This window comes from Juglans microcarpa x Juglans regia, chromosome 2S (assembly GCF_004785595.1).
Source record: "Juglans microcarpa x Juglans regia isolate MS1-56 chromosome 2S, Jm3101_v1.0, whole genome shotgun sequence".
Taxonomy (NCBI): domain Eukaryota; kingdom Viridiplantae; phylum Streptophyta; class Magnoliopsida; order Fagales; family Juglandaceae; genus Juglans; species Juglans microcarpa x Juglans regia.
This window is the reverse complement of record NC_054597.1, coordinates 25477998-25550086: the sequence shown is the minus strand read 5'-3', so window position 1 is coordinate 25550086 and position 72089 is coordinate 25477998. Positions and strand designations below refer to the sequence as shown.

At 37.5% G+C, this 72089-nt stretch overlaps 1 protein-coding gene and 1 non-coding gene across 2 annotated transcripts; both read right to left on the bottom strand.

Annotated features, from left to right (window-relative positions):
• Nucleotides 1-39296: 39296 nt before the first annotated feature.
• LOC121253497 lies at nt 39297-39887 on the bottom strand. The gene has a single exon (XM_041153504.1). The coding sequence runs from the start codon at nt 39885-39887 to the stop codon at nt 39297-39299; it is 591 nt and encodes a 196-aa protein (XP_041009438.1).
• A 5117-nt stretch (nt 39888-45004) lies between these two features.
• Nucleotides 45005-45111, bottom strand: LOC121253786. The gene has a single exon (XR_005938504.1). It is a non-coding gene; the product is annotated as a small nucleolar RNA R71 (small nucleolar RNA).
• Between the last annotated feature and the right edge of the window lie 26978 nt (nt 45112-72089).

The following is a 72089-nucleotide window of genomic DNA, read 5'->3' as shown; positions in this document are numbered from 1 at the left end:
TAGTGACGGTTAGGAAATTGTGACAGTCCCCAAATCGTCACTAAACGGCCTTTTCTGTGACGGTTTCCAGAAACCGTCACTAAAGACAGATGAGGTTTTTTTAACGTTCGAACGTATTGGAAATTTACGTTCGAACATTCTGGCAACTTACGTGCGAACATGAAATGTTTTGGCGCCAATGTTCGAACGTTTTTAATTAACGTTCGAACGTTAAATGTTTTCCGCCAACGTTCAACCGTTAATTAATAAAGTTCGAATGTTGATTGTAAATTTAAATTAAATGACTCTAATTTAAAAATTATGTGATTTTTATAGTGCATAATTTGTGAACAACTCTAAAAAATTGACTTGTATATATTTATATATACACAATTTGTAATATATAAATATATATTTATATTTATATATATTTAAAGTGCAGCGATTTAGTATTAAAGTTGAAAAATATAACATTAAAGAAGATTGGAAATTGAATGGTGAAAAACCTTTATATAAAAGTAAAATACAAAATATGATCGAATTTCTTAAACAACACTCAGATGATAGTGTTGTTCGCGAAATTTGAACTTCGTATCTCCTCAGTCAAGGTATCAACCTTATCGTTGAGGATACATACACGATGGGCGATTTCAGATACAGACGCCTCTATAGCTGCAAGCGATCGATCGATCTTATGATCAATATGCGTAGTCAGCTGTGAGATCACCGCATCAACCCAAGCAGGCCGTGCATCTCCCGCAGATGTACTCGGCGGCTGCTGACTACTACTCCCCACATGACCTCATTGACCTGGCTTAGGCTGCATCGGAGGAACTAGATCCTCTACAGGGGCTGGCTGACGTCCCCTAGTCTGTCCAATGCTACGTCGATGCGTGGTCATGTCGAGGGGCTCATCTGATCTTTCACCCACTCCTCTGGCTGAGTTGGCACTCCTTGTGCAAGTAATAGCCGGCTGATCAAGACACCATATGGGAGATGTGAAGTGGCAAATTTATGGGATCTCCACGTGCCATTCGTATAAGAAATTGTGCCCGAAGCCTACTAAATGTGGTTTTATGTGCCACAGGATCCAGTTTGTTGTAATAATAAGGTGCAACATGCAGAAGAAAGGTAGCAGATGGTTCTGGTTGAATACATTCTTCCACTTGATCTGCATGCGGTCCCTCCCGGTGAGGATGTAGAAATCCTCGTCTCGGTCATCATCTCGAGCTTCGAGGCCAGTATCCTCGGCCTCTGATCGGTCTGCATCTCTGGCTGATGCTGGCTCAAATAGGCGGCCAGCAGATGAGGTAGAAGTGGCTACATCCTCACGGGATGTAGCGTGTGCAGATGTCTCAACTCCTCGATGAATCTCGAGGTGCTCAGTGATGACATCTGGTAAAATCTCAATGGAAACACCGCGTACAGTCACGGTGTGAGAGGATGTGTCCTGAGGCATGGCACACATCCCTATATAGAACTCATGAACCATTGAGGGGTATACCTTCCCCCTCAATTTGCAGATATTTCCCCAGTCTCTACTGAGGAAAACGTCTCTTAGGTTCATCTGCTCCCAAATGAGTTCGTCGAACTCATTAATCAGGACCTCTCGCTCTACCATAACAATACGAGCCCCGATACGAGCAATGTCCTGAGTGGCTCCTTCCCTCCCTCGTTTCCTAGTATGCAGAGGATGAGCCATATCCTGAAAATAGAGAAAGAAAAAAAATTATTTACATTGATGCATTTTTTGTGTTAAATTTAAGCTGTTCTGCATTAATGTTCGAACATAGTAAAATATACGTTTGAACGTTAAGATAAAATGTTCAGACGTGTTTCCTTTACGTTCGCAAGCAAACACATGCGTACGAATGTATAACATACACGTTTGAACATAAGCAGTAAATAAATATTGATTGACGTACGTTTGGAAGTTTATGTTATACGTTCGAACGTATGTGTTTTACGTGCAAACGTAAATATGAACGTCCGAACGTTGAAGCATAAATAAAGTAGAAAAGTAGTACGTTCGGACGTATTCATTAAACGTTTAGAGGTAAAATTTATGAAAAATAATGTTCGAATGTAAAAAATTAACGTTCGAACGTATAAGCCTTAATGGCTATGTAATTGAAACGTCATATGTTCAAACGTCTTGGTGAAACGTTCGAACGTTACGAGACAGAATGTCTGAGTCGACTTAGCCATTATTAAAATCTCAAAAATTAATCTACAACGTTCTAAATGCCGAAATGCCACCATAGAAATGAAGTATACACTTCAAGAAACATTTCTACGGTAACTATTTGGCCAATGGCAAGCTGTGGTGGCCGGAAAATAGAGTTGAAAATCTGGCCACCACTTATCCATTTTTAAACAAAACTCAATCCAAATCTTAAATAAAATACATGTTATTTGATTAAAAGATAAATGCCTATCTTTTAGTGACGGTTGTGGCAGAGTTTGATGGCGGCGGCGACGGAGGAGAAGCGGCGTGCAACAGAATGACGATGATAACGGTGAAAATGACGTTGCGCCGTTCTGTTTCCACCTTATATACACAAAACGTTCGAACGTAATTCTTAGTACGTTCGAACATTTTTCGATTTATTTTTCAAAATATTAACTATAATATATTATATTATTAATATATGTTATATATTATGATGTTATATATAGCATTATAATATATAATATTATACTATGATATATATAGTATATTATAGTATATATATACTATGTATTATATATATAATGTATTATATAGTATATTATATATACTGTATTATATATATAGTACAGTATATATCTAATATTATATAATATAATATATTATATATATATGATCTATTATAAACTAATGAAATCAACATTAGAACCACATGCTCTTATTACTTGTCTAAAATAATATACTTTATTATTACAATCTAGTACCTAAAATTCTAGTATACAATTTCCTAAATAATTTGATTGGAATCAATTACTCTCCCTAATGAATGACAATTAGATTAATTGATTATTTTGAATTTGTGAGTGCTAGTTATATTTCGAAAGTTTAGCAATATGTTTATATATGTTATTGTGATTTTATGCTTACTCTTAAAATAATTATGATTATTGTTTGTGAATTTTGTGAATAGTTTGAGTTTAAGGTGTTCATTGATGAATTAATATGTGTATAAATATTATTGTAAGAATATTGTGAATATGTTGTGATATGAATTTAAAATATTGTGATTATTTTTTTAAAATTTTATTGAATATGTTTAACAAGAAAATTATAAGTTTATGATCTTAATTTAAGTAAAGATTAAAAACATTTAATATACAGATAATATGAAGTTTAATATTTAACATGGGGTGAGTATATATAATATATTCATACTAATTTAGTTAGAATATGATTATTATTCAAATTATAAGTATAGTGTAAATTATATCTTAAAAAAATAAAAATAAAAAGTATATAACTTAACTATATATAAAGTATAATACTTTTTTTCATATAGAAGGAGATCAAAGACGGGGCTGACCATTAGATCAGTAAATAGCAAAGTGCATTTTTTTTTGGGAGGATCGATCCATTTTGTTTTCAATGTAACGTTCAAACATTCTCCATAATTGTGCATGTTACAAGTAATAAATATATAGAGGACCGACTAGCTAGCTAGTTTGGTGATCACGTTGTAGTTACGTACCTTCATTTGTTGCGTTTGTGGCTATGAAGTGGGTCGTACGTATCTTCAGACATCGAGATAGGTGTCCATTAAGTGATAGCCACAGCCGTACTGTAATAGCTAATAGTCGTTGAAAGTCGGGGAATATTTATGAACGGTATGGAACTGGGTTGGATGAATTTGAAAGTCATACAAATTATGACTCTCCGATAATGTGATTCAAGAAAATCATTACTATATAGTATTTATATAGTGCATTATATATATATATATATATAAGTTTTGTTGTTGTGGCGCCCACGACCCCTATTTAAGGAGACACGGGAATCGAGATGCCGGGATGATGACAACAGGGTCACACATCCCAACGTTAGTGCCAAGTGTGTGTACATGCACCAGTGTACAACAACAACGCAGTAGAAAATTAATACAGCTACTTACCAGAATTGTTAATACAATTTAAACAATCAGTAAAAAGGTTTAAAAATTATACAGTCATCCAAAATAAATATTTTACAAGTCCCAAACCAGAATGCGAGTGATCCAATCACTCCTCGGGCGGAGCCGACTCCTCAGGCTCACCCTCATCTTCCTCTGCATCGAAATCTGTGTTACCACAAAATAGTACCGCAGGTAAGTATAAACCAAACAACTACGAGATAAAAATACATTAATGCAACCAACATGCATGCATATGATGAAATATGCATTATTCTCAAAAATACTATTTTTTCTGAAAATAGATATTTTCAACACTCGCCAAAATCCCATTTTGGCCTAAAAAGAATACTCCGTCATTTTTCCAGAAAATGACCCAAATCAATAAAATCTCATTTTCCCAGAAAATGAATCACATAAAAACCTTTTAATCAACACACGCTATTTTTCCAGAAAACAGCTCATTATTCCATTAACCAATGCACCATGATCTCCTCTAGGGATCATCCGCACGTCCTGGCTTCGTAGCGATGCCCAATTCCGTGCCCAGCGCGTACGAGGCCAAGCATCCTCTAGCCCACGCCAGCAGAGGGGCCACGGAGTCGGCACGAGACCATCTCGTCCGATCCCATTGTCGCCCAGCGACAACCTAAGGGACGTCACTCAGTATATTCCACTCCCGAGTGACCAGAGGAGCTCCATCGAGATAATACCACATCTCGGCTTGGGGTCGTGATACACACACCGAAAATCTTTTAACACATAAAAACCCAGTTTTCATGAATGCATGTACACGAAAACCCAGTTTCCTTTAAAAACATGATCATGTGTGCAATATGCCATGTACATGAACAACACCATACCAACAACCAACATTTCACAATACCAACCAAATACACAACTCCATCCATAATCAATCCGACCCCCGAACTCCTCGGACTCACTCCGACATGTGCAACCAGATCACAATAATATGGGTTAGTGCAAAAATACATTTAAATCACGATAGTTATTTGGAAAAATACTTACAGCGCTATAATATGATTTTCGAAGGATCACGGAGGTGCAAGAAGTGGTGACTCAGTAACGTAACAGTGTAAAATACACTGTGGCTGTGGGTCTCAAATACCCACTTTTGAATGGCGACAAACTAAAACCCGAAATTGATAGGGTATGGCTTAGAGAGGTCGGTGAAGCCAATGGTGGGGGTGGTTTGCCGCGGGTGGCGGCGCAAATGGTGGTTTTAGGCCAAAAATATCCAAATCGGAAATGGGGTTGGATGTGCTTAACCGGTGACGGATCGGAGCTGGGGTTGGCTCCATTGGGTTGCTAGGAGGTCAAGAATGAAATGGTGAAGAGATGGTGGCTGGAGGTGGCACGATGGCGGCGCTGGAGCTCAAGATGCGCCGCGGATTGGAGTTGGGCGTGAGGGCTATCGACGGTGAGATAGAGGCTGGGATTTACGGGGAAGGGTCGCCGGCCGGTGGGGGAGTGAACGGGATGGGCGGTGTCGTGCACGGCGGTGGGTTGGGTGCGGGAGACGCGGACGCATGGGAAGAGAGGGAGAGAAGGGCTGTCACGGGGGGGGGGGGGGAATGCAGGGGAAAAGGAAAGAGAAAAGGAAAGAAAAAGTGAAAGAAAAGTGGGGAAAAGAAATGAGGTCCAATCCTCACCTCTTGGGTCACAAAAATGATCCAACGAAGATGATTTTAAAACAACAAATCAATTAAAATAATTTAAACGTAATGATACAATGAAAATAAAATAATTAAATCCCACAATCAATTAATGTAAAAAGAAGAATAATTGAAATGTACAACAATAAACAAATATTAAGAAAACATAACAATTTAATTTTCACAATTTAAAGATCATAAAATAACTCATTTAAAATATTCGATAATTATAAAATAAGAGAATAAATTTTTGAATTATAAAAAAATAATCCTTCAGTGAAAATATACTAAAATACGGGGTGTTACATCCTCCCCCTCTTAAAAAAAATGCGTCCTCGAAATTAGCAAGGTCAAACATTAAACTAAGACAGGAATAAGATTCAACTAGGAGCAAACTTAAGAACATACCGCCAGAATCAATCGAACAGATACGGGTACTACTCTCTCATGTCAGCTTCTCTCTCCCAAGAGAAATCCTGAGCCATCGGATCGCCCCATGACACCTTCACCAAAGGTATTGTCTTAGACCTTAACCTTTGCTCTTTCCAATCCACAATCTGAATCGGGACAACTTCATAAGAAAGATTAGGCCGAAGTTCAATGCGTTCAGAGTCGACAAAACGCGGATCTAGCTGTCCAAAACTCTTCTTCAAAGACGACACATGGAACACATCATGGACATCTCCAAAATAATCCGGCAGGGCAACTCTATAAACAACTAGCCCAACTTTCTCTATAATCTGGAAAGGGCCAACATACCTCGGACTAAGCTTTCCCTTCTTGCCAAAGTGCTTAACCCCCTTCATCGGAGAGACTTTAAGGTAAACCCAATCACCTATCTCAAATGATAAGTCTCTTCTCCTTGTATCTGCATAACTCTTTTGGTGACTTTGGGCTTCCACCATTTTAGTTCTTATAAACTGAACTTGGTCCTTCATTTCTTGAATTATCTCAGGCCCAATCAATTTACTTTCGCCAACTTCATCTCAACACAACGGTGATCTACATTTCCTCCCATATAAAGCTTCATACGGGGCCATCTGAATGGAGGAATGAAAACTGTTATTGTAAGCAAACTCAATTAGCGGCAGGTGATTCTCCCAACTTCCCTGAAATTCCATGACAAAAGCACGCAACATATCCTCAAGAGTCTGGATAGTACGCTCTGATTGACCGTCTGTCTGTGGGTGATATGCAGTACTAAACTTCAACTTAGTGCCTAAAGTTGCCTGCAAACTCTTCCAAAAATTGGACGTGAACCGCGGGTCCCGATCTGACACGATACTCTTGGGCACTCCGTGCAAACGCACTATCTCCTTAACATACAACCGAGTCAACTCACCCAAAGAGTCAGTGTTATTGATAGACAAGAAATGGGCACTCTTGGTCAACTGGTCAACAATCACCCAAGCTAAGTTCTTTCCACTAGGAGTCCTTGACAAACCCACAACAAAATCTATAGAAATATCATCCCACTTCCACTCAGGAATAGGGAGAGGTTGAAGCCTACCAGCAGGTCTTTGATGTTCAGCTTTAACTTGACAGCACGTGTCGCATTTCTCGATAAACATGGCAATATCCACCTTCATTCATTCCCATCAGTAATTTCTCTTTAAATCTCAATACATTTTCGTGCTTCCTGGATGAACTGAATAAGGAGCCGCATGAGCCTCTGCCAAAATTCGTTCTTTAAATTCTGAATCTCGGGGAATCACCCTACAATCCCGAAACTGAAGGATACCATCCTTATCCAGACTATAGTGCAAGGGTCATTTAGACTTTCTAACTCTCTTTCTGATGGCCAACAACTTTGGATCCCTTATTTGAATAGTCTTTAATTCTTCAAAATCCATAACCCAGACATCTAAAACCGAAGATAATAATTCTTCCTGCTGCAGACTTTTAATAAGGAGTCTCCTCATCCCGCAAAGGAGAGAATCCACATCTGACGACTCTGCTTCTTCCACCTGTTGAGACTTCCTACTTAAAGCGTCTGCGACTAGATTCGCCTTTCCAGGATGATACTTGATCTCACATTGGTAGTCGCTAATCAGGTCTAACCACCGCCTCTGCCTCATATTGAGATTCTTCTGAGTAAACAGATACTTCAAACTCTTGTAGTCGGTATAGACTTCACAGACTTCGCCATACAGATAATGTCGCCAAATCTTAAGAGCAAAAACTATAGCTGCCAATTCCAAATCATGGGTGGGATAATTCCTCTCATGAATTTTCAACTAGCGAGATGCATAAGCAACAACTCGATCTTCTTGCATAAGAACACATTCCAACCCGAATTTAGATGCATCACTAAAAATCACAAATGGCTTGTGTGGCTCCGGAAGTGCCAAAACAGGTGCCGTTGTCAATCTTCTCTTCAACTCTAGGAAACTTCTCTCACATCTATCAGACCATACAAACTCAGCATTCTTTCTAGTTAAAGCAGTGAGAGGTCCAGATAGTCGACAAAATCCCTCCACAAATCTTTGATAATAACTAGCAAGTCCCAAGAAACTCCGTATCTCACAAACTGTTGAGGGGCGAGGCCATGACAAAACAACTTCTACTTTACTAGGATCTACGGCCACTCCCTCCTGGGAAATCACATGTCCAAGAAATTTAACTTCTTCCAACTAGAATTCACACTTACTTAGCTTAGCATATAACTGATGTCCCTTAACTTTCCAAGTGCCAAACGAAGATGACAAGCATGTCCTTCCACATCTCGCGAATAAATCAGAATATCGTCAAGGAACACCACCACAAAAGAATCCAAAAAAGGTCAAAACATCCTGTTCATCAAATCCATAAAAGCGGCAGGGCATTAGCTAATCCAAAAGACATCACCTTAAATTCATAATGCCCATACCTCGTCCTGAAAGCAGTCTTGGGCACGTCCTTATCTCTTATTCTCAACTGATAGTACCTTGATCTCAAATCAATCTTCGAAATGACAGTTGCTCCCTGAAGCTGGTCAAACAAATCATCAATTCTAGGAAGAGGATACTTATTATTGATAGTCACCTTGTTAAGTTCCCGATAGTTGATGCACATTCTGAGTGTACCATCCTTCTTCTTGACAAACAAAACAGGCGCTCCTCACGGTGAAGTACTAGGCTGAATAAATCCTTTATCAACAAGTTCCTGCAATTGAGTTTTCAACTCTTTTAACTCAGACGGTGCCATACGGTAAGGAGCCTTATGCACAGGAGCCGCTCCAGGTTCCAAATCAATAACAAATTCCATATCACGAACAGGAGGCATTCGGGCAACTCGTCCACGAATACATCAGGGAATTCTTCCACAACCGGAATATCCACTAAAGATTTCTTCTCGGATGGCGTAGACACCACTTGAACCAAAAAAGCATCTGCTCCACATGTTATATCTCTCTTAGCTTGAATTGTAGATATAACTATAGGTCTTGCTTTCAACTTGCTTTCCACGAATTCCAAATACTCTCCATCCGAAAGTTGTAAGCCAATTATCCGACTTCTACAATTGATATTTGCAGAATATCGATGCAACCAATCCATACCTAAAATTATGTCAAATCCAAGCAACTTGAATACAATTAAATCTGCATCCAATGTCCTCCCACCAAAATCCAAAGGACAGCCTAAAGCAACCTTGGAGCACCACACCAGCTCACCATTTGGAAGAGTCACTACTAAGGATTGTGGTAACGGCTCGGTGACTAGATTGCACATCCGCGCAAAAGTAGGGGACACAAAAGATTGAGATGCCCCAGAATCAAACAAGGTACATGCATAAAAATCATATAGACGAACTCTACCTGAAGCAAACACATACACCAGATAAATCTAGAAAAAAAAACAGCTCACACCAAACATCAAGTCCAACAATTAGATTAAAAGCATACCAGTAATCACCCCAGCATCGTGGGTCTCTAGAGCCCCATAATCCACATCACCAGGAGTCACAACATATATTCGGGCTTGTACTAACTGTCTCTGGCTGCTCCTCCCACCTCGTCGACCTCCTCGTCCTCCTTGACTTCCTTAAGCTTGACTGGGACACTCACGAGCAAAGTGACCCGACTGGCCACATCTAAAGCACTGGATCTCTCTCTGGCCATAGTCACCCTCATGGGCTCTATTACACCTGCTACAAACTGGAGCTCGACCTCCTGCACGAACTCTAGAGGCTGCCAGCGAACGGGCCCTAGTCCTCTGTACAAACTTATGCGGTGACCCAGAACTACTGCCCTCACCAGCAAAACTCCGCCTCTTCTGGCCTGGAGGGGAGCCTACCACAAAAATATTTTCCCACTCTGCAATAGTAGCCAAATCTACTAATTTCTAAAAATCCACAATCTCAAGACAGGCTACTTGTCTGCGTATATCATGGCGCAGACCCTCCTGGAAATGCTCAACTCGCAACTCCTCAGTGGCAATGAGGTGAGTAGTGAATCGCCCAAGCTCCATGAATTTCCTAGCATATTGCTCGACCGTCATGTCTCCTTGTATCAAATTATTGAATTCTCGAGCCTTTTGCCGTCTCATCGCAACAAGAAAGAAATGGTCGTCGAACTCCTTCTTGAATCGCTGCCAGGACACAGCAGCAAAAGATCCCAACTCCATTTCTAGGAGTTGCCGCTTGGTCTGCCACCAGTTTGCTGCTTCACCTTGCAGCATATAGCTTCCATACAATACCATTTGGGCCTCCGTGCACCCACAAACCTCAAATGTTCTCTCAAGATCTTCTATCCACCTGCTAGCTCGCAGTGGATCCTCCTCCCCAGTAAAGGCAGGAGTCCTATGTGCTAGGAAGCGCTCATAGGTGCACCCAACTTGGACCGCTCTATTTAAATCTCCTTGCGGCAGTCGAAAATTTTGTTGGAGGAACTCTGTCATCCTATTCAACACCCCCACCATGGCATAATTTCCATCACCTCTTGGTAATTTATCTTCGGGCTCATTAGCTTGCCTTCCTGGTCTCACCATCTTCCTGTCATAGCAATCTTTAACTCCGTTTAAACACCCGAACAAAATCAAACACAAAACAAAAGTAACACTGAAATAACTAAGATAAAGTAAAATAAAATAATATAACATAAACAAAATAAATAACAAATCCATATTAAATGATACCTTAAAATAAATAATTTAACTTATATTTTTAAAATAATATTTCTGGTACTTCACCTAAGAGACATGTGGGTTTACCCAGAGCCGAACGCTCTGATACCACCTGTGGCGCCCACGACCCCCATATAATTAAGGAGACACGGGAATCGAGACGCCGGGATGATGACAACAGAGTCACACATCCCAACGTTAGTGCCAAGTGTGTGTACATGCAACAGTGTACAACAACAATGCAGCAGATAATTAATACAGCTAAGTACCAGAATTGATAATATAATTTAAACAATCAGTAAAAAGGTTTAAAAATTATACAGTCATCCAAAATAAATATTTTACAAGTCCCAACCCAGAATGTGAGTGATCCAATCAGTCCTCGGGCGGAGCCGACTCCTCAGGCTCACCCTCATCCTCCTCTGAATCGAAATCTACGTTACCACAAAATGGTACCGCAGGTAAGTATAAACCAAACAACTACGAGATAAAAATACATTAATGCGACCAACATGCATGCATATGATGAAATATGCATTATTCTCAAAAGTACTATTTTTCCTGAAAATAGATATTTTCAACACACGCCAAAATTCCATTTTGCCCCAAAAAGAATACTCCGTCATTTTTCCAGAAAATGACCCAAATCAATAAAATCTCATTTTCCTAGAAAATGAATCACATAAAATCCTTTTAATCAACACACGCTATTTTCCCAGAAAACAGCTCATTATTCCATTAACCAATGCACCATGATCTCCCATAGGGATCATCGGCTTGGGGTCGTGATACACATGCACCCAAAATCCTTTAACACATGAAAATTCTGTTTTCATGAAGCACATGAACATGAATGCATGTACACGAAAACTCAGTTTCCTTTACAAACATGATCATGCGTGCAATATGCCATGTACATGAACAACACCATACCAACAACCAACATTTCACAATACCAACCAAATACACAACTCCATCCACAATCAATCCGATCCCTGAACTCCTCGAACTCAGTCCGGTATGTCCAACCAGATCATAATAATACGGTTAGTACAAAAATACATTGAAATCACGATAGTTATTTGGAAAAATGCGCTGCGGCTTAGAGTTGGAAGTGAGGGCTATCGGCGGCGAGATAGAGGCTGGGATTTATAGAGAAGGGTCGCCGGCCGATGGGGGAGTGAACGGGATGGGCGGTGTCACGCACGGCGGCGTGACGGCGGTGGGTTGGGTGAGGGAGACACAGATGCACGGGAAGAGAGGGAGAGAAGGGTTGTCGCGCGGGGGGGGGGAATGCAGCGGAAAAGGAAAGAAAAAAGGAAAGAAAAAGAGAAAGAAAAGTGGGGAAAAGAAATGAGGTCCAATCCTCACCTCTTGGGTCACAAAAATGATCCAACGAAAATGATTTTAAAACAGCAAATCAATTAAAATAATTTAAACGTAATGATACAATGAAAATAAAATAATTAAATCTCACAATAAATTAATTTAAAAAGAAGAATAATTTAAATGTACAACAATAAACAAATATTAAGAAAACATAACAATTTAATTTTCACAATTTAAAGATCATAAAATAGCCCATTTAAAATATCCGATAATTATAAAATAAGAGAATAAATTTTTGAATTATTAAAAAATAATTCTTCAGTCAAAATACACTAAAATACGAGGTATTACAGTTGTTCGTTTTATTAATTATATATTATTGATTTATATATATGGTATAGTATATATACTATATTAATTATGTTTTCATCTAAAGTATTATGCTATCATATATACATATATATATATATAAAATATAGTATATATACAACATTATAATATTGTATATAATGCATAATTTAACAAGTAACAAAACATTTTATATTATTGATTTATATATATGGTATAGTATATATACTATATTAATTATGTTTTTATCGAAAGTATTATGCTATCATATATATATATATATAATATAGTATATATACAACACTATAATATAGTATATAATGCAGAATTTAATAACTAACAAAGAATTATATATTATTGATTTATATATATGGTATAATATATATACTATATTATTATATTTTCATCTAAAATATTATGCTATCATACTATATATATATATAATATAGTATATAATGCAGAATTTATGGAGTAACAACAAATATCTCGAACAACCAAGTTGTATGAAATAAGAAAATAGTGAGAAGAACTTGGTATTTTTTTCAACTTTAAAAAAAAAAAAAATTATAATGAAGAGAAATATTGTGAGTATCTAGAAAATAATACGTATATATAACTATTATATTAAGGAATACTAACTATTGAATAAAAATTTACGCCCGAACATGATTTTTTAACGTTCAACTTTAATAATGTATTCCGGCTGTGTCTTTTATATCTGTTAGGAAGGTTACGTTCGAACGTTTCAATTATAACGTTCAAACATTAAACTAAAAGTGCGGAAAATTTTTCGCTCGATTAAGGTATCTATGTGATGATCTAAATGTTCGAACGTTTATACTGTACGTTCGAATGTTAGTGACTGAAAATCACTAGAAAATTATAACGTTCGAACGCCAAATTTCTGAACGTCCGAACGTTAGGAAATTAGTGCGGGAAATTTCTCCCTCGATTATGGTAACTCTTTGATGATATGAATGTTCGGCGTGCAAGTTGTACGTTCGAACGTTAGTCGGTGAAAATCTATGAACGTTCGAACCACAAATTCCTTAATGTTCGAACATAAAAATAAAAGTGCAGAAAATTTCCCGCTAGATTTCATGCTCTATTATACGAAGGGTACATTCAAATGTTTATATAAAACGTCCGAACTTGAATCGCAGAAAAATTATCCTATTTTCTTACGTTTGAACGTCATCTTAAAATTGGGCGGGATAATATAACGTTCGAACGTACAACTTAAACGTTCGAACGTCTGGTCTAATAATTTTAAACTTAATGAATACGTGCACGGGAGGAAGTGGCTCATTTCTGCTTCTCTCGTGCACGCAACAAAGAGAGTTGAAAGAGAGTATCCTACAGGAGAGAGAGAGGGTTGAGTGAGAGACAGTTGAGTGAGAGAAGGACATGAGTTAGGGAGAGCGAGAGTTAGAGTGAGAGAGTTTTGGTAAGAAAAAAATATTTTTTTTTAATTTTATAATATTTGTATTGTGTTTTTGTTATATATAGTACAAAATAATAAATTAGTGTTGTATTTTTTTGAATGATTGGTTGTTTTGGCAAGTTAGAAGCTTTGGCTTTGTAAGAGGATATTGTGAGTGCTAGGTATATTTCTAAACTTTAGCAATATATTTATACATTTTATGATTACTCTTGAAATATTGTGATTATTGTTTGTATAGTTTGTGAATAGTTTGTGAGTTATTGTGAATATGTTGTGATATAGATTTGAAATATTGTGATTATTATTTGTATAGTTTGTGAATAGCTTGTGAGTTATTGTGAATATGTTGTGATATGGATTTGAGATATTGTGATTATTGTTTGTGAATTTTGTTTGAATATGTTAACATGTTTAGAAATATAATGTCTTTAGGTTTTGTTAATACATGGTTATTGTTTACTCAAGTTTAGGAATATGTTAATACATATTGTTATTATTTTATGCTTACTCTTGAAATAATTATGATTATTATTTGTGAATTTTGTGTGAATATATGTTTATATGGTTAGAAATATATTGTATCTAGTTTTTCGTATTTATGTGAATTTTTTATATAATAATTTTTTTTGTGTTTTTTAAATTTGTTCTTTGAGAAGAAAATTATAAATTTAGGATTTTAATATAAGTGAAGATTAAAAATATTTAATATACATTTAATATGAGATTTAATATCTAACATTTAATAAGTATATATAATATATTCATACTAATTTAGTTAGAATATGATTATTATTCTAATTATAACTATAGTATAAAACTTGCTTTTAAAGAAAAGAAAAAAAAAGTATATAACTTAACTATATATAAAATATATATATATACATACAATAACTATAATTAATAATTACTTATTAAATATAAATAACTCCCTCAATTAAAATTATATATTAACATTTGAAATTATGTATAACAATTAAAATAACTTTTTAAGAATTATAATAATTAATATTATATTATAACTTTTGAAATTAATTATACCAATTAAAATAACTCTTTAAGAATTATAATAATTAAAATTATATAATAACATTTGAAATTAAGTATAACAATTAAAATGATAATAATTAAAATGTTATAATAACATTTGGAATTAAGTATAACAATTAAAATAACTCTTTAAGAATTATAATAATTAATATTATATTATAACCTTTGAAATTAATTATACCAATTAAAATAACTCTTTAAGAATTATAATAATTAAAATTATAGAATAACATTTGAAATTAAGTATAACAATTAAAATGATATTTTAAGAATGATAATAATTAAAATGTTATAATAACATTTGGAATTAAGTATAACAATTAAAATAAATCTTTAGGAATTATAATAATTAATATTATATTATAACATTTGAAATTAAGTATAACAATTAAAATAACTCGTTAAGAATTATAATAATTAATATTATATTATAACATTTGAAATTAAGTATAACAATTAAAATTATACTTTAAGAATGATAATAATTAAAATTATATTATAACCTTTAAAATACTCTTCAATAAAAAAGTCTTGTACCTACCAAATAAGTAGAGTTCTCAAATAAATGCTAATATAAATATTATATACTTATTGTCTATATAAATAAATAACTCACTCAATTAAGTATAACAATTAAGATTATAATTGTGGAATGATAATAATTAAAATTATATAATAACCTTTAAAATTATATATAACAATTATAATAACAATTATATAATAACAACAAGGCAAAATGATCTCGAATAAATGTCTATCAATTTGCTTGACTGTCATTGTCTCTCCAGCCTTGACTACTCTCTTCCGGTCTTGACAATTACTAATTGAGAGTTGTCAGGACTGCAGAGCCTATGACAGTTAAGCAATTAAACTAAAATATAGATATTTCTTCAAGATCATTCTCTCTCGTATCTACTCATGATACGAAACTTGTGAATATATTCTTCCATCTCTCTCTAGTTTAACAATATAACATGCAATACTATTTGTTTGACAATCTAGACACAGAACATGAAAATATTGTTTGTAGTGTTTTTTTATACATGCGTGTGATATTGCATAAATAACTTTAGACCCGTTTGGGAATTATTGTACATTTATGTGTCCACTAATTCCTGAATTGTCCAGTGTAGACAATTTGGGATTATATTGTCTGTATTACACATTTTTGTTACTCCTACTTTCCATGTTTAATATGAAGTTTTGGTGTCTTCCTCTACTGTTCTTCGGGTTTACTGTTTGTAGGGTCACAATCCCTCTATGGGAAGGTGCTGCTGAAATTTCTACTAACGTGGAAAGTAGTAAAGTGACGAGATTTGTGCAATATGGATAATATAATCTCGAATGGGATAGAACCAACTATCTTATCAAAAAAGCAACTTCGTATTGGAGCATGACATGCATGTGAATTTTCTATATACGTGTTATTAATAGATAGATGCTTTTAGAAATGGACAAAACTGGAATGCGTCTGGACGATAGACTTGGAAAGGATTACATACCCTATGCACGTGGAGTAAGAATCTTCATTAATTTTGCACGGGCCTCTGCTAATAGTCGTTGTTACATTAAGTATCCATGTCGAGGGTGTAAAAATTTGTGTGCAATAGGGTTGGATGAAGTAGAAAGTCATATATTTGTGAATGTTATGGATCTGGGGTATACTCGATGGGTATTACATGGTGAGCCGTATGAACAGTCAACAGATGTATTGGTCAATCATCACAATTATTTATGGCATATAGATGATGATTATGAGTAGGATGAGATGGAGGAGATGTTGGGTGACATTGGAGCGGGGATGTTTGTGGATGAGGTTGACGACAATGCCTCAAGTGGCAGAGGGACTGATTGTGATAATTTCGCTTCAATGTGGAAGATGCAAAGCCCGAGCTTTATCCAGCTATACAAAACTTTCCAAAATATCGTTTATTGTTTGGTTCCTTCACATTAAGTCATTGTGCGGGATGTCGATGAAAGTAATAAACATGGTATTAGACTTATTTAACGAGGTGCTTCCCGAAGGGTCTGTATTGCCCAAGAACTTTTATGAAGTGAAACAGTTGAGAAATGGATTAGAATTTGAGTACAAGTTCATACATGCATGCAAGAATGATTGTGTTCTGTTCTAGAAGGAGAATAAGGAGAAACAAGCATGTCTTATATGCAGAGAGTCGAGGTGGAAGGGTAAGAAAAACGTACCGGTTAAGGTGTTGCGGTATTTTCCCTTGAAACCTAGGTTGCAAAGACTATATATATGTAAGAAAATAGCTCATGATATGAGGTGGCACGAGGAGAAAAGAGTTAAGAATGATGCATATATGAGGCACCCAGCTGATTTACTTGCGTGGCAGTCTTTCGATAATCAATATCCAGAGTTTGGGATAAAAGCTCGGAACGTGCGCCTGGGACTCACAACAGATGGATTCAACCATTTTGGGAATATAAGTACAAGTTATAGCACTTTGCCCGTAGTATTGATTCCGTACAATCTTCCACCATGGAGGTGTACGAAGGCCCCAAACTTTTTGTTAACTTTACTCATCCCTGGCCTGAGATCACCTGGGAATGACATTGACTTATTCATGCAGCCGCTGATTGAAAAGTTGAAAGAGTTATGGGAAACAGGTGTTAGAACTTATGATGCATCCATGTCGACATCTTTTCAGATGCATGCTGCAGTAATGTGGACCATAAATGATTTCCTGGCATACGGGAATCTTTCCGGCTAGAGTATGAAAGAGAAGTTAGCGTGTCCGACGTGTAATAAAGAAACTGCTAGTGAGTGGCTAAAATATTCTCAGAAGTTGTGTTTCATAGGTCATCGACGTTATCTACCAGCAAATCATGCATGGAGAAGAGAATGTGCTAAGTTTGATGGGAGAGTAGAGGATAGAATTGCACCAAAAGAGTTGTCTGGGAAAGAAATAGTGGAACAACTGCAACATGTTAAAGTGACCAATTTTGGCAAAGGTCGGATAAAGAACAAGAGAAAACGAGGCGCAACAGAATTGAATTGGACAAAGCGTAGTATTTTTGTTTGACTTGCCGTATTGGTTGTTCTGCATATTGCGACATAGTTTGGATGTAATGCACATAGAGAATAATATTTTAATATTTGTGTTACTATACTGGGTACATTGATGAGTATTAACAAAAAATGAAAGACACGATCAAGACGAGAAAAGATCTTGAGAGAATGGGAATTAAACATAATCTATATTTGCGGGTGGAAGGCAATAGGGTGGTCATGCCACATGCATATTTTACGATGACCAGGGAGGAGAGGATGGATTTTTGAAAATGGTTGCAAGGTGTGAACTTGCCAGATAGTTATGCTTTAAATATTGGTAGATGCATGAGTCCTGATGACTGGAAAATCAGTGGATTGAAAAATCATGACTGTCACGTATTTTTGCAGAAGTTATTACCTGTGGGAATTCGTGGGAAGATGACATCTAATGTACGTGTTGCCATATCTGAACTATATATGTTTTTTAAGGATTTGTGCACTCGGGTAGTAAATCGAGATGTGTTGTCGAAATTGGAAGAAGACATTGCTACTATACTATGTAAATTCGAGCAGATCTTTCCACCATTATTTTTTGATGTCATGGTTCATTTAGCAATACATTTACCGAGAGAGGTACTTTTGGGTAGACGAGTGCAGTTCCGTTGGATGTATCCAGTTGAAAGATATTTGGGTCGACTGAAGCGCATTGTTGGGAATAAAGCCAGAGCGGAGGGTTCAATAGCAGAGGCTTATATACACGATGAATGGTTAACATTTTGCTCTCTATATCTTCATGGTGTTGAGACAAGATTTAATCATCAAGAGCGAAATGCTGATCTTACTGCTCCACCTCCTCGTGAGCTATCAGTGTTTTCCCAGAATGTAAGACCGTTGGGTGCTCAAACGAGTTACGATTTAATTGATGGAGAGTTGGGTAAAGTTCGGTGGTATGTGCTAAATAATTGCCGGCAGATTGATGATTATCTCAGGTATGTCATTTCATGCTTCGAATAATTATAGTTTTCTTAAAATTAACTATAATTGTTGTGCTCAAAATATACTTCTTTTGCAACACGTTATAAGAGTAAGCACATGGACAAACTTAGGACGGAATGCGTAGAAAATATAGAGGCAAGACATGAGGAAGAATTTCCAGGATGATTTGAAGAACGCATATGAACTAAAATTAAATATATGTTATATTTTAAAATTTTTAACTCTGGATAATGACATAATAAATATATACTATTTCAATTTTTAGATTTTAGAACAACGTGCTCGTGATCCCGGATCAATTTCTTCTGAATTGTATGCATTGACCAGTGGTCCCTCAAATAGAGCACTTTGATACACTGCATGCACGGTTCGAGGTTATAGATTCCATGGTTTGGACCATGAACGTAATACAAAGACTCAAAACTATAGTGTGTTGGTCGAGATGAGTCATGGAACAGATGATATTAACTATTATGGTGTCATACGTGATATTATCGAATTGAAATATCTGAGTGGGTTTGTAACATATGTCTTTAAATGTGATTGGTAAGATCTAGGCGGTGGTTGGGTTTTGATACATAGGGATAATCACTTTACGAGTGTCAATACTACATCTAAATGGTACGAAGATGATCTATTTGTATTGGCTTGTCAAGCTACCCAAGTCTATTACTTGATTGATCTAATGAAAAGTACTGTTGAAGATAGTGGAGAGATAACTTGGCAAGTCGTATAAAAATTTGTCCCTCGAAGTATATGCCAAGCAGGAACGAGTGCAGATTACGAGAATAGTGGAGATGAAGATCATGCACTCCGATTGTAAAGGCATACTAGGAAGATGGAGAGAGTATTAATTTGTTTGTTGACCTCGGTGCACTCGAGTTGCTCCCCTTGTGTAGAGATGATGTCCCACCCGTTCATCTCGACCCGTTTGTATTAAATGATCATTCAATTCAAATAAGTGAGAAGGAAGAAGAAGAGGAAGAGTAATAAGATGAAGACGAATAAGAATTCTGACAGGAGGTGGATAAGGACAATGAAGAAGAGGTGCATGATGATAATGAAGATGTTATTCATGGATATTCTGAAACAAGCATGAAAAATTCATCCGAAGATGAAGAATAAAAGTACTAAATATTTAATTCATATAGGTGACTATAAAATATCTTGAATTTTCATAATTTCTCCTAATTAATTTTCTTTGATATAATTAATTATTTTCAAGAACGCCGCTAAAACAACACTGAAGAAATGTGTTTCCGCCAAGTCCAAGTTGTAACACCCCGTATTTTAGTGTATTTTCACTGAAGGATTATTTTTAATAATTAAAAAATTTATTCTCTTATTTTATAATTATCTGATATTTTAAATGGGCTATTTTATGATCTTTAAATTGTGAAAATTAAATTGTTATGTTTTCTTAATATTTATTTGTTGTTGTACATTTAAATTGTTCTTCTTTTAAATTAATTGATTGTGGGATTTAATTATTTTATTTTCATTGTATCATTACGTTTAAATTATTTTAATTGATTTGTTGTTTTAAAATCATCTTCGTTGGATCATTTTTTGTGACCCAAGAGGTGAGGATTGGACCCCATTTCTTTTTCCCACTTTTCTTTTTTTCTCTTTTTCTTTCTTTTTTCTTTCTTCTTCTGCGGTTCTCCTTCCCCGCGCGACACACCCCCTCCCTCTCTCCCATGCGCTTGTTTCTTTCCACCCAACCCACCGCCGTCGCGCCACCATGGGTGACACCACCCCTCCCATAAGCTTCCCCAAAGGTTGGCGACCACCTCCCTCCATTCTCAGCTCTTATCGCACCACCGTTTGCCCCCACGAGCCCCTCCAAGCCGCGGCGCATCTTGAGCTCCAGTGCCGCCGTCGCGCTACCACCTGCCACCATTTCTTCACCACTTCATCCTTGACTTCCGAGCAACCCAATGGACCCAACCCCAGCTCCGATCCGTCACCGGTGAAGCACATCCAACCCCATTTTCGATTTCGGTATTTTTGGCCTAAAACCACTATTTGCGCCACCACCCACGGCAAACCACCACCACCATTGGCTTCACCGACCTCTCTAGGCCCTACCCTATCAATTTTGGGTCTTAGTTTGTCTCCGTTGAAAAGTGAGTTTTTGAGACCCACGGCCGCAGTGTATTTTACACTCTTACGTTGTTGAGTCACCACTTCTTGCACCTCCGGAATTCTTTGAAAATCATATTATAGCGCTGTAAGTATTTTTCCAAATAACTATCGTGATTTAAATGTATTTTTGCCCTAACTCATATTATTGTGATCTGGTTGGACATGCCAGACTGAGTCCGAGGAGTTCGAGGGTCGGATTAATTGTGGATATAGTTGTGTGCTTAGTTGGTATTGTGAATTGTTGGTTGTTGGTTTTGGTGTTGTTCATGTACATGGCATATTGCATGCATGATCATGTTTGTAAAGGAAATTGGGTTTTCGTATACATGCATTCATGTTCATGTGTTTCATGAAAACTGGGTTTTTCATGTGTTAAAGGATTTTGGGTGCGTGTGTATCACGACCCCAAGCCGAGATGGGGTATTATCTCGGTGGAGCTCCTCTGGTCACTCGAGAGCGGAATATACTGAGTGACGTCCCCTGGGTTGTCACTGGGAGACAACGGGATCGGACGAGATGGTCTCGTGCCGACTCCGTGGCCCCTCTGCTGGCGGGGGCTAGAGGATGCTTGGCCACGAACGCGCTGGGCGCGGAACTGGGCATCACTCGTTGCGTAGTGGGTGCTTGGCCACGAACGTGCTGGACGCGGAACTGAGCATCGCTACGAAGTCAGGACATGCGGATGATCCTTAGGGGAGATCATAGTGCATTGGTTAATGGAATAATGGGCTATTTTTTGGAAAAATAACGTGTGTTGAATAAAAGAATTTTATGTGATTCATTTTCTGGGAAAATGAGGTTTTATTGATTTGGGTCATTTTCTGGAAAAATGACGAAGTATTCTTTTTGGGCCAAAATGAGATTTTGGCGTGTATTGGAAAATATCTATTTTCGGGAAAAATAGTATTTTTGGATTTCATGCATATTTCATCATATGCATGCATGTTGGTCACATTAATGTATTTTTATCTCGTGGTTATTTGGGTTATACTTGCATGCGGTACCGTCCTATAGTAACGCAGATTTTGATGCAGAGGAGGATGAGGGTGAGTCTGAGGAGTCGGCTCCGCCCGAGGAGTGATTGGATCACTCGCATTCTGGTTTGGGACTTGTAAAATATTTATTTCGGATGACTGTATAATATTTGAACATTTTTACTGATTGTTTAAATTGTATTGACAATTATGGTACTTAGTTGTATTAATTATCCGCTGCGTTGTTTTTTGTACACTGTTGCATGTACACACACTTGACACTAACGTTGGGATGTGTGACCCTGTTTTCATCATTCCGGCATCTTGATTCCCGTGTCTCTTTACATGGGGGTCGTGGGCGCCACACAAGTCCTGAACCCATTGAGGACTTCCCACTCGAGGAATCCGTTCCTGAAGATCAAGTTAACACAAAAGAGAACAACAGCCAGTCGACACCTACCAGTAAAGAAATATTGTTGTTGATAATTAATCATATAGTTAATACTTTTGTCTCAATAACTATATAATTTATAATTATACAATCTATTATCATGTAGTTGACGCATCTGCACGTCGCGGTCGTGACTATACACGTGGCATCTCTCTTGAAAAAAATAGAAGGCACGAAAAATTGAAGATCACAATTCCTAATAATTCCACTGGAGGAGTGGATGATAGTACAGCAGCGCTTTCCTCCTATATTGGCACAGTAGTTCGAGCATATGCTCCATTTTATGTGTGCTCATGACGAGATGTTCCGAGTGAGATTAAGGAGCACATTCGAAGTCGTGTGCTGGTGAGTTTATTTTGAGAGTACATTTTTTTTCACCTAGATTAGTATACCATATTTTTTACTTTATTCCCTTGTTAGGATGAATTCGACCTCGACTTTGGCCGTAGTGAGGATTTGAGATCCGTGAATGAGTTGATGGCAACACTATTTCGACGTCACAAAGGACGATGTCATGACCACTTCAAGAAGTTTGAGACGTTGGAAGAGGCTGCGCAGTCTCCTTTTCAACAGATGAAGTTAGATGATTAGAGAAAGTGTTATGATCTTTTCGCATCTCTAGATTATCAGGTATTTTACATTTATATCTTTTAATTATTTACATTTATATTCGTTCTATATATTATATGTATACATATTACAATTAACATTCTTAATATATTTTGTAGCACTTGAGTTCTACAAATGCACAGAATAGATCCGCTCTGACTGTCCACCATCATGCCGGTTCAAGGTCATTCTACCGTCTTGCTGAAAAAATGGTAATTAAAAAATTTTAGATTTCATTTATTTTCCTGATATTCTTTTATTTAAGTATTAACATTATATTTTTAAAATTGCTAATGTCGCTTTGTTAGAAACGTGATGATCCTGAAAATCTTTTCCCTCATTCATGTATAGCTATATTGCTGCTCACACTAATGAGCATAGTGAGTGGATGGATCCTGTCGCTGCAGATAATTATGTAAGCAATGTTAATTTTGTTAAATAAATTATTTATGTAACATTTGAATAATTTATTTTTTATTTCTATTTCTTTTAATACGTTACTAATTATTTACGATCATTACCTTTCAAGTTACAGGAAAAAATGATGGAGATGCAGTCGACTTCTGGGGAATCTTCTCCTAGTGACATAGACATATTCAAGCAAATGCTCGGGCAGCAGTCTAGTATGGCAAGAGGTTTGGGACGATCTATCAAGCATAGATGTTCATCCTCCTCAACCTCATCGACTTCACAAATTAATAATCTTACGGCAGATTTAGAAGCTGCACGGCGTGAGAATGAGTATATGAGGTCGAGACAGCAAGAGTTAGAATCTCTCTTAGAATGACAGTCTCATTTAGAGACGTGTTTGCAGGACTAATAGAGAGACCAGGAGGAAAGAATACGTAGTGAAGTGCAAGAGCAAGTGCAACGGGAGATGATGGTGCAAATGGAGTGTGTTATGTCGTTGCAACAAAATCACAGTGGGCGAGGAAAAAAGAAGAAATAAATTTGTCTTTTGTAGTGGTGGCTAGTTTTAATATCTAATTTTAAAATGTTATAAGACATTGTTAGTTTTTAATTGATGGTATGTAATATGATGAAACAAGTAATATATTTTTAAATTTTATGAAATTAGTATATATGATCTGTACGTTCGAATGTAAAGTAAAAACGTTCGAACGTTTGTTCACATTCAAACCAACGTTTGAACGTGAATACATATTGTGTATCGTAACATTCGAACGTAGGCCTCTACATTTGAACGTGCTGACCCACAAACGAACAAAACGTTCGAATGAGTCAACGATTAATGTTCCAACAAACCTCCGAACGTATCACTTGCATTCGAACGCTCCTTCGTTTATATTCGAAATAACATCCGAACGTTAACGCTTACGTTTGAACATTAGTCCGTTTATGTTCAAACTGAATTTTGAACGTTTATTCTAATTAACGTTCGGACGCATAAACGTTCGAACGTAAATATGATAGTTCGAACTATATTCAATGAACGTCAACTTCTCTCATTCGAACGCCAATCAGTCGGGTTACCGTTTGAACCTTTAATTTGACGTTCGAATGTGACTTTTTGTGACAGTTCTCAACCGTTACAAAAAATGGAACGTTCGAACGTTCTACCAAACGGAACACCTCCAACCGTCACTAAAATTTTTTTTTGGGAACAGTTTCTCATTTTTTTGTGACAGTTTTCTATATCACAAAAGACACATTCTGTTGTAGTGCATATTCCAAAACCAGCGAGGCATTTTGCATAGCTCTGACTCATTCACTCACAGCTCCAACACTATGGACAACCTTATCTCCGCTCTCTCTGACGGTCTTATCTCCGAACCTCCTCTCCTAAAGTGTATTGCTTGAAGGAGGTTCAGATGCCTTGAAGAGGAATAGAAGACGAAAGACAACTGCAGGTGCGGCCTCTATCATGAGCTTGAGAAAATGATTAATGTGGGTTTAAAAACGAGACCGTACCATTTTTTAGAAAGATGAGTGATGACGTTTTCTTATGTAGCCAACGTGGTCACGTCAACGGGTAAAGAAACTTGCGTTTTTTATGCTTATGTATAGCATTTTATTTTTATTATTCACCTAAATAGTAAAAAATTGGCATAGGATTAATCGTGTCCTTAGTTTTTAAATTTAAAATAATGCATTAAACTTGACATCTCAGTCATCATAATGATACTAATCATAAATTAATTAAGACAGTTATCAACCCCTGCTTTTAACTATATAAGGTAGGTTTATACCATGGTGGTAAGAAAATAAGGAGTAGCTCACAAGCATTGGCTGACTTGTCCTTTTCTCATTGAACATGCAAATCGGACAAAGGATCATGCATGCATGAGTTGGATGCATCATCAATTTCTTCATGCTATATATAGATTTAAAAGTATTATTAAATTCCTTCCCGATAGTTGTTAATAGTTATGTGATGATTTTCATGGAGAAAACTGTTAGTGGTTCGGAAGGCGCGCGGAGGAGGGTGTATGATCCTGTACAGTGCACTCTCATAATCTGATACAGTAATCAGGCCTTGTACAATGCAAATCTTTGACCCGGCCAACGAATTCAATACGAATATGACAAGAAATAGGAGGATTAGAGTCAAACTTAAGTAGACCCGAATCAGTTCGACTCAATCCGGCCAATATATCCTATACATAATTGTTTCATTTTCAATTCAACTTGTGCTGTTTATTTGATACATCATTTCCACAATACATATAACTTTGTGCAATCTAGTCTCCAAAATAACCATATTATTGATTTTCAAGAAGTCGAAATATTCCACAAGTAAATATTAATGAAATGAATAAAAAATCTCATGCATCAATTCTGACATAAGTTTAGATTCTTGTAGTTAAAAATATATATATTTCAGTGTCCAATTTTATAGTGCATACAACTCTAGATTCTTGTAGTTAAAAATATACTTTAATTTAAAGGTATTTATTGTATGGACCAGTGGCATGCTATGTTTTTCAAAAAAATAAGGTTGCGAATTTAGACTTTGAATGCTACCGGCCTATGCTATATAGAAAGAAAGGCATTGTAATTTGTCCCACATGGAAAAGGAAGGCAAGAGTAGCAACCTAAAGCATCTATAAAATGAGCCTCCATTTCACAAGGGAAGTATACTATTTGTCCTACATGGAAAAGAAATGTGAGAGTAGTAAGTCGGAGCAACTATAAAAGGAGCCTCCCTTTCAATCCAGGGGTGGCAATTCATGTTTGTGGATCATATTCATATCAAGTCAAGTTATTGACATTTGAATTTATGGGTCAACCCAAACATGACCCGTTTAGTTAAACGGATTAGACGGGTTATACTTCAAACCCTAACACAACCCATTTAAATAACAACTGACACACAATCCATTTCAACTCGTTTTATGTAAATGGTTGAACTGACATGCATAACCTATTTGATCATTTTTTTTTTTTTGAAAACCAACTAGTTTATTGCTCAATAAAGACTTACATCATATCACTATGAACAGTGGACAAATTATAGTTAGAAACTTCTTCCAACTCATACAAGTCTTATGCATCAACAAAGCATTATGAGCTAAACAATGGGTTGCTTGATTAGCCTCTCTTCTAACATGGCTAGCTGACCAAGAAGTACAAGAATTGAGAACTTTCTTGGCATCATCAATAAGTAGACCCCCTTGACTCCAATCAGTAGAATCTTTCTTGAGATTGTTAAGTACTTGAAGAGCACCCCTTTCCATAGTAACAGCTGTGACTCCCATTCCTTGACAGAATATAGTAGCTAACAATAGTGCATACGACTCAATAGTGAATGGATTATCCTGTAAAGACCTTGAAGTTGTAAGGGAGCCAATCACATTACCACTAGAGTCCCGAATTATAGCACCAATACCAATTCTAGCAGCAGCATGATCAATGGCTGCATGCCAGTTCAATTTATGAATACCCTCAGGTGGTTTTTGCCATGAACAGACAGTTGTAAAACTTCTACTGAACTCTTATGTTGCCTCTCATGGATTGCTTGAAATAATGAATTTCCTCTTCTGCAGATTGGATAATAGAACCTTGGGGGGGGGGGGGGGGGGGGGGGGGGGGGGGGGGGGAAACTCTTACCGTGGAGAAGATTATTTCTTCTAAGCCAGATTAATCTAACAATACCAGTAGCTTTAGCTAGTTCATCTTTTTGTAGACTAGTGATCAAATGGCTCCAAATCTCAACAAAAGAACATTTTTACCCTGCCGTCTTTTGAATTTTCATACACCCCTAACTCCACATATCCTTGGCAACTTCACAATCCCAAACAACATGGGCAACAATTTCAGGATATTGCTTGCAGATAGGACAGTCCATTTCTTCTGTAACATTTCTTTTCCATAAATTTTAGAAAGTGGGTAAGGCATCTTGGCATGCTGTCCAAATAAAAATTCTAACAGCATTTGGGACTTGCGTCTTCCATACTGATTTCCATGTGTCATTTTGTTCCTGTCCTTTGCAGGATTCCCCATTCTTCTGATAGAACAGCACCTTTTGCAAGTGGTATGCACTCTTTAGTGAAAAAATCCCATTAGGTGTACTTGTCCTTACCAACTAGTCTTCTCTTCCACAAGGACTAACTAGAATGGCCCTAATAAGTTCTGAATCAGAATGGCAAAAGAGGGTGTTGAGAGTGCTTCCTGTCCACTGTTTCAGATTAGGATCATTGAGTTTAGAAACCCAAACAAAGTTTGCAACATCTTGACTTCTGTGATGGATCTTGTGTGAGCATGAGTTTGGTATCCATTTGTCTTCCCAAATTTTGACCCTTTGCCCATTACCAATCCTCCAAATCAACCCTTCTTTCAATAACTGATTTTCTTTCAAAAGGCTTCTCCATGCATATGAAGGTTTGTTCCCAAGTTTAGCATCCAAGAACTCAGCCTAATGGAAGTATTTACTCTTAAAAACTTGAGCTAAAAGTTTTGGAAATTTTAGAATGCACCAACATTGCTTTGATTGCAATATTGAAACATTTAAAATCCCTAAACCCCAACCCACCATGATCCTTTGATTGCCCCATATGACTCCATTTCACCCATTGAATCTTAGAGTGATCTTCATTGTACCCCCACCAGAACTTCTTCAATAGTCTGTTGAGCTTTTGTATGATTGACTGAGGAAGAAGGAAAATTCCCATAAAATAAGTTGGTATGGCCTGAATAACAGTTTTCAAAAGGATCTCTTTCCCTGCTGCTGATAAAAACTTAGTCCTCCAATTAGTAATTTTAGCCCAAGTACAATCAATGAGTGAGTAAAATGTTGCCACCTTAGCTTTGCCCACCATAGCTAGAAGTCCCAAATATTTCTCAAAAGAGCCATGTGATTTTATCCTTGCAATCTGTAAAGATTGTTTGCTGAATGTCCTGGGTGCATTTCTGCTAAAGAAAATTGAAGTCTTCTCTTTGTTTAACATTTGACCTGAGCCCTTCTCATATGTTTCTAGAATGTGAATGAACCTACTCCACTGCAAAGAGTTGGCCTTGCGAAAGAGCATGCTGTCGTCTGCAAAAAATAAGTGGTTGATATAGATGGGCCTTTTGCCAATAGGAACATTGGAAATAGATCACCTCTCGGTCTCATTGTGATTCAATAGATCAAATAATAATTGGCTAGAAAATTGCAAGTATTAAGAACAATGAATAAACACTGAATCATGGAAATATTGAAATAAAATAACTTATAATATAAATCGTGTATTCAATGCTAGACTACATTAAAACTCTAGAAAATAGAATTAGTTCATAATGAAACTGAAAAGAAAAACAATAAAATTATTGTTCTTCATTGGAGTCAGTTGATGAAATATGCGGATCTCGCCTCTACTCCCCCAAATCTGCCTCATTGAAAGAAACTTAAAGAATAAATTATGGACTATTTTTACTCTAACACTTCAACTCTCTCCTCTCTATTCATTCCACAAGACAAGATTAAATAGATGTGAAAATTCAAATCCAGATAAAAGATAAATGCTGCTACAATCTAGCCTAAAGATCTGAAAAATAGTTTCTAAAGATAAATGTTAACATAAATGAAGATTATCCCAAGAATAACGGGATTATCTAAAATGGAAGATTCAGTGATATGTGGCTTGAATTGCAGAGCTCGGGAGGACTTGGTGGTCAGTAGATTGATTGCGAAACTCAGAAGGGTCCCACCTGGTAAATGTCGTGTGTGCTGAATATAACTGGTCACCTCGCCTACCGAGAGGAAATACTCTTGACTAGGATGATAGAACCTTCTCACCAACCTACCGAGCGGTAAAGCCACTCGCCTTTTCTAGTTGTTGCCCACGATGTTGTTTAGATTGGTTGCTTAAGTTGGTCGTTTATACTGGTCGCTGTTGGGTCTTCTCGCCTACCAAGGGGTAAGTCTTCTTGCCTTTTCAAATCTTGCCACCTCTCGTCGGTCTGGCTCCACAATCTCTTCTTTTGTACCAAAATGCTCTCCTTTTGCACTAAATCTTCTCATTCCTTCAAATCCAAGAAAATAAAGAAAAATATATGAAAATAAAATAAAATCAATAGAATTAAATGAAAACTGACACTTTTCATAAATAAAAGAGTGATAAAAATCACGTAAAAATAACACTTATCAATAGGCGTTGGGGGTTCGTTCGCTAATTCATTGTGCTTGGAGGAGGGAGGTGGCATGCTTGTGGTTGCTTGTGGTGGCAAGGGCCTTGAGGGGAATGAAATTGGAAGGGGAGAGGGAGGTGGCATGCTTGTGGTTGCTTGTGGTGGCAAGGGCCTTGAGGGGAATGAAATTGGAAGGGGAGAGGGAGGTGGCGCTGGAAGGGAGCATAATTCTCACCCCCTAATGGGATTACGTGGAGGTGGCACTAACTTGCTGGGGGGCATGCTGGGGACTATCAAGAGGAAGATAATGCAATTGGGGGCGGGGGGGAAGAGAAGAGAGGAAAGAGAGAGGTGAGGGAAATTAGGGTTTGGACAAACTCACCCTAGCCCTACGTCTTGGGGTTCCTAACTTAAATCCAAGGGTAGAGATTAAACATAAATAAAATGAAAATATTTTTTTTTAAAGGAAGCTATAAAGTTTTTTCCATTAAATCAAATCTAAAATACATGGAAGAATTTCCTCCATAGTAACAATTACATCAGAAATGACTAAGGCATCTTGTGCCAAAACATGAGCCATAACATTGCCACTTCTCTTGACATGAGTGACATCCCAGTTAACAACACTCCTAAGTTTCATCTCGGCTTTAAAGACAAACATGCCAAAGCTGGTTAGCTAGTCCTCTTCCTTCTTCAATGCTTGAACTGTTTGTGAAGAGTCCCCTTCAAGAATAATATTGGTTAGCCCCAAATCTAGACTAAAACTAATTAGTTGTAGTGGCCAATAAGATTCAGCCAGGGAAGGATGAGGAAAGAGGCATTGGTTTCTCCTTAATGTAGCAACTATTCTCCCCTCATTTCTCTGACTACTTTGCCAATCCCAACTCTAGCTAGTGTTTTATCAATTGCTTCGTCCCAATTAAGCTTATAAACATACACATAAGGTGGCTGCCAATCGATATTGTTGTTGTTACTAGGCTTTGAAGAGACTCTTCTTTGCACTTCCAACTATTTCATCATTTTCAAATTCTGGTTGGCCACAGTAGCCACTTTATTAGGATGCCTAAAGTCTTGGTTAAAGATGAACTCATTTCTCCTCCACCAAATCTACCTTGCTACATCTTGCAAAGTCCTGTAGACAATCTGTATCCATAGAATCAGCAATAGCCTCGAGAATTTCCAACAAATTCATCTATGAGAAATGGCTTTTCTGCAATCTCTTTGAACATTGACTCCAAACACCCCTTGCTGACTCACATTCCCATAGAGCATGTGATGTTGTCTCTTCTTCAATACTGCAGATTGTACACTTTATATGATCTACTATCTTCCTCTTAAAAGGATTAGATTAAGTTGGCAAAGCTTCTAAATAGGCCTTCCACAAGAAAACTCTGTCTCTTGGTGTGACTTGTAAGTTCCAAAGAATTTTCCATATCTTTTTAAAGTAATGACTACTCGAGGCTTGCCCCTTTGTTGCCTGGCTCATCTCCTAATGCATATGATATGCACTTCTGACCGTGAATATACCTGAAGAGGTTCCTTTCCATATCAACTTATCAAGGCTAACTGATGAACTTATTGGTATTTGAGCAATAATGTCAGCTTCTTTTTTGTCAAAAATCTGCTCAACAAGCTCCATATCCCATCTTTCTCGCCTGTCTTTATGAGTTCCTAAACCTTAGCATTTTCATCAAGTTGTGATACTAGGCTATGAACTATTGATGGTGTACCTTTTGGAAGCCATTTTTCACCCTGTAATCTCACTTCTTCTCCAATCCCAATTCTCTAATAAGTACCAACCTCAATCAGGGATCTTGCTTTTAGGATACTTCTCCATATATAAAATGGTTTATGTCCCAGCCTTGCTTTGAAGAAGGAAGAATCCTGAAATACTTGGCCTTTAGAACTTGTGAAGCTAAGGAAGAGGGATATTGAATCAATCTCCACCCTTGTTTTGCAAGCAAAGCAAGATTAAAACCTTCCAAATCTCGAAACCCCATTCCACCTTCTTCCTTAGATCTTCCCATCTTACTCCATGGCACCCAATGGATCTTTCTTTCTGCCTCTTGTTGTCCCCACCAGAAGTTGTACATAACACTGTTTATATTTCAAAGTAGCTTGCCAGGTAACTTAAAAACCCTTAATGAATATTTCCTTCCCTGCTTGAGACAACCCTTTGACTGCTCACCCTCATTCTGACTCTATCAAGTATGCCTATAGAAGATTTTTCTCTTGCTTTACCAACTACAGTTGGTAAACCAATATACTTTTCATAAGCCATTATGGACCTCACCTGCAATGCTTAAAATGAAATCTTGTGTTTCCTTAGCAGTATTTTTGCTGAATTGGAGTGAAGTTTTTTTAAGATTTAGTCTTTGACCTGAGGCTTCCTCATAAACTTTCAAAATATTAAATAATCTACCCCATTTTATTACATTAGCCTTGCAAAAGAGCAAGCTACCATCAAGAAAAAACATATGGGAAAGTCTAATTATGCGCCTAGCAAAAGGCACTCCTGTGATTACTCCTTCCTCCTCCCCTCTTGTGATCATAGAACTCAAAGCCTCTGCACACATTATGAAAAGGTAAGGTGATAGTGGATCACCTTGCCTAATGCATCTTTATGGTCTGAATACACTTTGAGGGAACCCATTGACTAAAATGGATATGATACTAATTCAATACACCTCATCACCAACTCTACCCATTGAGTATCAAACCCCATTTTACATCAAGCATATTTGAGGAAAGGCCATTCAATCCTATCATATGCCTTACTCATGTGAAGCTTCATCGCCATAAACCCTTATTTCCCTGACATTTTACATTTCATTGTATGCAAAGCCAAAAAAGCAACAATTGCATTATTAGAGATAAGCCTTCTAAGAACAAAAACTGATTGGTTTTGAGAAATAATACCAGGTAATATCTTTTTGAGCCTGTTAGTTATGTCTTTGGAGATAAACTTATATAAGACATTACAAAGTGATAAAGGCCTGAAATTAGCAACCTTAGAACAATTCTTCTTTTTTGGAATTAAAGCAACAAAAGTATTATTAATATCATCCAGTTGCCTTTAGAATTAAGCACAAAAAGGGCTAATTCACTGACCTACCTTCCAACTATATTCCAGTGTTGTTGAAACAAGGTTGCTGGGTAGCCATCAGGTCCAAGCAAGCTCATGCCATTCATTTGAAACAAAGCATCTTCAACCTCTTGAGCAGTGTAATGTCTTAGTAAATCTTGGTTCATCTCTTCAGTAACCTTTGGCCTAGTAGCAACCGAACAAAAATTAATATACTGAGGATTTGAAGTCTTGAAAAGATCCTGGAAAAAATTTTGAAACTGCTGACTTACTGCTTTTGCATTTGTTATTTCCTGTCCTCTGTCATCATTACTGATCCTATTAACTTTCCTCCTCTAAGAAGCACAGTGGTGAAAGTACTTGGTATTCCTATCCCCTTCTTTTAGCCATTTATGCTTTTTCTCTCTGCTTCCATTTTAGGTTTTCCTCTTCCAGTAGTTTATCAACTTCACCTTTCAAGCATTTTATTCTGTCATTCATGTCTCCCTGATTACACTGTTGTAGTTTGTTTATCTAGGTCAGTTGTTGTTGTATTTCCTTCTTAGAGCTACCCACTGCCTGTTTACTCCACTGTTGCATCTTATGTTGACATCTCTTCAATCCTTTAGTAGTATAACTCAGCTTATTGGAAGCTAATCTTGGCCTCTTCCATTCTTCTGCAATTAGCTTGTTTCATTGTTCTCTTTGGGCCCAACTCACCTAATACTTGAAAGGTTTGGTGTGACTGCTTGTTTTTTTATGAGAAGTATCCTTGGTGATTAGTATTGGACAATGATCAGAACTTAGAGTAGTTAAGGAGAGAGCCATTGTTCTAGGATACCAATCAGCTGATTTTGTATTGCAAAAGGCTCTGTCTAACCTCTCTTTAATGAAATCGGTACCATATCAATTGTTAAACCAGGTGAATTTTTTCCCAACATAACCCATGTCACTTAATTCACATTCCTCCATAACCTCTCTGAAACTTTTCATCTATCTATAAGGTCTCATGGGCCCTCTATACTTCTCACTAGTATTGACAATTTCATTAAAGTCCCTTATACAGAGCCACCCCAAATCATTTGCTAGCTTCAGCCTTCTAAGCAACTGCTAGCTAGCCCGCCTCTTTGCAGTAGATGGGTTATGTTGGGTTTGGGTCCAGTGAGGATCCAGGTCTTCCATTCCTTTAAATTCTTAACTTTTAAAGAAAAATGGTGCTGAGAGTAGGATTCCAAAACTGCATCCATGTCTTCCCTCCATAAGAAAGCCAAGCGCCCACTCATCGCTCTACAATCTACTAGAAAATTGTTTTCCATTTTCAGAAGCTTCTTACTTTCAGCCTTGTTCCTTCTACATTTTGTTTCCATCAGGAGAACAAAATTTTGGATCTTCTTCTTCACCAAAGGTGAAGTTCTCTAACTGTACAAGAGTTCTCAAGCCCTCGACGGTTCCTACTTAGGCAATTCATTGTTGTTGGTGGGGCTATATGACAGCCTCCACCAACTCTATAGCATTAGTATCCATTGCTTCCACTTTTTTTTTTTTTTTTAAAGAGTTAGGGTCACCTGTCCAATAGTGACCCTTTCCCAATTTTATTAATAACCCTCACTTGTGGCGGAGGAAAATCGTAGTTACAAAACAAGCATCTGGGGTACAAAACTAAACCCAGCATGCCAAAAGAAACCAAACCATATAAAACAAAAACAAGACAATGACAAAACCACAAGCTTAAGACAAAACGAGACTATCTAATACGAATCGAAGGCATCCTGGAATAGTCCATGCGAATAAGGCCACGCAAAACTCAGGGAGTCTCCATCAAGTGAGAAAAAACAAAATCACTACGAGAAACCCCATGCTTGGCTAACCAATCTGCAACTTTATTTCCCCCTCGAAAAACATGGTGAATTGAACAAGTCGTGGAACTCATAAGATCAAGAACTTCTTCCCAGAAATCCTCCTGATACCAAATACCACATCTTTTACTTCTTCACCAAGAAATAACAGTCATAGAATCAAGTTCAATTTCAACATAATTAAGGGATAAAGACTTACAAACCTGGAGCCCATGAATGAGAGCTAAAAGCTCTGCCTGATTATTAGAACATGTACCAATGAACACAGAAAAATCATGAATTAACTTACCATGATCATTTCTAATAATCCCACCTACACCAGAGGCCCCCGGATTAACCCAACCCGCCAGAGGCCTTTGCCATTTAATAGCTTTGCAATGCCGAACGAGAGGGAAACTAGGCTGGACCTACAAACTCTCAAGTACTTGCAAATCAAAACTAGAGATGTGAGAACTAGTATGCATATCACAACAAATAAGACTAGTCCCCCGACGAACAGAATGAATGATGTCAGAGGCAGTTTCAAAGTGGCCTTCCATACGCGCCAGACAACGCCTCCGCCAAAGTCTCCAAGTAATAACCACCGGAAGAAAACCCACAATAATGCCAATTTGAGATGATAATTTCGCACGGCGAAACCAAATCTGTACCATATCTTTCCAATTACGATCATTCTGAATACCAAGACTAGCCCCAAAATGACACCAAACAGTGTTAGCAATTTCACCTGCAAACGAAACATGATTCTGGTCTTCATAATGACCGTTAGCACAACAATCACAACGAGAAGAAATAGGAATGCCCATGCGGCGAATATGATGATCCACGCTCAGGGCCATATACCAAGCTTTCCACATATTGATGGACATCTTCAAAGGAAGACTTTTATGCCACATCCAAGAATGCCCTTCAAGAGTGCCACCCCTAATACGAACACAATCCCAAGCCGACTTGGTAGAAAATAGTTCATTATCATTTTTTTTCTATATGAACACTCCAAACCTGGTTTAGATTTACAAGTGTCCTCTAAAATACCGTCCAGATTATCCAGACCCACTAACTGGAGAATAAAATCCACGTCCCAGTTATTAGATAATTTGCAGTCCTTAAATTTAAGGAGAGAATTACCCACAATAGGCATCTCATTAGCTAAAGGACCTCTCTCACGCCATTTATCATACCAGAAGAAAACATTTCCTTCTTTTAGACGTCATTTAGTGTTATCCAAAACCAAAGGAAGAGATTTAGCAATCATTCTCCAGAACCTTGTGCCCTTAGTTGAGTCAACTAGAGTCCAAGGCTTGGTACCAACATACTTACCCTTAAAAAAATTGGCCTATAAAGAAATACCTTGAATGAGATTCCAAGCAAAACGAGTGTGAAGGGCTTGTTGCATATCATCAAGGTTTCTTAATGCCAAGCCACCTTGTTCCACGGGACGACAGATAGTATTCTAGGCCACCCATTTTTTCTTACTCTTGCCATTTACCTCCCCCCCAGAAAAAAAAGCTCACCATACGATGGCGAGTTTTGATAGTGGCTTGCGGGACCTGTAGAACTACAAAGAGATGGAGAGCCATACTAGAAAGAACATGCCGCAATAAAATAAGTCTACCACCTGTCGAGAGAATTTTCATTTTCCAACTTGATATTTTCTTTTGGACTTTAGACATCATATCTTCCAAATACACCTGCTTGAGTCGACCCAAAATAATAGGCACTCCAAGATGTAACACCCCGTATTTTAGTGTATTTTCACTGAAGGATTATTTTTAATAATTTAAAAATTTATTCTCTTATTTTATAATTATCGGATATTTTAAATGGGTTATTTTATGATCTTTAAATTGTGAAAATTAAACTGTTATGTTTTCTTAATATTTATTTACTTTTATACATTTAAATTGTTCTTCTTTTAAATTAATTTATTGTGGGATTTAATTATTTTATTTTCATTGTATCATTACGTTTAATTTAATTTAATTGATTTACTGTTTTAAAATCATTTTTGTTGGATCATTTTCTGTGACCCAATATGTGAGGATTGGACCTCATTTCTTTCCCTTCATTTTTCTTTTTCTCCTTTTTCTTTTCTTTCTTTTTCTTTTCTCCCCTGATTTCCCCCTCCCGCGCGACTCACTCTCTCTCTCTCTCCCCATCCGATTTCATCTTCCACCCAGCCCGCCGCCGTGAGCCGCCAGTGACCGACACCGCTCCCTCCGTCCACCTCCCCACCGGCAGGCGACCCTTCCCCGTAAAGCTCAGCTCCTCCATCATCGGCGTTCTCCTCCACGCACGGCTTGAAGCCGTGGTGTTCCTTGTGCTCGCGCACCGCCGTCGCACCACTTCCGGCCACCATCTCTTCACCACTTCATCCCCGACCTCTTGGCAACCTAATGGACCCAACCCTGGCTCCAATCCGTCACCGGTGAAGCACAACCAAGCCCATCTCCGATTTTAACTTTTTGGCCTTAAAACCACCCTTTGCGCCGCCACCCACGGCAAACCACCACCACCACTGGCTTCACCGACCTCTCTAGGCCCTACCCTATCAATTTCGGGTCTTAGTTTGTCCCCATTCAAAAGTGGGTTTTTGAGACCCACGGCCACAGTGTATTTTACACTGTTACGTTGCTGAGTCACCACTTCTTGCACCTCTGTGATCCTTCGAAAATCATATTATAGCGCTGTAAGTATTTTTTCAAAGAACTATTGTGATTTAAATATATTTTTGCACTAACTCATATTATTGTGAACTAGTTGGTTGGACATGTCGGACTGAGTCCGAGGAGTTTGAGGATCGGATGGACTATGGACGGAGTTGTGTGATTGGTTGGTATTGTGAATTGTTGGTTGTTGGTTTTGGTGTTCATGTATATAGCATATTGCACACATGATCATGTTTGTAAAGGAAACTGGGTTTTCGTGTACATGCATCATGTTCATGTGTTTCATGAAAACTGGGTTTTCATGTGTTAAAGGATTTTGGGTGCGTGTGTATCACGACCCCAAGTCGAGATGGGGTATTATCTCGGTGGAGCTCCTCTGGTCACTCGGGAGCGGAATATACTGAGTGACGTCCCCTAGGTTGTCGTTGGGCGACAACGGGATCGGACTAGATGGTCTCGTGCCAACTCCGTGGCCCCTTTGCTGGTGGGGGCTAGTGGGTGCTTGGCCACGAACGCACTGGGCGCGGAACTGAGCATCGCTACGAAGCCAAGATGTGCGGATGATCCCTAGGGGAGATCATGCTGCATTGGTTAATGGAATAATGGGTTGTTTTCTGGGAAAATAGCGTGTGTTGATTTAAAAGTTTTTATGTGATTCATTTTCTAAGAAAATGACTGATTATTGTTTTGGGCCAAAATGGGATTTTGGCGTGTGTTGGAAAATATCTATTTTCGGAGAAAATAGTATTTTTGGATTTAATGCATATCTCATCATATGCATGCATGTTGGTAGCATTAATGTATTTTTATCTCGTGGTTATTTTGGTTATACTTACCTGCGGTACCATTTTGTGGTAACGCAGATTTTGATGCAGAGAAGGATGAGGGTGAGCCTGAGGAGTCGGCTCCGCCTGAGAAGTGATTCGATCACTCGTATTTTGGTTGGGACTTGTAAACATTTATTATGGATGACTGTATAATTTTTTAAACCTTTTAACTGATTGTTTAAATTATATTAACAATTCTGGTACTTAGTTGTATTAATTATCCGCTGCGTTGTTTTTGTACACCGTTGCATGTATACACACTTGGCACTAACGTTGGGATGTGTGACCCTGTTGTCATCATACCGGTGTCTCGATTCTTGTGTCTCCTTACATAGGGGTCGTGGGCGCCACACAAGATATTTGAAAGGGAAAGATCCTTCTGAAAATCCAGTCATTGCTTCCACTTGATCCCCCTTTTGTTTCTTAAAACCATTAATTCCAGTTGCCTCATCCTCTGCACCTCCATACCTCATCTTCCTTTCTTCACATTCTTCCAATCGATCCTTACTTTTTTTGGCATGATCAGCATAGAATCTATCTCTGGCTCTCCTTTTCCCACTGACCCTTTTTTTTTTAACTTTCCAAAATAAGAGCTTGATCTATCAAAAATAGGTCCAGTGAATTAATTTGAGATGCCAATGTAGATTATGATCAAGCGGCTCTAGTTTTGTTCTCTTGCTAACCTCGAGTGGAAACTGACACCAAAACCTATGCACCTTCCTTTTCTATAACTGCTTCTGTTTTGGGAAGTTTGACACCACCACTGATTGGTAAGTCCTTCATTTTGGACATAAATTCCTTTCCCAGACCTCCCATCCCTTCATCTTCTCTTTCTTAAATTCCTCCCCCTTCTCCATATTTTGCTCTCTTGCCATAATAACTGCACTTTCCTTCTGATGACCACTTCCCTTATTTACTTCCTAAAATTGCTCCTGCATATTAGACTTTCCTTTTGGAGCATCATCCCCATCCCACTGCCCTTGCTACCACGGATTTCCAGGCTCCTTCTTTGCTCGATCACCTCCACCACCATACCTTTTTTTACTGTTTTTATTATTAGAAATTACAGCAGCACACATCTAAGGCCCATATTGATGAGTATCTGCTTGATCACTTCTAACAGATGTCATCTTTGTGTAGATCTTCTTAACATGCTTAATAATTCCACACTTAAAACAAAAAGGTTGTAACCTATCATACTTAAACTGAAGCCATATTTGGTTACCATCAAAGTTTAAGAATAAACCTCTAACCAATGCTTTGGTGATATCCACTTCTACTTTGAACCTGAGGAACTTACCCCATCCCAGCCCCCATTGATCAACAATGACATCCAAAACTGTCCCAGGACATTTCCCAATCTGCACCCCAACTTCTTGTGTCATGCATGCTAGAGGCATGTTGTGAACTTGCAACCAGAAAACTTCATTCTTAAAAGGAACGTCATTTAGTGATAAATCAACCTCAAACTCCTGAAGGCACACCAGCCATCTATCAAAGGACCATGACCTTCCTCGAGTGACCTTTTGTCTATCTTCTTCCTTTTGAAACTCTATCAAAAACTTGTTCTCCCCCATGTCAGAGAATTCCAGCCATCCTTTCGTGTTCCAAATCTTTGACATAGTCATCTTGAATGCTTCTCTCTTAACAGCTTTGTCTACAATGATCATGGCAAATAAGCATTACCTTCCTCTTTCCTTTGTCTTATTAAGTATTGATGAATCCATTTTGACCTCTTTATTCTCCTGCTCTGTAAGGCTAAAGCCTTCCCATTTCTTTGTTAATTCTTCTGCCATCGCCAACTCTTCAGACTAGAAGACCTAGCCTAAGAAACTCTCCTCTACGACGAGAGAAAAAAACCTCACCCCTCAAGGAAGTAGAGAAATGAAAATAAAATGGAATGAGACTATGTTTAAAATAATTTAATTTTGTTTTAGTGACCCAAAAATAATATTTTTCATCATAAATTAAAATGACGAGTTTTAATAAATATTTCTTAGGAGAAATAAAATCATCTAAATAAGTAAAGTTTGTAACCCCTTATGCTTTTTGTTTTACTATGATATTCATCCGTCTTAAGTGATGGCTCTTAATAAACTTGAGAATGGGCCACTCTTGGACATGTGGTCACTGACTCTTTAAAAAAAATGAGAGTTTTTAACGTAAAATAAAATTATGTATTTTAAATAATATTCCTTAAGAAATAAAATCATTTAAATGAAATGATTTTCTAAAACTATATTATTTTTGGGGCTTCAAAATTTATAGAGCCTTACTTGAAAATTAGGCTTAGTCCAATAACACTAAAAATATCCCATTTAAAATAATTCTAGACTTTTAAAATGGCTGGAAGATTTTAAAATACCTGCTGAACTTAAAAATCATCCGCTATATTTAAAATAAATATTTGAGAATTAAAACGTTTAGGCAAGGCTTGTGGCCAACCCAAGAGGGAAAATGAGCGGTTGGTCACAGTCCATCTGTTTAAAGATGGTAGGCACTACTAAACTTCAAACTCGTGTCCATCAAGCTCTACGGACTTTGCCAAAACAAGGATATAAAATGAGGGTCTGTATTTGACACAATCGTTCTAGGTATTCCATGCAGCTAAACAATTTATGACACATAAATCTTGGCCAATCTTTTCAAAGAGTTAGTGCTCTTGATGGATATAAAGTGAGCACTTTTAGTCAAATGGTCAACTATCACCCAGATAGTATTGTTTCCAGTAGCGGGCCTCAAAAATCCCACAATGAAATCCATCGAAATATCTTTCCACTTCCATTCAGAGATCGATAGTGGTTGTAACTCACCTGCTTTGATGCTCTGCTTTGACAACTCTACATATTGAACACTTGTTTACAAATTCTAATGCATCTCTTTTCATTCCTTCCCAGCAGAAGTGTCATTTTATAACCCAATATATCTTTTATGCTATTAGGATGAGTTGTATAGGGAGTAAGACAAGGATCCCATAAGATTTTATCTCTTAAATCTGGGTCGTTTGGGATTACTCTTTTGTCCTTATATTACAAGGTCCCATCTCCTCTTAACTCTAAATTCTTTCAGCCCTTCCAAGTTCTCTATCTCATGTATTTTTTTCAGCAACTTGTCGTCGTCCCTCTAACAGTTCTTCAATTCCTCCCAGTCCAAAGGTACAATCTCCCGTACCAAGACTAGAATATTATCCTATTGACGGTTTCCAATCAGAGGACACTACATAGAACTTACAAAGACTCCATCTCTACTGACGAAGCAGATGAACTTTCAGTTCATGTCTTGTGACTCAAAGCGTTTGCCACCACATTTGCCTTACTCAGGCGGTATTTAATGTCACACTAGTGGTAACTAATTGTTTCAAGCCATCTTCCTATATCAAATATTTAGGTTCTTCTGCTCGAAAAGGTACTTGAAGCTCTTGTGATCCATAAATACTTCACATTTTTCTCCAAACAAATGGTGTCTCCAAATCTTCATGGTGAACACCATTGCAACTAACGCTAAATCATGGATATGGTAATTTTGTTCATGGTTCTTCACCTAACAAGAAGCATATGTGACTACTCGCCCCTCTGGCATTAGCACACACCTAAGACTTGCTTTGGATTCATCGATATATACTACATAAGACTTATAGGGCTCTGATAATGCCAACACCGGTGTCGCTATCTGCCACTTTTTTAATTCAAAAAAACTTTCTCACATTCGTCTTTCGAAACAAACTTTACATTTTTCTTGGTTAGGTCAGTAAGTGGTCTAGACAGTCTAGAGTAGCCTTCAATGAACTTCCTATAGTAACCATGTAGTCCTAAGAAACTCCGAAACTTGTGTACGTTGGACTATCTCTACCAACTCATCATCGCCTCTACCTTACTATGATCAACAACTACTTCTTCACTAGATATCATATGTCCCAAGGATTTCACCTCTGAGCCAGAACTCGTATTTACTAAGTTTGGCGTACAACTCTTGATCAAATCTCGTCAATGCCAATCCAAGGTGCCTCTAATGCTCTTCTATGATAACCCAAACTTAGCCAAGTCCGAACTTGTTACATTTCCAATTTCTATCTTAGTCCAATTAGAATTTTGCCCAATAGATTGTGAAGATTGGGACCTTGCAAGTAATATGGACCCTACCTTTGCTAGCAAGACAGGCGCTCAAGCCTACAATAGTGCGCAAAGGTCTAGTGATTTTCGGCCATTAGGATTTACGGTTTTGGAGGAGAACCCAATTAATGTTTAGGTATATGGAAGAGGCGCGCAATGGAGAATAGACCCTTGAGTTTCTCTAAGCCCTAATCAATAAGGGGTTTCATTTTTGACAATAAAACTTGCCACTTGGCAAGCATGCAACAAGAAGAAGCTTAAAGGAGGAAGGAGAAACGCCATTTTCGGCCAAGGGGAAGAAGGTGCCACTTGGCACACATGCAAGATAAGACCTTTGAGTTTTCAAGAAGGGCAGAAGCCATAGGGGCTTCGGTTATGAAGAGCCACAAGCCACATGGCAATTGTACCATATCCCTCCATTAGAGCCATTGTATTTAGACCTAAAAGTGGAAGAAAGAAGGAAGAGAGAGGGGTTCTCGGGCATGGCAAAAGGCACACATGCCACTTGCCACTTGGCATTCATGCATTAGCTCCTTACAGTTTCTAGAAGGTTTCAATCATTGATAAGTGTGATTTTTATGTGATTTTTATTACTCTTTTATTTATAAAAATTGTCAGTTTTCCTTCAATTATATTGATTTTATTTTATTTCTATATATTTTTCATTTTTTTTTATTTGAAGGAATTAGAAAATTTAGTGCAAAAGGGGAGCATTTTTTTATAAAAGAAGAAACTACGGATCCAGACTTACGAGAGGTGACTAGATATGAAGAGAGCCAAGGAGATTTGGGTGAGGAACCTGGTCCCACTTGCAGTAAAGAGATGTATCTCGCCAAATGGCAAGAAGACTTACCCCTCAGTAGCTGAATAGTCTTTCCTCTCGGTAGTCGAGGAGATCAGTATATTCAGCGCACACAACAACTATCTGGTGGAACCCTCCTGAGTTCCGTAATAAATCTACTGACCACCAAATCATCCCAAGTTCCAAAATTCAAGTCACATATTACTAAATCTTCCATTTTAGAACAATCTCGTTATTCTTGGGATAATTTTCTTTTATGCTAACATCTATCTTTAGAAACAATTTTCCAAATTTTTAGCCTAGATTGTAGCCGCATTTATCATATTTTCGCATTTGAAGTTTTAACATCTATTTAATCCCGGCTTGTAGGATGGATTGGGGATTCTGAGTTTTAAAGGCCAATAGTTCAGAGTTTATTCTCTAAAATGCTTTCAAGGAGGCAGATTGAGGGAGCAAAGGAAAGAGCCGCATGCTTCATCAATCGACTCCAACGAAGAACACTAGTTTTATTCTTTTTCTTTTCAGTTTCATTATGAACTAATTTTATTTTCTAGAGCTTTAATGTAGTCTAGCATTAAACATACAATATATATTCTAAGTGATTTTATTTTCAATATTATCATTATTGAGTGTTTATTCCTTGTTTGTAATACTTGTAATTTTCTAACGAATTATTGTTGGATCTATTGAATCGTAATGAGACCGAGAGGTGATTTGTGATTAGAGCTCTAGGATTAAGCACCATTAGTTGAGCGAAAGTAAAGATACTTTACCGCAATTAGTGTGATTTTCAAAAAAAATCCAAAGAACTTAAAGAGTCTCCAATTAGTTAAATTCACATAGAGATATGGAGTTATTAATTAGAGATATTTTTAGTATTATTCGAGAGAAAATATTGGATAGTTAAGGGATTTTTATCATCAACTTGGGATAATTAGAATTCTATAGCAAGGAAGAATAAATTGTGCGGGATTCGCTAGGTGAAATCAAACGCTCTAGATCTATTCTTATTATCTTTAAAATCTTAATTTTAATGCACTTTTCTTCAGTTTAATTTAGATAATCTATTCTTTAAATTTCAGTTTTCCAAATAGTAATTAATTTTGTAAATTTCAGTACTCAATAGCATAATTAATTTGTGGATTCGACATATGTTTTCTTTAAAACATTTTACTACTTGTTACAATTCTGTGCACTTGCAAATATTTTCAGCATAACAAGTTTTTTGCATAGTTTCCAGGGATTAGTTATTTGTTATTAATATTGATACTAGCTAGATTTTTACTACTTTGGATTTTATTTTTCAAAAAAATTGGTTTAAATTAGATCTCAGTTTGGTTTTTCTTTTCAGAAACTAGAAGTGCATGCCCCAATCTAAATCATTAGACCATACACTTTTCGATCCCGATCCCGAGATTGAAAAAACTTTACATTGGATTAATAAAGAGAAGGAGAAAGAGGTCGCTGCATCTAAAGTTAATATGGCCGACCAGGAGCACAAGGCGTTCACAAGGCGTTAAGCGACTATGTTATGCCCTCTGTCAATGGGGTGACATCTAGTATAAGGCGGCCAGCTATACAAGTCAATAACTTTGAGATCAAGCCAGCTATCATTCAAATGATTCAACAAACTGTCCAATTTGGGGGGCTATCGCAAGAGGATCCTAATGTCCATGTTGGAAATTTCCTAGAAATTTGTGATACTTTAAAACACAATGGAGTGATAGATGATGCGATTCAATTGAGATTTTTTCCTTTCTCACTTAGGGAAAAAGCAAAAGCTTAGTTGAACTCTTTGCCACCTAGAATCATCACCACCTGGGAGGAGTTAGTACAAAAATTCTTGGCAAAATATTTTTCTCTGACCAAGACAACGAAGTTAAGGAATGATATTATTACCTTCACCCAATTTGAGGGTGAATCATTATATGAGGCATGGGAGAGATACAATGATTTATTGCCCAAGTGTTCACATCACGACCGCTAAGCCTGGCTTCAAGTACAGACATTTTACAATGGTTTGGGACCGATAAATCGATCTATGGTTGATGCAATTGCGAGAGGAGCATTAATGAGTAAAAGCCGCATTTGAACTTCTGAAAGAATTGGCATCCAACAACTATCAATGATCTTGAGAGAGAGTAATGCCAAAAAAGACGGCTGGAGTTTTTGAACTTGATTCTATTACCACATTGGCAGCACAGATGGCAAATCCATTACAACAACCAGGTAAGATGAACGTTAATGCTATTCAAACTAATTTTTTTGTGATCATTGTGTAGTAAATCATTCAAGTGTAGATTGCCCAGTGGGGAATCCTTTTGCCCAACCAAGTTATGAACAAGCCCATTACGTATCCAATTTCCAATGTCAAAACAATCCTTATTCAAACACGTTCAATCCCGGATGGAGAAATCACCCTAACTTTTCATGGAGCAATAATCAAGTGCCGACTAGACCACCTCAATGGTTTCCACAGTAAGAAAAGAACCCGACACTTGAGGATATCTTTATGCAGTACATGTAAAAGACCGATATGGTGATCCAAAATAACTCAGCTTCAATTCGTAATCTTGAGAACATGCTTATCGAAAGGACAACAAGGATTTTGTCGAGCAACACTATGACCAATCCGAAATAATATGTCAAAGCCATAACATTGAAAAGTGCGCGGACATATTACCAGACGCAAACAGTAAATATTGAGCAAGATGCAGAAGCTGCCAAAAATGTGGAGTCTAAGATGAAGGAAGCTGAGTCTCATGGTGAAAGAAGCATAGTAAGATATGACCGACCAGCAAGCTAAAAAGACTAAGGAGAATAAAGGGACTACAAAACCCAAGAAATCCAGAGAGTTTATATCTGAAACTTATTCTCTTTCAATTTATGATTGACCAATTCCTTTTTCCGCATAGATTAAGAAAAAATAAGATTGATAATCAGTTCTCTAAATTTCTGAGTATATTTAAGCAATTGCATATTAATATTCCTCTCATTGAAGCTTTAGAGCAAATGCCTAAATATGCAAAATCTTTTAAGAATATATTATCAAACAAGCGGAAGTTGGAGGAGCATGAGATGGTAATGTCGATCGAGTAGAGCAGTACAATTTTACAAAAGAAGCTTCCACCTAAGTTGAAAGATCCAGAGAGTTTCACAATCCCTTGCACTATAGGAAATTCCTATTTTGATAAAGTTTTATGCGACTTAGGGGCAAGTATTAATCAAATGCCTCTCTCTGTTTTCAGGAAACTAGGACTTGGGGAAGCAAAGCCAACCACCATCTCTCTACAGTTGGTGGACAGATCTATTAAATACCCGAAAAGACTCATAGAGGATGCACTGGTGAAAATTGATAAGTTCATCTTCCCGACTGACTTCATTTTGCTTGATATGGAGGAGGACGAGGAGATCCTTTTGATACTGGGCCCACCTTTCCTTGCTACAGGAAGAACCTTAATTGATGTCCAGCAAGGAAAACTCATTTTGAGGGTCGGCAAGAAGCAGGCCACTTTGGACGTATTTAAATCTATAAAATTTCCTTCCGAGGTACATTCTTGTTTTCAAATAAGTGACCAAGACATGGTCAAGGCCAACGAGACTTATGGAGCTGAATTTCCAATGCTACCACTTGAGGTATGTCTTACTCACTCTACATCTATTGAAGACAAAGAGGTTAGGGAGTGTGAGAAATATTTGGAAGCTACACCATCCTTTCCTCATTCAATAAAATCGAAAGTGGAAGAACTAAACCCATCTCAACCGATATCTCCAAGTAAGGAACCACCCAAGCCTAAACTCAAACCGCTTCTATCAAATTTAAGGTATGCTTTCTTCAGCCAGGACTCTACTTTTTTAGTAATTATTAACAGTTCCTTGCGTGATGTAGAGGAAGAGAAGTTGTTGAAAGTCTTGTGGGAACACAAAATGGCCATTGGTTGGACCATTTCGAACATCAAAGGAATTAGTCCTTCAATTTGCATGCACAAAATTTTAATAGAAGATAATTTTAAGCCGATCATCCAACCCCAAAGGAGACTGAACCCATCAATGCAAGAAGTGGTGCATAAAGAGGTATTGAAACTTTTAGATGCCAGGATTATTTATCCAATCTCAGACAGTGCATGGGTCAATCCAGTGCAAGTCTTCCCAAAGAAAGGAGGGATAACCGTGACAGAAAATGACAACAATGAACTCATACAAGCATGAACGGTCACAGGATGACGAGTATGCATAGACTATCGAAAACTGAATGATGCAACTTAGAAAGACCATTTTTCTATACCTTTTATTGATCAAATGCTAGAAAAAATTATCGGCCACGCTTACTACTATTTTGTAGATGGACCGGTTACAATCAAATAGTCATTGCACCTGATGATCAAAAGAATACCACTTTCACCTGTCCTTATGGCACTTTTACATATAGCGCATGCATTTTGGTCTTTGCAATGCACCAACCACTTTCCAAAGATGCGTGATGTCTATCTTCTCGGATATGGTGGAAAAATTTTTAGAAATCTTTATGGATGACTTCTCAGTTTTTTATCACTCTTTTGATAATTGTTTATCTAATTTATCTTTGATTTTGCAGAGATGCAAGGATACAAATCTTGTTTTAAATTGGAAAAAATGCCACTTCCTGGTCAAGAAGGAAATAGTGCTTGGCCACTGCATTTCCATCAAGGGAATTGAGGCTGACCGACCAAAGATAAAAATTATTGACAAACCCCACCACCTACCAATGTGAAGGGCATGAGAAGTTTCTTGGATCAGGCCGAGTTCTATCGTCGGTTTATCAAGGATTTTTTCCAAATTACTAACCCTCTTTGCAATCTATTGATTAAAGATACTCGGTTTGAGTTTTCTAATGAATGCTTGCATGCTTTTGAAACATTGAAAAAGAAATTAATTTCAGCACCTATCATTATATCACCGGATTGGAATTTACCTTTTGAATTAATGTGTGATGCTAGCGATTATGCTGTAGGGGCTGTTTTGGGGCAAAGAAAAAGATAAAATTTTTCATGTTATTTATTATGCAAGTCGGACCTTAACAGCAGCTCAGCTTAATTATGCTACTACTGAAAAAAGAATTGTTAGCGGTTGTGTTTACATTTGACAAATTTCGTTCTTATTTGATAGATTCAAAGGTGGTTGTCTATACCAATCATTCAGCTCTTAAATACTTGTTGTCGAAGAGGGATGCCAAATCAAGACTGTTCAGATGGATTTTGCTATTACAAAATTCGATTTGGAAATAAAAGATAAGAAAGGTACCGAGAATGTAGTGGCCGACCACTTATCTCGTCTTGAGCTTAAAGAGGCGGCTAGGAGGAGAAATTCTCAATTAATGAGACATTTCCAAACGAGCAATTAATGGCTATACATGTCGTTCCATGGTATGTAGATATGTTAAATTATTTGGTCGAGATGACATATCAACAAAAAAAGAAGTTATTCTCTGACTTGAAATATTATTTTTGGAAGGACCATTTTCTATACCAGCATTGTGCAGACCAGATAATCAGGAGATGTGTGTTTGAGGAGGAGATGGAGAGCACACTCAGACACTGCCACTCATTGGAACCGGGCGGCCACTTTGGTGGAGCAAAAACGACAGCAAAAATTTTACAATGCCGCTTTAATTGGCTGAGTATTTTTAACGACTCTTTTAATTTTATTAATTTATGTGATTATTGTCAAAGGGTTGGCAACATTTTTAGGCAACATGAGAGGCCTTTAAGCAATATTTTAGTGATTGAATTATTTGAAGTTTGAGGTATAGATTTCATGGTCCTTTTTCATCCTTATATTCTAATAAATTTATTTTGGTGGCTGTAGATTATGTCTCCAAATAGGTGGAAGTGGTCGCCTTGCCGACCAATGATGCGAGGGCCGTGGTGAATTTCCTGCGGAAGAACATCTTTTCCCGATTCGGCACTCCGAGGGCCATAATCAGTCATGGCAGGAAGCATTTTTGCAATCGTCAATTTGAAGTAAAATGACAGATTAAAATCCTATGTGGACGGAGACTTTAACTCGGAAAAGTGTTCCATCGATCTAGCCAGTGATAAATGATGAAAGGATAATATCTAGCTATAGACTTTAAATAAAGCGCTTTTGGGACGCAACCTAATTTTTTTATTTTATTTTATTTTCGCTTAATATTATTATTTTGCTTTCATCTTGCAGGGACAAAAAGGTCAGGGAGATCTCCTAGGGGTACACAAATGCACCTTCAAGAGGAGCATCTCTTACCTTCTCTCATTCTCTTCTTTAGTTTTTCTTCATCTTTCCCATTGAGCACAATGTGATATTTAAGTTTGAGGGAAAGGAAATTCTTTTATTTAATGAATGCTTATAATGATCATTAATCGTTTTGCATACCTAAAGAAATTTTATGTGAATTTTGTGAATTTGTATGGTCTCAACATACTCTGGAACTTGTTTGATTAGTCGAGGCGAAATTCTAGACAGAATATTGCTGGGGAAATTATTAAGGCATTCTTCGAACTAACTGAGGCTTTCAAGCTTACCTATTTATTATCTTTATCCCTAGCCAACCCTTTGAGCTTTATTGAATTATATTTTGGCCTTATATTTTTTTTCTTGTAAACCTCATATTCCCTAACCTATTTGAGCTTGAACACTGATTTTAGTACTTTTCAAGAGAACTAAGTTTACACAAAATCACATACTTACAAGAGCAAGAAAGGCAAGAGAAGTAGAAGGTCTACAAATAAAGTTAATTATAGCTATATTATCAAAATTATAAGTTTGGAGGTGTGAAAAGTCAACTCATCTACTATGTGGCCGATAAGAAAAGGCCAACGAAAGTCATCTACAAAGACAGTTGAAAAGGTATGGTTCATTTCCAAAAAAAAAAATCGACCTATCGTATAGAGGGGTAAAGAGAGAAATACTTGAAAGTACAATAAATAGAGGTATGTTGAGAGATTCAAAATGATTGAGAATAGATGTTTGTGTTACAAGTGAGAATGCTCTATTTGTTCTGTTGGTGTTCAAACTTGAGTTCTCTTCCTTTGTTTGAATCCTACCTTTTCTTTGTAGCTCTCACCCTAACCTTACATACAAGTTTAATAAAGACCTATTGATCCCTAGTGATAGTTTATGTTTCACATTAGTGGAGAATGATTTGAAAAGCAAGTCTATGCAGTTTTTAGAGATCCATTATTTATTTATGTGTTTGCATAAAACTATCCGGAGAGCAAATAATGAAGTGAGAATGATAGGTATGCATGAATGTGAGGATGGATAATGTGGTGAAATTGAGTTTTTAATTAACTTTTGGACATGATTGATTTTGAATGATTCCTTTGAATTATAAATTTTAGGCAATCTTTGAGGTAAAAAATTTTATAAATCAAATCAATGCTTGTTTTAATAGTTTTTTCCTTTTTCTTTTCTTGAGGGCTAGTAAAACTTAAGTTTGGGGGTATTTGATAAGTGTGATTTTTATATGATTTTTATTACTCTTTTATTTATTAAAAGTGTCAGTTTTTTCTCAATTCTATTAATTTTATTTTATTTCTATATATTTTTTTTTTATTTTTTTGGATTTGAATGAATAAGAAGATTTAGTGCAAAAATAAAGCATTTTAGTATAAAAGAAGACACTATAGATCCAGACTGACGAGAGGCGACTAGATATGAAGAGAGTCGAGGAGATTTGGGCCAGGAGCCTTGTCCCGAGGGCAACAAAGAGATGTATCTCACCAAATGACGAGAAGACATACCCCTCAGTAAGTGAATAGTCTTTCCTCTCAATAGCCGAGATTAGTATATTTAGCGCACACGACACCTATTTGGTGGAACCCTCCCGAGTTCCGCGATAAATCTGCTGACCACCAGATCATCCCAAGTTTCAAAATTCAAGTCGCACATCACTGAATCTTCTATTTTAGAACAATCCCTTTATTTTTGGGATAATATTCTTTTATGTTAACATCTATATTTACAAACTATTTTCTAAATTTTTTAGCTAGATTGCAACCGCATTTATTATGTTTCCGCATTTGAAGTTTTGACATCTATTTAATCCCGACTTGTGGGATGGATAGGGGAGTCTAAGTTTTAGAGGCCAATAGTTCAGAGTATATTATCTAAGTTTCTTTCAAGAAGGCGGATCGAGGGAGCAGAGGCAAGAGCCGCATGCTTCATCAATCGACTCCAATGAAGAAGACTAGTTTTATTCTTTTTATTTTCAGTTTCATTATGAACTAATTTTATTTTCTAGAGTTTTGATGTAGTATTATAGCATTGAACATACAATCTATATTCTAAGTTATTTTATTTTTAATATTTCCATGATTGAGTGTTTATTCATTGTTCGTAATGTTTGCAATCTTCTATCTAATTATTGTTTGATCTATTGAATCGCAATGAGCTCGAGAGGTGATTTGTGATTAGAGCTTTAAGATTAAGAACCATTAATTAAGCGAAAGTAGAGATACTTTTCTGCAATTAGTGTGATTTTCATTAAAAATACAAAGAACTTAATGAGTCTCGAATTAGTTAAACTCACATAGAGATATGGAGTTATTAATTGGAGATATTTTTAGTATTGTTAGAGTAAAAATATTGAATAGTTATGGGATTTTTATTACCAACTTGAGATAATTGGAATTCTATAACAAAGAAGAATAAATTGTGTGGGATTCTTTAGGTAAAATCAAACGCTCTAGATCTATTCTTATTATCTTTAAAATCTTAATTTTAATGCTCTTTTCTTCAGTTTAATTTAGATAATCTATTTTTTAAATTTTGATTTTTCAAATAGTAATTAATTTAGTAAATTTCAATACTCAATAGCATAATTAATCTCTGTGGGTTTGACATCTGTTTTCTTTAAAACATTTTACTACTTGTTACGATTATGTTCACTTGCAGATATTTTCTGTATAATAATCATGATGAAGGATCTCTAGGGTTTCGGTCAAGGTACACGCCCTTTATCTTTTGCATGGGTTCATTGAACCTAGACCAAAAAAAAAAAAATTATGAGACGTTTTTTGGGTTTCAACTAGGGCAAGAAAACGCCAAACGTCTCTCATGCAAGAAGTATCCCTTACCATCCCCAATAGAAGCAATGATGAGGGAAGAAGAAGAAGTAGTTTTCGTCATCCAAGGCAAGAAGAAGGGTGCCACATGGCACCCATACACAACAAACTTTTCAATTTCCACATTCGAAATAATGATAGGAGAGAGAATATGTGGGATTGAAGGAGGATATAAAAGGGAGGCATTAAATGGTCAGCGCCCTTACCCCCACTAAAGGCACACCAAGAGTCATTTTCACTCACTTCAGATTTTTCTCTCCTCTGCTCTCCTATCATTCTCGCCTACCTTAGAAGAGGAAAAACAAGCACCATTCTTCCACCCACATGCCACCTTCACACAAGCAAAGGAACAAACCAAGAACCCCACGAGAAGAAGGGTTTTTGGTACGGTAAGAATCTTTGATTTCCATCTCTTTTCCTCCACATGCACACATGCACACACATGCAAAAGAGTTGGAGAAGTGATTCAGCCTAAGAAAGTTGAAGGAAAAGTGATTTGGCCTTGTTGTATATGCCACATGAGAAAGGGAGTGTTGGTTTGACCAAAAGAAGGAAACTCCATTCGATATGGTTGTCTAGGATTCCTCTTTTAAGGTAACCAAGCTTGATGTTGAAATAAGAAAAAGATAATGAACCTTGGAAGGGAAAGACATGCTCGGCTCTTACTAGGGTTTGTGTGAGGTTTCACTTGATCTTTGTTTCAAGAAATCGAACCAAAGGGTTTTTCTTGCATTTCGGCCTTTAGGGTATACAAAGTAAGCCGCACACTTGCATTCTTCACACCAAAAGCCAATGAGAAAGAGTTAGTAATCAAGTAGGGTCAAGAGCAAAAAATCCTAGTTCACATCACACATGTTTGGTTTAGTGTGGAATCCAAATCTTATAGTTTAAAAACATACACTTCCAACTTGCTCAATTGTTGATATTTTTATGTCGGAAAATTTGTAAGTTTGTCTCTAACTTACTCTTTGATAATGTATTTATGTTTATGTAAACTTTGCATGTTCGTTGTTCAAGTTGGATTATGGAATTGCTATTGCTACATGCCATACTTGTTTACGTTTGCATGCTTTACTCAAGGTTGTCGTGATTGGATTGGTTCAAATGATGTGTTTGGAACTTGGAGAAAGAATGTATATGCCTTGTTGATCTTATTTAGTATGTTCTAATTCTTTCAAGCTATACACGTGATGCACTCTATGCATATGGAACAAGTACATGACATTGTTGCACTAAAAGTTACATGGACATGTAGTTTTATCCAGAGACATAATTGCTCTCATACCACCCTATTGACTCCCCCAACCTTCACTTGGGATGGGACGGAAACTTAGAGTATTGGGACATGCAACACATGGTTACATACCCCCGTTCATGAGAGTTAATATGCAATGCATCTTAGCTAACAACTAGCGATATGCAATAATCGCAGCGAAAAATAAAGGGTGACTTAAAATAATTGATGCCAGAATGAATTAAACATCCTAAAATATTAATTAATCATAAAAAGGTAATTCCTCACTTAAAAGGTTCACATAAGCTCAACGCAATGTGGGATATAGAATCCCATAATTCTGAAACTACATAATTAGATCAACTCTCGCATCGCTCTATTGTATATAGAGTCAGAGGTATGAACATTAAAATTAAATCCATCCTTCACTCAAGATTCGGCTGTTCCTCAACCATCTGTATCCAATGGTTCATCTTGCTCGTCGAAAGCTGGTCCTGACACAACTTCTACCATTCCGGAGAATGGTAGTGGGTCCACTAGAGTGACATTTACTTGAAATCTCAATAAGTTAAACAACCAACATGCACAAAGATAAAATATGCATGATTAATGATAAACATGATATGCATGCTATGCAAATAGAAATATCCATATTTGTCTCCTATCCAGTTTCCTCAATTTCTTTTAAGAAAAACTTTAATGTACATTTTCTTACAAAGAATATTTTTGATTTCATCTTTTCAAATAGTACTTCATCGTTATTAAAGTCATAGATAACATAAACATAACGTATGGTATTATCATAGCTCCCCATTATGTGTTATGAGTACCTGTCGATAACTATAGTACAACTCATTTTGAAACTACGTTGTTTGTAGACTCGTTCTCAACACATTGGTAACATAATATTTCATCATAACATAACATCATAATATAACATAACTTCATAATGTAATATCATAATGTATGCACCCACCAACCTTAGGTGCTATAAACGACTTCACTCTGGTATTCTATAAAAAGAATCCAATCGAAATCTGTTGACTGTTCTTTGTCAACACAAGGGTTACTACTCCATTTTTACTCCCTCCAGTATGAACATATGAGTTCCATTAGGATAATTCCTTATCCTGGTCTTTGGGGTCATGACAAAATTTCTTTTTCATCCTATGCCTGAAAATGTTTTTTTTTTTTTCATGACATGTGCCTATGAAGTATGTTTCATGTGAAAATGACAATTTTATGTAATATATTAGAATGGTGAAAATTACACATGTCATGCTCAATGATATATCACATGATGTTTCATGCTAAAAATGACATTTGTATCATGAATGTGGCATTTATACATAAATCATAAATAAATTATCTAAAAGTAAGTTAAAAGCTAACTTACAAACTTTCTGTGTGTTAGAAAATTGTTGCCGTTGTAATAAAAGGTATTCTAAGTTAGGAATTGCATAACTAGGAAGATGTTCATAATCAAATGGTTCAAAAATCAATATTTACAAAATTGCCCCTATATTTTTCCAAAATTGCCACTTAGGCCCTAAATTTTCACTATTTGTAATTTGGCCCCAAATTTCACAAAGTCCATATTTTCCATATTCTAAAACCGTTTATGCCCTTAGAATTGCTATAGTCAATCCACAAACATACCCAAATCAAACAACCCCTGGCATGCATCATTGTGGGCCTATTTGTGATCTCAAGTCTATAACTACACTTAAGGTAACATATCAAAACATTTCATGACTAAAATTTCATACCAAAATAATATATACATGCAAAGCTTCAAATCTGGCCGAATTGCATCACTTGAGTAAAACATTTTTATAACTCAAGCCAATCTTCATTCTCATGCCATAAATCAAAGCCTAATATCTTAGTCTAACACCCAACAAGAGTTAAGGCAAGATTACTCACCAAAACGTGGCTTTGATTCTCCAAGAACAAACTCACTTCAAGATCAAACTCTTAACCCACTCGGTTTCTCACCTTTCTCACACTATAAGAGTGTATAGCTCTAAAGAACACCAAGAGAATGCTTGAGGGAGTTGTGTGAGGAAGTGAAGAGTGAAGAGGGGTATTTATAGGGCTCAGTGGACACTGAGAGGCGTTGGCTTGGCTAAAGGGTGAGGTTTGTGAGTGGTGGAAGCGGGTGGTGGAGTGTTGAGTGAAATTTTCCAGATTTTGCCATGCTTGGTCAGCTGAATAGTGATCTAAAGCTTTATGATTTCATCAAGATCAGGTGCTAGAATGTGTCTACAGGTGCAGGGTGCTGCATTGATTCAGAAATTTGAATAAAAAAAGTCAAATAATAACAAGGAAGTCATGAAGATGGCCAGCGGTTTGGTTCTCCCATGCTTTCCAGTTTTATATCACTTCTTGACCAATTTCCTTGGTCTGAATTGGGAGTATTATGACCATCATTTAAAGGCTTTTTTAGGTGGGGAAGAGGTGGAATTGGCTGCCAAGTGATCATGCTTGAGTAGAAAAATGGAAGGGATGAAATGGGTGATGGTTTAGACGAGTGGTTTTGAGTGTGCCTCTCTTTGAGCCAATCGGTTGGCCTGCATTAGGGAGGTAACTGGACAAGCAAGCACTTGAGTTCTTTGAAGTACTTACAAGGAAAAAAAAGACAAGGGTGATGGCATGGGGACGATGGTTGTTTTGGTGCAGAAAAATTCTTGAAGAGCCAAAGGTACTCGGGTTTGAAGCTAACTCACATCCTAGGTGAATAGTTAGGTTTTTGGCTTGATCTATGGGACTGTTTTTGGCTCCTTTTTAGGTCTGATTTTTGAAGATGTAATGATAGTTGAGAGGTGCAGAAAATCCTTTGAAAACAATTGTGGAAGAGGTGTGGGTTTGGGGCTGGTTTGAAGTGTTGCAAGGTGATGCACCAAGGGTTTTGATTGGTGGTTTAGTTGGCATTGACATGCCTTTGGTTTATGTGACATGGGTTGGATTAATCCTAACCTTGAAGAGTTGTCTATTAGTGAAAGAAACAAGCGCAAAAGACAAGAATTTCAGATTTTAAAAATTATGAAGAAAGGGTTTCAGGAAACTATGCAAAAATCATTATGTTTGAGTGACTATTCACGGGTGAGATGAATAGTGATCTTAACTCAAGTTAAAAACTTAACCATGGTTGAATGGGAACCCTAGGGGCTTGTGGTTGGGGCTTGGGTTAAACTGAAACCAATGGGTTTCATTTGGAATAATGAAATAAAATACAAAGCTTGGGTTTCATGGGTTGGACTTTTAATGGGCCATATGAACAAGCCTTGCTTGTGGGCTTAAGAGTGGGTTTATCCATGGGTCCCATGTCTAGATTTATGGGTCTATCCTTGGCCTCAATAGCCCACTTTGTTGGGTCCTAACTTTGAATCTTTTCTAAATTAGGCCAATAGGCTTTACTCTCAATAAGTTGGGTCCAATGTCTTGTGTCCTTTATGTAAGGCCTAGAGTCTTATATCTCCCAAGTTGGGCCTAAGGATTTCAATTTCTATCCTTAACCAATCACATCTTAGTAAATTAGGGCCCTTACTAAATCATTCTTGGGCTTCTCTAAATCCATCCAATATTGAACCCAATTGCCTAGCCCATCACTTTGCCATGTGTCATTCTCTCATTGGCCTTCTGGCATTTATTCCTCAAAATTAATAAAGCTTTAACAATTCTAACTAATCCAAAGGTATGAGCTCTTATGCCAAATCAGGCTCTAAAATTTTCCTTTCTCCCAAAAAAAATAAAACTTACACTAACTAGGTTTATGGGTGCTAAGGCCAAGTCCAAAGGTATTTTTAAATGGGGTGTCACATTAAAAATGGTTTTTGCCACGACCCGAATGCTAAGATCGGAGAATATCCTAGTGGAACTCATCTATCTACTCTGGAGTTCTTAAATTGGAGTGGTAACCCCCGGGTTGATGAAGTACAGTCAACCGACTTTGAATAGGTTCTTTTCAAAGGATTCCAGAGCAAAGTAGCCGCACCTAACACTAGTGGGTGCAACACGTGATGGGTGTAGTGAAGACGGTACAATCTACCGTACCATATTTTAAATACGGTGGAGGCGAATTGTAATTTGCTGTATTATATGGACAATGATGTACTCATACCTGGTCAAGAGAGATGGCAATGTGATGCGATAATTAGCAGGGAGCCCACAGTTCCTAGGGGTTGCCGTGAGGTGTCCACCCACATTATTATATGGCTTAATGATTACAAGTAGTTTATATGAAACAAGAAATGATATTTTGCTACATAGTCACTTGATACTCTATTACATTATTACAAGGTCAATGGTTTTTTAAAAGAACACGTACAAGAAAGAAGTGAGCTTTCAGTCAAAATTCATGTCCATGCATTCATACTCATGGTTTACCTATACATGCTTATATTATCTTCTTATATGTTATTGGTTTAACTTGCTGAAATTTCTTGAAATCTCACTATGGTCGTTTCCACGATCATTCTCCTGGAATGGTAGAAGTTGTGACAAGTCTAGGAGAAAGCGATGGTGAAACGTAAGTGAGAAGATCCCCACAGATTAGTGAGGCCATTAAGAGCCCCAAGCGCTTTGGGAGCGAACATTAGTAAAAAAACTTGAGTCAGCCGAGAACTTTATCTGTGAAGTACTGAAACTCTATGACGACCTACAAAAGATCATCAAGAAATACAAGGGCTAATAGGACATTTTCTCAATTATGTAAGGCAGTACACTGATATTTTGATACAAGGGTTGTGGTTTTATTGTGATGCCCCCAGATTCCTGCTTGGGATCAGACAGACATTTGAGGCATCAAGACATGCAACACAAGGTTACTTGCCCTCATTCATGACAAATAAATATGCAATGCACCTAGCATGCATCTAACAGTATGTACTATTCGCAACGGATAATTTTTTTTTTCTTTCTTAAGCAATATTATGCCCTAAATTAAAGATATCTCAAATACTTAAAACATAATCCATAGATATTAAGTGTTAGACCTTTTTTATTACATCATAAGTCCAAAAGGTATGTAATCTAAAGAGTACTAGAGACCAAGCTCCTTAAGTACAAGTAGGAACTAAAGCAACTACTAGGCTAATCCATTGACTCGCACAACTCAGTCAAGGATGCCATAATACTAACGATAAATGAGAGCATTAAGGCTATGAGCTCCACATCGTGCCGTTGCCATCTATTCAATCGTCTTTAGTCAGTCAACCTCTAGTGTGCCTCCTGATCCATCGTCTACCATTCCAGGAGAAATGGTAGTTGAGACTACCATGGTGAGATTTGATTACAAATTCATCAAGTTAACAAATAACTTAATATACAGGCCAAAGATGCATGCATGATAGTAAAAGCAGGATTGCATACATGATCATAAATAAGCTTAATGTGCCTAAACCTTTAACATGTTATGAACTGACATGACTTAAACTTGAGCATAGATTGAACTGAAACTAAACTTGACATGACATGAACTTAATTGAGATTTGACTTGACAAGACATGAACTTGAACTTGAACGTGAACTGACTTGGATATGAACTTAAAGATGAACGTGAACATAAACTAAGCTTGAACTGAAACTGAATATGAACTTAATGTAAATTTAAACATGATCTAAACGTGAACTTGAAACATGAACTGGATGTGTACTTGAGCTTGAATAACATGAACTTGAACTCAACGTAACATGAACTTGAACTTGAATAACATGAGCTTGAACGTGAAATACATGAACTTGGAATCTTGTTCAACAAACTAAACTTGAGCATGAACTTAAACATGAATGTGAACATGAACTCTGACAATCAAAATGATTTTGCCAATTGTTTCCTCAAGAATAGTGAACAATTAGAATGATTCCTCCCAACATATTCCGTCAAAGCTACTTAGACAATCAGAATGATTACACCATGAGTATTTTAGATGAGATACCCTAACAATCAGAATGATTGCGCTAGGAGTACCTAGTAATACTCTGACAATCAGAATGATTACGCCAGATGCATTTGAATTGAGGTATTCTAACAATCAAAATGATTATGCCGGAAGTACTTCGCGTGAATTATAAATAGAGATGCTTGGACAATCATAGTGATTACATCACGAGTATCCCAGGCATGACTGACTAAGAAAATACTATTTTCGAGACACATTCTATCCTCGAGACATGACGTGATGGGAAGCGAAATGGCAAATGACATGACATATGTAACGTGACATATGCGTGAGATGCATGACTTGGTGTAACATGAAACAGAAACACAATATGTAATACGGCATAACATTTAAGAGATAATATTACACGACATGACATAACTTGTAACAAACAACATTACGGGACATGGCAAATGTGTAACAAATAGCATTATGTGACATGACATAACTTGTAACAAATAACTATTTCATGACAGAATATAATATGTGTAACAAATGAATATTTCGTTGTAGAATATAATATGTGCAATAGATAAACGTATAGTGTCATGGCATGGATAAGAACTATTAACAATATATACTTTGTACAAGATGAAACGAGTAGAGAGCGATTTTGGGCGATTTTGAGGCAATTCTGGCATCTTGTGTGGTGACGGTTTTGGTGATTCCGTGAAATACAAATTTCCAAATTTGGCAAATTCTTGTTGGTCTACTAGAGTTTGGCCAAGGAGGCCAGCCCTCTAAATCCCTTGATGGGGGCTATTGGTGTGAGTCAAAGGGTTCAAGTGGTGTCGAACTCATCGGGGCAATCATTTAGGCTTCCTATGAGGTATCCGGTGGAGGTTGGTGGCGAGTAGTTTCTCTGAGGTTGAAATGTCTAAGGTTGTGGACGATTTCAAATTTGATTTGGTTCTCAAGTTCTCTTGCACACGGCCTTTCATTGATGATATACAGTCTAATGTTGCAAAATCATGGGGATTGCTTGAGGTTCCTGTTGTTAGTTTTATGGATGACCTTCATGTTCTGGTTCAAATGAGAAGTGAATGTGACTTCTTGCATGCATGGCCTCGGAAAGGAAGGACTATGTGTGGATCTACCTTTTGGTTAGTTTGATGGACTAAGGACTTTGATTTATTGAAAGACTCACCGCTTGCACCTCAATGGATTTTTCTTCCAAGGCTACCTTTACATCTCTATCATACCGATTGTTTACAAATATTCACAACTCGATTTGGCCGTTATTTGGGGATGGACAATGCTACACTTAATAAAACTAGGGCGTCTGGAGCAAGAATGTGTGTACAGGAGCATCTATCGGAGGAGTCTTTGCAAGGGTTTCCTATAATGATGTCTTCGACAAAGAAAATATGGCAGAAGGTGAAGTATGAGGAGCAAGATTTTTATTCTTTAAGTGTAATCGACAGGGCCATACTTTAGTGGTCTGCAGGGCTGGGGTGAGAAAAATAGAGGGGGATAAGGTGGTGTCGAAACCTGTGGTTAAACGGATATGGCAGGAAAAAAATAAGATGTTGGAGTCTAATCGTGTAGTAGCCAAAACTGAACGTGAGGGAGGGTGGTTGCAGTGAATGTGGAGAGTGTTGCTTCATCCTCTGTGGATGTAGTGGTGGAGGGGTGTAGGAGTGCTGAGGATTTGGTTACGAAGCCCATATTGCATGAGACTGATTTGGACAAGGAGGTTTGTGAGGAGATTGAATGTGAAGCTGATCCGTTAGGTGGGCAGGGTGATGTATTGAAACAAAGGGAGGCTCCAAGAAATTCAAAACTAGTAATGATTGAGTCTAAACTATTTCCTCAAGGAATTTCGGCTGATGGGGTGGTTGATGGTGGACAATGCCAGGTAGTTTCTAAGGTTCTAGAGTTAGAGAGTCAGTATGGGTATTCTGATAAGGGTTTGCTAATTGAAGGTGTTCAAGAGTATATGTCGGATAGGGAGGAGGATGATAGAACCATAGCAGTGATGAAGGAAAAAGCTTATGAGTCAGATCTGAACTATCATGGCTCTAAATCTAAACGTTAAGACCAGTGTTTGCAAGGTGTCCGACAGTCACAGCGGGTGGCAACCCGCACCTCTAAACTTAATTTATGATTGATACAATTTTGGTTTGGAACCTTCATGGCTTGGGAAGGTCTAGGAAGAGACTGAAGACTTTAGTTAGAAAATATAGTGTGGGAGTGGTGGGCATCTTGGAACCATTTCAGGATGTGGGGAAAATGCCAAGATTGGCGTCTTATTTGGGCCTCCCAAAGTTTTGTTGTAATGAAAATTCAGGGGGTAAGGTTTGGATTTTCTTGAAGGAGGTGTATGATTTTTGAGATGGTGCATATGAATAATCAAACTCTAACGGGCTGGCTGAGGTTAGATTCTTATAACATTTTGGTGACGTTCGTTTATGCGAAATGCACTCAGATAGAGCACAAAGACTTGTGGGCCGAACTTGAAAATGGTTAGATGAATGAGTCCCTGTGGTTGGTGATAGGGGACTTTAACGCAATTCGCTTGGATATTGACTGTATTGGAAGAAATCCAAGATCGTTGTTGGCCATGTCCTATTTTAATGATTGCTTGGATAATTGTGGTCTTGTCGAAATGAGATTTCAAGGAAGAAGCATGTCTTGGGGTAATGGCCATGAGGGATCGTCCCGAAGTTGGGCACGCTTGGATAGGGCAGTGGTAAATAGTGCTTTTTCAAACTTATTTGGGTCGGCTTATATGTAGTATCATATGCAGAATTCGTCGGACCATTGTCCTATGGTGGTGCATTTGAGTTTGCCGCGAGGTTAGTAGGGTCCTTCTCCTTTTTGATTTCAAAATATGTGGTGTTTGCATGGATCCTTTTTGAAATTGGTTGATGATGTTATGCGTCAACTAGAGATGAGTAATGGATTGTTAAATCTGGTAGCAAAACTTAAAAAGTTGAAGACTGAGTTAAAGCGGTGGAAAAAAATATTTTTGGTCATGTTTAGATCTTTCTTAAGGCGTTAGAGGAGAAAGTAGAGCTTCTTGATTTTCAGCTTCAAGAGCACTATGATCTAGCAGTGGAAGCAGAATTATTGAGAACAAAAATGGAACTTGCATATTAGGAGGCTAGGGAGGAGATTAAATGGGCTCAAAAAGCTAAGAGGAAATGGTTAAAATAGGGGCATCAAAACTCTAGATTTTTTCATGCCTCGGTTAATCAAAGATGGAAGTCTTCTATTGTGTCGTGCATGCACCTCTCAAATGGATCTATGATATCAATGCCAAAGGAAATTCATGACAATAACGTGACTCACTTTAAAAAATTTCTAATAGAGATGTCTAATTTGCATCAAGCAGATATTTCGGATCTTATTCAACCTTTGATTTTTGAAGCAGAGAATTCTATGTTGTGTGCGGTTCCCTCAGTTGAGGAGGTGAAGGCAGCAGTTTTCTCCATTCTAAAATATAGTTCGCCTGGACCGAATGGCTTCAGTTTTGGTTTTTCTTTGTCCTGTTGGGAGATAGTGAAGCATGATGTGGTGGAGGCAACGAGAGAATTTTTCAGTGGTACTCCTTTCCACTGTTTTATTCATCATCGTACATTGTTTTTACCCCAAAAGTTTTGGATCTGAAAAGCTTTGATAAGTTCCGTCCTATAAGCCTTTGTTCGGTGGCTTATAAAAAAATTTCTATGATTTTGGTTCAGAGGTTGACGCCGATGCTGCCAAAACTGATTTCCCAGGAATAGGGTGCGTTCATTCCTAGACGCGGTATCTTTGAGAATATTACGCTTGCTTAGGAGATGGTTCACTTGATTAATCAAAAACTCAAGGCAGAAATATGATGATGAAGATTGACATGGCTAAGGCGTATGATAGAGTTCATTGGCCTTTCCTTTTAGAGGTGCTAAATGGTTTTGATTTCCATACTAGTTTTTGCAGGCTGATTGCGGAGTATATTCAATCTCCTTGGTTTTCTATTATGCTCAATGGAACTTATAAAGGTTTTTCCCAACCTTCTAGAGGTCTACGGTAAGGCGACCCTCTCTCGCCTTATCTCTATATTATTATGGAGGAAATCCTTTCACAGCTTTTTTTTCAGAAATTTGGGGAAAGGAGTATTCGTATGTTTTATCATCTGATTACGACACCTTTGGTTTCTCATTTATTATATGCTGATGATTTGTTGATTTTTTCTAATGGACACATACGGTCCTTTTGGACATAGTTCAGTACTTTGGAACTTTATGGACATTGGCCCAGGCAACAAATTAGCAAGGAGAAATAGGCTCTTTGCTTTTCTAAGCATATTAATGTGTCTCCTGGTCGTGCTTTATTGAGGTGTTTGGGATTCAGCGAGGGGGTGTTCCTTGTGACTTATCTGGAAGTTCCTATTGTGTCTGGTCGGCTTAATGCTAGATTTTTGGAGCCTCTTGTTCAGAAAATAATAAAATGGCGGGATGGAAATTTAAGCTGCTTTCACAAGGGGGTCGTTTGGTTCTTTTGAAGCATGTTCTATCCTGTATGGCAACTCATTTATTAGTTGTGTTGGATGTGCCGAGGGTTGTCTTGAGGAAACTAAATTCCACGCTATCTACTTTCTTTTGGGGTGATGTTAATGGTAAGGCGAAGAAAAAAATGGTTTACATGGTTAAAGATGTGCTTGCTAATTTTGGGAGGGGGACTGGGGCTTAGGAAGTTTGGGGACGTGCAATGATCACTTTGTATGAAATTTGCGTGGCGCTTGTTGTCTGTAGATAACCTATGGACTCAATTTTTGAAAACAAAGTATGTGAAGTGGGTTAGAAAAGGAAAAGTGTCTTTTGGTTTGACAAGTGGCTGGCTTCTGGACTACTATGCTTGCGTGCATCTGTGAACTCTACTCTTCTGCCTCAAGTAAGAGATTGTTGGAATGCTACTGGGTGGGACTTTGATAAATTAGAGGCATTGGTTGGCATGGACGTTATGGGGGAGATTTTAAGTAATTTACCTGAATGGAAAGCTGGGCTAGATGTCCCCATTTGGAAGCCAATGTCAGATGGAGAGTTTTCAACTACAAGAGCGTGGGAGGTTATATGCCTGAAACAAAGACATTTTCCTGGCATGGAATGGATCTGGCATAAGCTTTTGACTAAGAAAATTTATCTATGCATGTGGAGGGCGAGATTTCAATGTTTAGCCATGGATTCTAGAGTGAAGCAGAGTGGAATATCATTGGCCTCCAGGTGTGATTGTTGCATCATTCGACAGTGTGAGACAATGGATCATGTTCTGAATTCAGGGGAGTTTCCTTTGAACATCTGGGATCGAGCTGCTTTGGTGCTGGGGCTTCCTCTGATACTTGCTGGGACATGGTGAGGGAGAGTTTCCAACTGGTTCTCATTGGCAAAGAAGTACTCTCAAATGGGTATTATTATTGGTTTGCTACCGACGATAATTACATGGAAGCTTTGGCAACGCAGGTGTAAAATGCGCATGGAAGGTAAGGTAAAATCTACTGACGAGGTATGGATTTCGATTAAACTGTGGCTGAAGCAGCAAAAGCTAGTTCAGTTTCGTCAAGTGATGCACAGGTGCTGGATTGACTAAACATTCCTATGGTGCAATCGCATAAACGTCAACCATGCTTAGTGAGGTGGGAGAAACTGAAACTGGGACGTGTCAAAGTGAATGTGGATGGGAGCTGTAGGGGTAATTGGGGTTCGTGTGGGGGAGGAGGGGTAATCCAAGATGATTCTGGTAACGTAAACGGTGCTTTTTCTGTTTGCTTTGGTCAAGGAACGAACAATGAAGCTGAACTTCGGGCTCTACTTGAGGGTGTGATTTAATGTATGGAGTTAGGTTTCTTGAATTTGGAAATTGAATGCAATTCCAAAATAGTAGTTGATTGGATTATCTGAGGTAAATGCACAGTTTGGTACCTTTGGGATTTTTGGGAAGTGGTAGTGAAGGAGCTCCAAGGGGTTCATTTCTCCATAAGACATATTTATAAAGAAGTTAACGAAGTTGCAAATTTTTTGGCTCGACATGGAGAAGCTGGTTTGACATGCAGGTATGCGAAAGGAGCTGACATTTCGAGATAGTTGCGAGGTATTATTAGAATGGACAAAATTGGGCTCCCTAGTTTTAGATCTTAATTTTGTCTTGGTTTGTTTTGTTGCTTTTTTATTTCTTTCTTGCAGGTTTAATTTAAATTAAGCATGTTTAGGTTGGTTATTGGTTTAAGTGTGTAGTTTATTGTATAGTTTTTTTATTGATTATTGTTTTGGTTTTGATGCTTGGGATGATTTTTTATTGAATACTTGTAAATCCCGAGTGTCTGGATTGTTACCACAGTATTCCTCAGTCATAACTGAGGATTATTAATAAAATTGTAGTACCTTCCTCTTTAAAAAAAAAAAAAAGTGCAGTGACATAGCATGGAATATATGATAACATAAGTACATAACCATTAGTTCCCTTACCAACACACATAAACAGTAATCTGACAGTAAGTTAGAAGCTAGCCTACAGTGATCGTTGCATTATGGTGATTAAGCACGAAACATGAGAAAAAAGGGTCCAAAAAGGGCACACCAAAAGGCTCATAAAATTGCCCGAGAGAGCTCTAAGTGTTCTCTCCAAGAACAAAAATAAAAAGGGGTGAAGTGAGTGAAAAGGTGACACCTTGATGGATGGTGATTAGATCACAAAAAGGTGTAAATAGTGACTAGTTTTTAGCCAAGTAAACATCCAAGAGAAGGGTGGTGGTAGGTGGCCTTTAGCCTTCACATCATGCATGACTTTGGGGCTGTCATGAGCAGTGGATGGTCATCCTTGAGTGGGTAGAAACTTCCTCAAGAAACTCTGCCAAGGTGGCCAAAATCTGTGGGCCAAATGGGCCTTAAACAAGTGGACTTCATTTTGGGGTTTAAAAAGGGTTTGGTTAGGGTTTGAGATGTTGTCAAGCCAAAATTCAATTTTTCTTGACCCAATAAAATTTCCAAGGTTTAAAGGTTGGATAATGATGTCATAATATGAATTCGAATACTTAATAGTATGTGGAAGTTATTTAAACAATTGATTAAATACAATGCTAGAAATCGGATCAAATAGGGTTTGGAGGCCAAATTTAGGGTTTGGGGAAACCGTTTACGATTTCTGTTTCAACCAAACTTTTGGAGTTTCAATTGGATTTCAACCATGTAGGGTTTCACTAAGGTTGAAACCCTCTTTGGTTTGACACAGTTTCGATGGTTGGATAGAATAGGGTTTTGCATTGGTGGGATGATCTCACACCTTGATTTCCTTCACAATCCATCTCATGGTTACTCTTGGTGTCAAGTGTCTAATACTATTCACCAAGTATGGCTAAGATCTTGCCAAGTGTCCAAATAAAACTTATCTAACCTAATTTGGACATTCCACATTGTGATTTTGAAAATATTGCACTTGGTACTACTATCAAGGTTACTATTCACTATAGGAAAGTGAAAATAAATTTTGCACTTAATATCCTAAATATACACAGTAACCTAAATTTGTATTTTTTCTATCTAAATTCAATCCCGAAGTGCCCCAAAATAAACAAAACGCGTTTTCGAATAAGCGTTCCGTCCAAAAATTGAAAATGTGATTATTGAGCCATAAAATCTGAAATAATCAATTGAGTCTAATGGTGCAGCCCATATCGCATTTTGACACTTCTAACTACCTAAAATAAATAAAATCGCACTTCAGGTACATAATGAGTGGTAACACAGACTATTCTAACAAACTAAAACCTATGCGATTGGTCAATTTATTAAAACTTACGGAGATTTCATGAGATTCCTAAACCCTATGCAAATTCCACCATTGAATTTCAAGCCAGTTGTTATATTTTATACCCTCATATGTATTCTAGGAGTCTTTGAATAAATATTTTGGGATTAATAGACATTTTTATTTTGGTATCACATTTAATTGCTCATATCTTCTCTTAGAAGCGAACTTTTTCCGCTGCGATTATTGCATACTAATAGAAACATGCTGGGTGCATTGCATGTTAACGATCATGAACGAGTGATGTGTAAACTTGAGTCGCATGTCCCAACGCTTCAATTTACGTCCAATCCCAAGCAGGGTTTGGAGGCATCACATCTTCCTCGCTCTTGGAATAGATTAGAATATCGTCGATGAATATGACCAAAAAGTTATCTAGATATGGTCTGACTACTTTGTTCATCATATCCATAACTACTGTAGAACCATTATTGGTTAACTCAAAGGGCATCACCAAAAACTCGTGGTGGCCATACCTCATTCTAAGGCAATCTTTGGTATGTCCTGTCGTCTAACCTTTAGTTGATGATATCCCGATCGCATATCTATCTTTGAAAACATTGATGCTCCTTGTAGCTAATCTAATATCTTCAATTCGAGGTAACAAATACTTTTTCTTTATCATCACCTTATTCAACTCCATATAGTCAATGCACATCCTCATCGAGGCATCCTTCTTCTTCACAAATAGTACCAGTGCACCCCAAGATGAAGAACTCGGACGAATAAGCCCCTTCTCCAACAGTTCTTCTATCTTCACCTTCAGCTCCTTCAACTCCACAGGAGCCATGCGATATGGTTCCTTATGAGTCAAAGTCTTCACAGGCTCCAGATCTATTCCAAACTTGATCTCTATATTAGAAGGTAACCTGGGCAATTAGTCTGCAAAAACTTGAAAAGTTCTTCTACCATGAGTATTCAATGAACTTCTCCATTCCGCACAGACCTCTGAACTACCTTTGCCAAAAATGTTGATGCACCTCCATAATGCATTTCCTAGCTTGAAAAAGCCAAAATTATAGGAGTGGTGGTTCAAACCAACCTCCCCACTTAACGAACCCTATCATCAATAGGTCGTTCAAACACGACTTCCATCTTTCGAAAGTATATCTTAGCGTAGTGCCTGAACAACTAATACATCCTCAAAATCAAGTCAAATCCCATTAGACAGAAAACCATCAAATCGGTCTTCAATATTTTTCCTTCTACTTCTACAGGGCACTAGTAAACTACTCAAGTACAGGCAATGATACGCCCATCAGAAATAGTTACTACCACTTTGTGGGGGTAACATCTAGGTTTGCAAACAACATATTCTTCCAAATACTGTAAACAAAAAAGACCGGGACGTGCCCGAATCAAATAGTGCCCAAATTGTGAATCTCAACAGCTTGACATTACCTAACATTGACAACAAGGCAATACTACTATTAACCGCAATTCTACTAATCGAAACTAAGGTTAAAGATATAGGGGTCTTAGAAAAATACTAGTGATAACCCCAGCTTCTACGGTTTCTAGAGCGTTGGTATCCACATCTCCATAAGTGACAACGTATAATCAAGTTGGTACTTGGGGTGGAGACTTTGAATTGTTGTCAACAATAGGAGTGACTCCACTTCCCTGCACAACATCGGTGCAGTCTCTGATCATGAGGCCTGGTTACCACACCTGAAGCAAGCCCCCACACCTAGTCTCCACTTGCCTCCATGATATTTATCGTACTTTCCACAGAGTGGGAGTGTGGTCGACATCTGTCTCTAAACTTCCACTAGTAGCATACAGAAAAGATCTCTTCCTTTTTGAGTTGTTTGGGTAGTTAAGTCTTTTTGTTTAGCCTCTACAATTGCTACCACCTTGACCAGCGCCTGATAATTGTTGATACAAAAGCAAGCCACTTCGCTGCAGATCCTTGACTGCAACCCCCTTGAAACTTCTGCACCAGCATCTTCTCTGTGGAAATCAGGTGAGGCACGAACCTTCCTGATTCCATAAATCGGGTAGCGTACTACTCAACTATCATATTTCCTTGCACTAGCAATGTGAATTCCTGCACCTTTTACTCCTCCTTGAACCTTCCCCAGGTCATGGCAGCTAAATTCCCTTATTCTCTTGTCAATAATTGTCTTCAGGTGTCCCACCAAATACCAGCTTCTCCTTGAAGTAGATGCCCGGCATATAATACCTTATGGTCTTGTGATTAAGTGGAAATAATATAAAAATTAAGCATGAAAATTGAGGGGTTTGGTCTGGAAATGAGCACATATGCTTATTTACACAATAAGTCTACAACAAAGGCACCATAAGGTCAAAGTGGGAAATACACATGCAAAAGAATCAAAATCTAACCACTTACCTCACACACCCACTCGGCACTTAGAGAAAAAGAGAAGAAAGAATCCTCTCAAGCCTCTAACCCTTGTTGTTTTGCATCTCAAGCTTCGCACCTTAGAACTGCATGGAATTGGAGAGAGAAACAACCTGGAGAGAGAAACTAGCAGGAGCACTGGAGAGGATAAGGAATGAGAGCTTAAAAGGGACCAAGGGACGTGCGAGTAGGGGATGTTGGGATTTTTGGCAGTCCAAAAATCATTTGGAAAGTTCAGCTTCTAATTTTAGGGTTTTGTTATTTTTCTTTCTCTGGATTTTGGATCAGTCTTTTTATTCTCTTAAGAGCTTGTTTTCATACGGGATGGAAGAGAAATTTCGTGGCCTAGGTCAAGGGGAACTTTTGGAAAGTAGGGTTTTGAGTGGGAGTTTTGGTTTCTTCCCAGTTTTAATTCGTATTTTCCATGAATTTCTGTCATGCTTATAGACATCGGGATTAGAGTTTCTCTGTGTCTTCTTTGATCCATCGTTGACTAAAGGCACGGTGGATGCTTAAAGAATGCAGACCCTAACCCGAGTTGTATGTTGATCGCCAGTTTAATGTGAAATTCGTTGAGATTATTCAATAAATGTGTTGTTAGAGTTTTTATCATATACATTATCCAAATGCTTTTATCATGACTGAAATTGCGTTTGAAGAGTAAATGCAAAACTCCCCTAGAATCCATCTGTGTAAAGGTAACCCGAAGCCTAGGTATTTTTTCCTTTTTCCTCTAAAACCTTTTCAGAATATTGGTCTTGAGTTTTGAACTTGTTCATCTTTTTCAATACAAAGAATTCGGTTTCTTTAATTTTTTTTCCTTATTTTGGTGTGCTTCCATTCCAACTCATTCGCATCTAAGATTCTCAGAAAAGATGCTAAAACTATTTTCAACCCCTTGAGTCTTCTGGTATGAACAATCTGGTTTACAAAGCTACCCCGGGACACTAAGATAGTTGCACATCTCGTATATCACCTCCTCGCTTCCTGTTATTCCAATAAACAATTGCATTGCACTAAATCCACCTTAATCCCTGTGAAATCGACCTTGGGACTCTCAGTATACACAAGTAAGACACCTTCTGCACTTGGGAGTTATTTTAAGATAAGAACCATCTTCCATTCAAGATTGATCAGGTATTTATCCATTCTCATAGGCCCTTTTATGTCCATGAAATCCGGGTATCAGTACACGAGGAACTTTTCTTAGGGGCAACCTCTGAGGTTCGCTCATGGTAGTTCCAATCGGTGCCCTTGGACTTCCTGTTGCTACTGTCATAACACTTCTATCAGTAGACGAATAGCCTCTGCCATGGCGTATCCTCCATTCATGGGAGGATTCTATTCCCCATGATTATTGTGCCCGACTAGATTTCTGGGAGGTTTGCCACAGGCCATGTGTTCCTTCTTGAGACACACAGGCTCACGCGTATCAGATTGGGATTCCAACTCACCACTTCTATAATTCAAGCCTATGGAAAAACTCTAATATTCCAATCATATATTCTGGTACCAATTCCTAAGGACTTGTGGGTTTACCCAGAGATGTAATCCTTTGATACCATCCCGTGATGCCCCCAACCTCCACTTGGGATCTGATGGAAATTGAAGTGTCAGGATATGCAACAGAAGGTTATATACCCTCGTTTATGACAAATAAAATGCAATGCACCTAGCATGCTTCTAACAATATGTAATAATCATAGCGAAATTTTTTTTTATCAAACATAAGTTGCGCCAGAATAACTAAATCCCGAAATACATTTCATTTCATTGATACTTATACAAGTTCATCATCAGTTTAACACAAAATCCTTAACTACAATCAAACCAAAATACTTAACTACACGTCAAGCTACTTGCGCAGGTCAACTTTCAATGTCAGGATGACATTCAAAAACTAGAGTATGATCTCCAAGAGCTCCTCCAAGCACATCCCCGTCCTATTCAAACCTATCACAACTTCTACTATTCCATGTGAGAATGGTAGTTAAGACTACTACGGTGAGATTTTTCAATTTCAGCAAGTTATACATCTCGACTACCACCAGTTTATAAAGTATGCATGATAATAAACGTGGCATGTAGGTATGACTGACATGTACTTACACTTACAAGAAAGGACTTCATAGTTTTCGTATTTCATGACATGCTTGCATACATAAAACAGACTTACTTATTCTTATTCATAATCTTACAGAGTTACTCAAACAAAGCAGAATGCCTATGCCATGAGTATTTCATTCATTTCGTCCAAAATACTTAGAAAAAATAGACTACTTACACCGAAAGTATTTCATCAGAGATACTTAGAAAATGCAGAATGCTTATGCCATGAGTATTCTATTCATGCTTCACTTCAAATAAAAACGTCACAGACTTGCATGCTTCATGACATATGTTCATACTATGTGACAGATATTAATGCTTATGACAAATGACATCATGGCATAACATAATTATTGCAAACATAACAAGACTTAAGATAAAACATTATTCACTTGCATGAAATTTACTATCTAGCATACTCTCGTACATCAATAGTAATTTAG

Bases quoted from the DNA above. Each gene is read 5' to 3' on its own strand.
- LOC121253497 (XM_041153504.1), bottom strand. From the start codon at position 39,887: ATGATCATTGTAGACAAAGCTGTTAAGAGAGAAGCATTCAAGATGACT.